Below are 71,406 nucleotides of genomic sequence, written 5' to 3'. Positions count from 1 at the left end.
TATGAAATTAAGAAAAAAAGACTGCTGGGAGTACATGGAACCAATATTATAATTTTATTTATAAATGTATGTCAGTGCTTTTTGGGCTTGACTTTTCATCTGGTAACTTTAGTTGTATATTTTTCAGGATTTTCCTGACTGGACCTATAAAGCTATAAGATAACTGTACAGTATTATTCACGGCAGTATCATATCATTAATTATCAATGTTGAATGCACACACAGTCACACATTACCCAAGCACAATGTTTTCCTCAGCTTCTAAATGAGTATTATATTAGGTACTAGCGCCATCTTGTGTTTTACAAAAGTCATACAAAGACCTCTTTCAACAACTGAAAAAAACTACAGGCCTTTTGCAGCGTTGAGATATTTTTACTAATGAGTTGTCAATTTAGACTTTGTCGCCCTCTAGCGGCTAGCAACAAAGCCATCATTGTTAAAGTGCAGTGAGTCGATCAAGAAAAGAGGGATTCAGTGAAACATATCAGAAATTTAATTGAATTATTTATAAAGGATTTTACTGGACTCTCAAAAAAAAAAAAAAAAAAAAGGCTGTCAGTAGAGGAAGGCGAAAACTGGATACTGTGGAAGTGTAAATATGGAGACAAAGTTTGGTCCACTTTTTTTTTTTTAAATCATCATCACATGTGTTGAGTCTGTCGGTAAATGGATTTGTGATCGTAAATATTGAACATATTTAACATTTACCATTGTTCGTCCTAACCATTTTTAGAGCAAGATGGGTGAAGGGAAATCATTTTTTTTTCTAATAGTGAGAGGAATTTTCCATTTTGATGTAAGCCTACACCGCATGTCCTGCAGGTGGCAGTCATGTAACACTGAGTTTTCATTTCTTTTACCGTCTCCAAATCGTCAACCTTTTCAAATTTAAAGGTCACGAGAATGCTGAGCTCCGGAATTTTAGAATATATGGCAAATATAATTCAGTCACAAATAATAACTCTTAATAATATACAATAGAAAAAAATATTTCTCACAATATTTATTAATTTACTGATTTCAAATGTTTATTTAGTCTACTAAGATTTAACATTATGCTTAAATGATAGCTGGGGCGGCATTTCAGCCTTGACTTTTTTTTAAATCCTTTGTGTAATAAAAAAAAAAAAAGGTGATCCTAAATACCAAGACAGATGTAGATGAGAACCATTAATGTATATGATGTGTGCCACTGCCGACTATTTCCACAGTCACGCATTCTGTTTTTCTTCCCCTTAGTTTTCAATTTAAAGACATCGCTTGGTCCCATGATAAGCATCTGTGTTTTGTCAGTAAACAACGTAGAGCCAATAAATTCTTTATTATCTAATCTGGCTGGTCCCAGAATCGCGACAACCACAGACCTCCATCAGCCAGGTGCCGTAAAGGTTTTCTGGACTATTCAGTAGAATTTCCTTCCTTTGATTTTTGCGACATTACGCCACATTTAATTTATACCTCACCAACTTGTTTCTTTGAAAGATTCATGCATTCAGATACAGTTACAGTTCTTTAATATTATACACCATCAAACTTCCAAGCACTTTAAATGCACATGAGAAAACAGCATTTGGCCCTTAGTAGTATTGCATCAATTAAATTCACATCATTAATCATGAGTTGCGGGATGACACAATACCTCTGATGCTATTCAGATACTTTTTGGTGACGAAAGCAAATGTACTAAATATTCCATCTGGTCACAGCGACAGAGAGGCCACATTTTTTTTCTTTGCAAGTTATCAAAATGTATGCATGTTTTCCATGTGCAATGGATGACAAATATGCATATATTTCCAAAAACTTAACAGATTGGGCCCATGTGAGGCTGACTAATGGACATAGATCACAATGATTGATAAGAGGGCTTGACGCACGATCTCTGTTACAGTTTATTGAAAAGGAATGAATAAAGGAGCAATTAAAGGAAAACGAGTCGAGTTGATTAAGTAATATGCCGCAGAACTTTGCCTTAAACGCCATAAGATGCATCAATATTTTCCGGTTCTGGAACCATACGATGCAGATGTTAATTCCCTGAGAGGGTTGCAACATCTCTCTTGGAAGTAGTGAGTGAATGAGTACATGAGGCAGAAACTTTAATAATTGATTCCCACCGGTCTATTCTTTTCAATTTATAGTATTTCTTTAGGCTGCACTGTTCCCAGTAGTGAATGTGAATTATATATATATATATATATATATATATATATATATATATATATATATATATATATATATATATAATAATATTTTTAACTAAATAATCCCCCAAAAATTCAGTGATTAATTTTGATTAATGACATTTTTCAACTACTATTTTTGTGAAGCTTGTAACTGATATTTACTTGAAAAATATCTTGGAATGAATGTAAAATCACCAAATATGAAGTTTATCTTACTTCAAGAACTGTTCTACTAGCTTTTTGGATCCTTGAATACATTTTTACCGGCATTTTTCTTGTCATTTCCCCCCCAAAAAAAAAATTTGAAAAAAAAATGTTAGCCTCCAGTACATTTAGTTCTGCCCACAAGCACCAACACTCCAACAGTGTTGGTTTGCAAGGCAAAGTGGTAACTTGAGCAGGGTGCTTTGATCTGAGATGATGTGCTAAAGACGGACAGCTAATCAGCAACAGTATTTTTGAAGTAAATAAAAAAATAGATTATAGTGAGTCAAATTGTACCGCCTTAAGGACATTCGACTTGCAAGTTTCTACTGCTTAAAATACATTAAGTTGAAAATAAAGAAAACCTGCAAGATCTGCTGGGATATTGCCCTCATGAGCCTTCAGTCCAACAAGCTTTTCCCAAACCATGAAAAGAAGTCTGCTGAGAGTCAAACTTTCTCATCATGTTTCTTTCCCACTATTCTCTGTTCACTGCAAGCTGATGTTTTACACGTGTGATTCTAACCAACAGAGCAGCTGTCGGGTCATATTACAAAATAACTATGCATGCGCTTGTCAACAAGTGCCGGGACAAGATGCCCAGTAGCTGGAAGATAGATGGAGATAATTTATAACCACAACCGCTCTTTCTGAACCGAGTCCACAAAAGCCACTTCCTCTTCCGTTCTTTATGGAGCTTGGTTGCATGGCTGGCTTCAACAAGGAGTATGGCAGTGCTCCAAATGTACTCAGGCATTGCAGACACATGGAAGGTGTATAGATGAGAGCCGTCTGCCAGGAACCGGCCATCGAGCTCCTTTTGTTGATCTACTTAATGCCAATAATGGTTGTTGAGCTCCAGAGGGAAAACAAGAAAACAACAGCTCAATCCATGAGCTGTCAGAGGAAGGGAAGTTCAGGAGGACCAGCGGCGATGTATGGCTGTTTTATTACATTCCATTCATATTCAGAAAAATGTGAAGTGGTTTGAACTGTGCGATTCAGGCCGATAAACCCCCGTGCATGGGAAATCAGCACGTGACAGGCACCAATAAACAGAAAATCAAAGTTACCCGTGATAAGGAAAATAGTGGCACAGGAGGTGACAAAACATCTGAAACCAGTCGACTAACTAATTGAAGCGATGAAATACAGCTGTGGAGGCATTGAGATGATTGGCTGGCAAATGTAGGGGCGGGGCGTGGGTGACTACTGACAGGTGAAATCGATCAGAGTGGAGGGAGTGAAGCACAAATCCGAAAGGAAAAAAAATAAATATTTGAGGTCACGGGTGAGTTAGGAAAACCGACAAACAACCGGTCACTGTCACATTCACACTTACGGTCAATTAGAGTCTTCACATACGTTCACGTGAATTTTGTTTGGGATGTAAGAGGAAATCTGAGTAGCCGTCGGCGCGAGTAAAAATGATGTCAAGAACATCATAAATCGAGGACCCCGTGGGATACGTTTAATGATCCATTTTCTTTCATTTGAGTCGCTGATAAATTGGCGCTCGTCCCAGTTTACGGGGTTCAACCTGGGTTGGTCACAAGTCAATTGTAAGATCACAATCGTTCAAACTTAGACACACGGATGGACAAATGAAAGTATTCAAGTCGTCTAAAAAGCATACGTCATCGAAAAAAACAAAAGCTCGGAGCGAAAATTTGAAATCTTCGCAGGGATCACCCGGTCGTCAATTACAAAAGATATTGCCTGACTGTGAGACAGATGTGATAACGTAATTTCCAAAATGCAGCCAAATGTTATTATACTGATTAAAAAATAAAAAGAACTTGTATTTTAATGCTCTACAATTTATTCAGGGGTTACAATTTGAATTTTCTGTTGCAATAATGTGAATGATAATACTTATTTACTTTTTATAACTGCATAGTTTCAGTAAAATCGTGCAGCCCTCGCAACTGGACCAACCAATGTATTTTGCCACTGTTTCCAATAATGAGGTAGTAAAAACTGAAAACGATCCCTGTGAGTCACAGAGACAACATTTTACAACATAACTTGACCTTCAAAAGCCATGACAAATCACCAACATGATCCAAGATAGCACACTTTTCCCTCCATTGCCCCAAAAACATTCAAGCAAAAGTCTGGAACTCATTTCTTGTCCACTTTCAGATAAGAAACTGCGTAGGTCTTTTGTGACACTCCGCAGAACGCAACGGCGAGTCACTCATACAAAGAGTCTATTCAACAAGTATGGGAGCGATATCTTTTCAACGCAGATGCCATCTTTCAAGTTGCGTACGGGACACGCGAGAGCGAGAGACGCCGCCATAATACGCTTGGAAAGTTGTAGTCTGACACTTCAGGTATGTGTGGTCAAATGAGAAGGGAATGACAAGAAGCAGCCCTTTGGACAAAACCACTAAAATTGATGTAAGATTTATTAAGGACCACTCGGGGGACCATGTCGGTTTTCAGATTAATCCCATTTACGCATGCTTCCATGCGCAGACACACACCATGTCAGCGGCGTGAGCTAAACTTGGTTGCAGTGATCACATTGACATTGACTGAACTTAACGGCCTGCATGTGCATGTATTCGAGTTGCAATGGTGATGCTGCGTGGCCAGATGGGGTGCCTCCCAAATAACCACTACAATAGCCATGGCAATGGCGTAGTATATTCAATAAATAGTATACAAAGTGGCTTATTACAAATTATATTTTATAAATTAACATTATAATTGTTCAAAGTAAATCCGGTAATGTATTGGATTTGGCAATGATTTTTTTTTTTTTCTTTTTAAGGCAAGGCAGTTTTATTTATATAGCACAACTCAATGTAACTCAATGTGCTTCACACAAGCAAAGACAACACCGACATGCATTTGCAAACAACTGTAAGCAACATTCAAAAGCAATGCAGAAAAAATAAATAAATAAATAAATAAAAAAATAAATAAATAAATTAAAAAAAAATATATATATATATATATATATATATATATAAATAATTTTTATTACTTTATTTCTATTTATTTATTTTTTTAGTATTTTATAAGGTTATTAATATATCTAAAAGAAAAAAATGTAAAAAAACTTTTAGAGCAAAGTTTTTAACCTGATTTTAAAAACATTTATACTCGTGGCTGACCATTTCTGTTGGCATCTTATTCTATTTGTGTGCAGCACTACGGCTAAATGCAGCTTCACCGCGTTTACTTTGAACTCTCAGATGACTTGAGTCTGCACACCTCAGAGCCCTACTCAGTTTATATCCAATCAGCATTTGTTGAATGTATTCAGGACCCACTTCAGTGCTTCATATTGTAACTCTCTTTTTAATAATTTTTTGTCACTGCGGGTTTTCTGCAATAATCTGTGTTATTCACAATTAATTCAATTTGCTGCACTGCGATCAAAATGCATTGGCATCTGACCTGTCAGAATAGCTTCCAAGCCTTGCTACACTGTCCAGCTGTCAGTAGCTGGTAAAAATAGAGGGTGTAAGCGAGTGAAACGACAGTCACCATACTCTCCTGTAAAGGCTGCTGTCCTGACACCCTTTCAGCAGATATGAGACGCAATTTATCCCGCGCTTTCTCCATACAGTTACAGGAGAGCTCGTGTGTGGACACAATCTCCTGACACCTCCTTGACACAAAGCCTCAAGGTGGGAGCTCTGCCATGAAAGAGCCCGAACCTCTTCCACAACTTTAGATTGATTTATCTTAAACGCCCAAGTGGGCTCAGAGTCACACCAATAGCTGGAAATGCCTCGGTTATTATTTGAAGAGCGCGGGATAGAAAAGACACCATAGATGGAGATGGAACGACGTTTATCTGAGATTTTATTTCGTAAGCTTGGCAAGTCAGAAATAATCAAATATTACTTCACCCCTCATCTCCTTGACTCTTTTTTTTTTTTTTTTACTTGCCCAAAATAAATTATAGCACGCCAATTACGCCACGAAATCACTCGTGAATTTGATTGAAAAAAGGTCTATTCTGAAAGTGAAAAGACAAAACGCAGATGTCCTTCAGCTGTCAAGCGCTTTTTACGTATTCATATTATTCAAGCCATTATCTTGATGGTTTTACACAAATTAAATATACTGTAAGTCATGCCCTCCCTTTGGACAGGTCTGAATCCACAAAAAGATAAATACTCCAAATGAATCACTCATCAAAGGCTACAGTTTCAACAGCGTGACAGTTTTCTCTGCAAATACCTCAGCTGTTATTGCATTTTCCAATCCCCAATACATTTCAACATGACAGAAATCAAATAGTCCATATGTTCCGTATCCAAGGTGGATATGAAAGTTGACTTATGATCCCAGAAGAGACTCCTGGTTAAGTGTTGGGGGGGGGGGGGGGGGGAGCTGAGTCATTACGCTCTTCAGTTGGGAATTCACCTCCTCACAGGGCACTTTAGGATTAGCACCTATCTTCCAGAGAGTGGTGTTCCGTATAATCCCCATAAATAGCCTTGACAAGCCAAGTGGGATTTAATAAGCGCAGAGAGGCCATAATGCTGGACCAATCTCATGTGTGGGGCGCTTTTCTGGCAACCACAGCTCAGCATATGAGGGTGTTTAGTGGAAAACATCTCAATCATCATACTGGGAGGGAGGAGAAAGTCAGCAGGGGTTAGGTGTAATTGTGAAAGATTGGCTTGTTTCCAATGTCCTACATGGTGACGGACAAACAATTGATGCTATAGATGATGTAAAAAAAAAAAAAAGTACTTTGCAACACACATTTGGTGTTAATTATGAGTTTGCAAAACCAGGCTGGATGCATATGTATGCTCCATTCCTCAGATGGACCGCAGAAATCCCAAAATCTGCCGTCATTGGGAAAATTTACGACAAATGTTACATGGGCAAAGAATGTGAATCTTTGGTGTTTTTATGCATTACGCAAAGCAGGATTAAAAACATGTGCCATCACATTTGGCGAACAACAAATATTTCCTGTTTTTAGTCTGTGGGAGACAAGGATTGTCACCAGTTGAAAAACAGACTCACAAAAGCAAGAAACTTGACTTGCATAAACAAAACTGAGCTAAATTGTTACCTGTAGCATGACACCTTCTGAATTTTATGTAGTTTGTTTCGATCTTTAACAAGCTTAATACCGTATAAAAAAAAGAGAACATGCAAACGCCACTTCTGGGAGGCAGATGTGCGAATCAAATTATACCATCATGCTGACAAACTGGTTCTAAAAAATCTCCCAAATTGTATCAATCTTTGAGGGCTGGTTTACTACATCAGATAAATGACATGAGCTATGCTATCGTTGAAAATGTCATAAGAATCATCATGTAGGAGAAAAAAAAGGACATTGAAGGATGCATGCCAACACATCCATTTTACATTATAAAAATCTTACGGCACACCCTTAAAAAAAGTTGTCATAAAAGAATATAAACACTAAAATAATGATGATGTCGTCTCAATTTAGTGACAAATAAGTTGGGCCTGATTCATTTTAAGTTTAAAGATTCTGCTATTGAGTGGAAGAGCATTTTAATTGGTTAGTCACATCTGACAAAAAATATATATTTATTATACAACTATGTCACTGGTGTCAAAATCAAGGCCCGGGGGCTAGGTTTGGCCCGTGACATCGTTTTATGTGGCCCGCGAAAATACATTGATTTGGGTTCACAAGTCACAACGGGCCCTCCCTACAAAATGTCTCAGCTCTTTCAACTGTTGGAATAGAAGCAACAAACAACTGCAGAAATCATCAAGTTGGTCAAACCCTTGGGTCTCAGAGGTCAAGTACCATGTGGCGGTGCTTTTGCTCCCCATTTGCGAAATTAGTTTCCATTTATTTTGACTTGGTAACAGCAGCTTCGGAGCGTGACACGTTCACAGACGCAAACCCCAACAAGCACTGAGGGCCGTGACTCGTGTGTCCTAAAGGCAAGGCAAGTGGGCCAGTCATTGATTGTGTTTAGTGGTGGTCCCCTGACCCATAAAACAAGGTGACATGATGTAAACCATTTGAACACTGCTGGCGTTATTTGATGCGACAGAATTCTGTTAAACATACACATCGTGTGGCCAAGTTTATAGCACCTGTCCACCTTCGAACTAATTTGCTGACATGAAACCGATAAGGTCAAATTAGAAGTCAAGGGGGCAAAAAATAACAACAAGACAAAAAAAAAAGACTGACATTTAAAAAGGAGTCAATTCATCAATCATGACAGAATAATGAGACGTTTACTTCTGATTACCCTGGCAGACAGTTTTTAATTTGGCTCTATTTTGCTCAGACGTAAGAAATAATTGCACGTTTCTCCGTTTTGTTTTTGCTGATATTATCATTACTTTGTGGCCAAAGAAAAACAAAAAATTGCTACACAAAAACAGTGTGCAAAATAATAATGTTACCTCGTAAAACAAATGGTCTTATGATAATACATATTAATGTTGCGCAAACAGACGATAGCAACCCTAAATGGTAAAAGCATGTAATGCCCATATCTTTTGGTAATTTTCCATCAGGACATTCCGGTGATAAAATATATAAATAAAAAAATAATAATATATATATATATATATATATATATATATATATATATATATATATATATATATATATAATGTCCTTTTCAGGCATTATAAGCAGATCACCTTTTGTCAAATTTGATTCCCCATATTGAGCAAGCATGTCATTTTATTCTTTTTTTTTTTTTTATTCATTTTCGACTACTTTAACAAGTCAAGGTTCTTAGAAATAACAAAATATACACAATGTGGCATGCGGTAAGTTATAAAAGGAGACACAACCCTACCCACAAAAGTGCACACAGTACAATATGTATAGACTGTACATGCATGACTGGATATGAAAACAAATGAAACGAGCCAAAAGCACAGATTGGTCCACCATGCATGCAAAGACGACGTGCATTTTTCATGGATTTATATATTTTCATATACAGTATGTTCATGGATTTATGGATCCATCAAGCCATCGACTCGTGAATCCATAAACTCTCAACAATTTGACGATGAATTGTAAAACTAAAATAAAACAATGGCTAAAACATCGACTATCGCACATTTTTATAAACATCCAAACATAATTATCCCCATGAGAATTTGTGGCATGTGCAGCGTATGTATTTGTTCAAAGCAGTGCATGAAATGGCTTGTTTTTATTTTTTTCTTATGCTCTGTCATGCACCAATAAGATTATGCTTATTTTTTTTTCCAATAAAATAACATACAAACGATTGCACATGTCTGTGATTTCTATGACACAGCATGCGTACTAAAAAGACTAAAGCAGTACATTATTCTTTTTGAGAACAGGTTGTAAACGATTTAGGCAGAGTTGGGCAAGTTGTTCGGTAAATGTAGCCAGCGACAATTTAACGTAGAAGCTCTTAACACTGAAGCTACCCACAAAAAGATTTGAGTAGCTAATCTAGACCCAATTGACTAACGTCACGAAACTGCATCGAAACTACTTAATTAATTTGACATTTTTTCCAACATTAAGCGAATGACGTGATGTCTATAACTGTCTTCATACCAACCAAAGTATATTTCTTATTCTGTGACGCTCAAATTGAGTGATACCGTATCGGACTTATTCATTATTTCATCTGCTACCTGACTTGACAAAGACTTTGTGAACATTCCTGAACTCCTAAACTAAGCTTGAGTCCATCAAAGGATTACCATGGTGACCAAATCAACAAACTGCTTTTTTATCTTTTTATCTATCCCTCACAATCATACTTAAAAATTAATTTCCCAGTGGTGAGTTGGCGTAAAAATGGGATGAGCAGTAGGATAAATCGGAAAACTGTCTTTCTTAAATGTTTTTAGCTTTTTAAGCATACCCCGTCTGGTTTTATCAGTGGCCCTCGGTAGAGAGAAACAAAGCTGAAACAAATCCATCAAAATCTGCAGGTCAAAGTCTGACCTACACTGTATGGTCCATGAAAATAAACATCAAGATAAATCCGTCTAGCGTAGGCTTGCTTTCCCTCGACTGAAAGAGAGCAAACAGCAGTTTTATTTTTTTTAATTTCAGCCTTTGTTTCCAATGATGGCAGATGTGGCTGATCTGGGACCACCAAATAAAGGCATCGCTATATATGACTTTGGTCACATGATTTAAGCTGGAGATTTTCCTTCAACCCACAAAACATCGGGGTCCATTGTTCACGTTCCAGTGCAATTGTTCCAAACACATGCATCACTTTGTTTGATTAGTCACAAACGAGAGCACAATTGTAAAAATGGCACCAAAACTAAAAAGCATGATTAAGGCTCCGTATCTAATGTGTTTTTGTGTCCCGCTGATCGACATTGCCGTGTGTTTATTCAGCGAGACGAGAAGCGGAACTCGCGCCAAATCCCCGACTGACCTTTCCAGCCTGAAAGTTTTGCGGCAACAACGCTCCTATTTTGTTTGTACTTGTGTTCACACACTGGAGTTTATGATTGGAAATTGCAAACAGGGCTCAAGTGACGTCTTAATGGCCAAATATGATGGTGACGATGTTGTTTTTGGGAACGGGTCCACTGTTTCAAGTACAAATAGCTCAAACTTTGACACAAAATGTGCAGCCGTACGTGATTAGCCTCTGGGAAGGTGCAGGGGTTGAACAAAGCCACAACAGATGGAGTTGTAGCGCGTAGCTAGCAACAATATACAAAGAGTCAACTTGAACTTTCAAATTCATTTTGCTGCAGTAATAAATGGGGAAGATAACTGTGAGCGGTGTGCAAACATGGGAAATGGACCCAAAACACACCAACAGGCATTCACTTTAGCATATATGCCACTTTATAAACGTACAGTTTCATATTACTACCACCTGCTTCGTCATCAGTGAGAACGGAAAACAGAACTAGAAACTTTTCCATTCACATAAGCTTAAAATTTGACTCGTGGCTGCGAGACTACCCGGCTTTTCAGTAAATATTTATTCCCCGTCAACTGTGGCATGTGTTGGGTGAAAAGGATCAAGTGCAACAGACAAAGCATGACATTGGACTTCATATATATTAAATAGGATGTAAATGAGGTCATTGTTTAAGATGAAGTTGAGCTTACTTGTTTTTATCCTGATGAACTCAGTTGGCCACTGTCGACTTTCTTGTCTTCCCAAAGTTTTTGTGGAGAAGACCTGGGAAAATTAGCGATATTCAAGTTAACATATGCAGGTAGCATGAGGATGCACCTGCCATCAGTCCTGATGACTCACAGGGTAGTTTCTGTCTTTGTTTCAAAGGCGTTTATATATATAACTACAACACATGTGAACTTGGCACAGAATTCATAGATGCTGGATGGAATCCAATGATTCAGAAGAAAGGATTAAGGATCGAGTTCTCTTTTGTTGAGAGCCATTCAGAATTAAGTTTTACAACACTGTGCTGACAACAGGGGGAATGAACAGACATCACCCCAATTTGTGTATAAATCGCAACACGTCCTAGTCCATCATCAAAGCATCAGAAGCAGTCGGGAACTTGATTAACACGTTACATGAACAGGAGTTCCTCTTGGTGCAAGCAGCTTACTTGACCGCAATGATTAAGTGCCTCTAATGCTACTGAACAAAAGACCTGAAGGTTTCACGTAAATGCTTTGGGAACAATGGCTAAATTCTAAGCACTATATTAAAGTGGAGATAGTCAACTTTTTTTCCTCTTGCTCTCTGGTCTGGCCAGAGACGTCACATGGGAAGGATTAGGGTGCAGCGGGGATTGGGCATGGCTGCTTTGACATCAGATATACACCATGCCTGTGCGGGCTCAGATTTGGGAGCACAAGGGGACTAATGAGGACTAGCAGCCATCTTGTGCTAATGGCTCTGTGTTGTCCCTCTCCTGCAGGTTTCACCATTATGACATCATTACTCTAAGAGGGACGTGTCACAACGGGTTCTTGAAGCGATCCTTCAAGTAATCTGTGGTTGCAGCAGAAATCAGATTGCTTTTATCAATGCTATCTTAATAGCAACATCAATAAATTAATTCTGATGTTCAAAGTGGGGATGTGTCGTTTTACTTTGGCAAGTCAGAGTCGCCTGTTGCTTTCAATTATGTCCGTAAGACTCACTGAGTTTCCCTTGGACGCAGTTATTGGGGGCCTGGATTTTTGAGCAGCAGCAGAGTACATCCAGCAAAGACAAGCACTCAGAGAGATATTTGCACATGCTTTGTGTCTTACACAGTCCGTGCATTCAGGGGTTTTTGTTATCTTGGTTCGTCGTCATGCATTCATTCACACCAACCCTTGGTGAGATGTTTCGTAGCCTCCCTGATATCACCGCACGCACATACTATCAAGCGCACATGCGAAGATCATGCAGATGTTTCAGATGCCAGAGTGTGCACAACTTTAATGGAGTCATTTTTATAGGAGAAAGAAAAAATAGTGGGCCACATAGTACACCCAGAGGACTCCCTCTGTGCACCAGTTCTAATACAATTGCCTGTAAGTGCAAGAGAGATTTCATTGAAATCCCAATGGACCATGATGATTGCAGATGACATTGTGATCTGTCGCGAAATCAGGCAGCAGGTGGAGGAACAGTTCGAAAGGTGGAGGCCTGCACTGGAAGGTGGAGGAATGAAGCTTAGCAGAAGCAAGACGGAATATCGGCGAGTTAATGAAAGGGCTGACATAGCGAGAGTGGAGGACTTTCAAAGCTCAACAGTCCAGAGTATAAGGAAGTGTGGTAAGAACGTGAAGAAACGGATCCAAGCAGGTTAGAATAAGTGGAGGGAAGTGTCAGGGTTATGTAATACAAGAGTCTCTATAGAATGAAGGGAAAAGTTTATAAGACTGTCCGGCCATGATATATGGATTGGAGACAATGGCTCTGAAGAAATGACAGGAAGGAGTGTTGGAGGCGGCGAAAATGTAGATAATTGTTTTCTTTAGGAGTCACCAGAATGGATAAGATTAGAAATGTGCTCATCAAAGGGACAGCTAAGGTTTGATGTTTTGGGGAAATAGTTAGAAAGAGCTGACTTAGACGGTTTGGACACATGCAGAGGGGAGACCGTGACTATTTCGTTGGAAGAGTGATGATTATGCTGCCGGGAAAGTGAGCAAGAGCAAGACCTATGAGGACGCAGATGGATGTAATGAGGGAGGACAAGATACGTACAAGAACAAATGCACTTGAAAGTACTTTTATATACCGAAGCCATTTCACACTGATGTGTTACCTCCATAAAGGTTCCTATTCTTTAAAAGGCCACCATACTAATACACAATGAATCCTCAAATCTGGTTAATTCACACTCATTAAATCAGAGCAGATAATCATACCAAAACAAACACATTTATAATTGTTTATAGTCAACACGGACCCAGAAAGGCAGCTCAGCGACATTAGCCTCCAGTCCGAGCGCTTGTAAGCCGACCCTCACAGTCTAAGCACATCCTCTGTGCTGGAGTCCCTTATTGCAAGGCACACACACACAATACACACAAACTTGTACATGCACACACTCACATTCCTCCGCAGGCTCTACAAGGGGCAGGCTCAGAGTGTGCTGGAAGCTTGGAACTGTTCTTCAGTGAGAGTATCTCTCACTCCCTGCAGTTGTTAAAGAGCGCAGAAGGGGGAAAGCAGAAAGGTGACCAGGGGAGGTCTAACCACACCATCCCAGATTACCCAGCAACTATTTTAAAAGCGAGGGAAGTTGAGTGACTGATGCACAGGTTGCTGCTGACTTTGGCTTACTTGGAAGAAGTTGTCACCCTGCATGAGATATGCAAAACTTTTCCAGCCTGCACCGAAACTTAAAGAAGGTCTATAAGAACAGGATTTCAAGGACAACGGTGGCTTTCAATGGTGGCCCACCAATGTCAAGATGGACTGCATATATTTGAGACCAGCAATGTTCCTCACAGCCACTTGATGCACATCCGAAGAAAACATCCAGCCAAAACGTCGACTAAACAAAAGAATATAAAGGACTCCCATTGCCTGCGCCGCTGATATGATGCTGTGCTACACTTTTGTGTATCACTTGCTGTCTTTAGCAGCTATTGCAGTAATTGTGAGCTGCGGAGGAGGCGAGCAGAGGAGAGGCACCGATAGTACCAGCAGCAGCAGCAGCAGCAGCAGCAGCAACAACGGAGGAAGTGGCAGCAGACGATTCCATAAGATCCAGCATGGCCAGTGCACCTACACCTTCATCCTACCTGAAGGAGGCGCAGCTGGGGAGGGTTCCTGCAGGGAGGCAAAAAGCGGAAGCCCGCAGTATAACGCCAATTCTCTCCAGAGAGACGCACCGCCACCTGATCCAGACTTTCCAAAACAGAAGATCCAGCAGCTTGAACACATTATGGAGAATTACACCCAGTGGCTACAGAAGGTGAGGAGGTGTTCAGGTTAGGGGTAAAATGTTACAGCACTGCTTGCCTTTGCCACATGTCTGCACATGGTGGACTAAAAATAGAACTGCAGTGTTGAGAAAGTTGGATCACATCTTTAACAACCCTTGATGGACTTTGAAGTGTGTTTGCTGTAGAGTGTTTGTTGAGATGTTTGTGTTCCCGTGGGTGTGTGGTCTCTGCAGAGCGTCTGTTCGTGGCTTTGCCCAATTTCATTTTTGGGTTTGTGGAATGAGGCTCTCTGTCTTACACTGAGCAGTGTTTGCTGTTTTCCTCCAGTTTTCAAGAGTGTTTGGCACTGCGAGGTCAGTTTTAGTGTGAAAAGTCAACGGGGAGGATGTATTGCACAATGATCTTAAGTATAGCAGGACAACTCCACTACTAGGGTCAGTTTAAGCAACAGCTTTGGAATAATCCTTTGGTAATTGTTGTAAAACACTGGTGCTGGTTTTGTGGAATTTTGTGGAACTATTGGATAAAGGCAATGTGCCGTGATGGTTATTTTTGCGAATCCAGATCTCAAATACACTGGCATGTTAAATATACAATGTTTCTACCACATAGCAATAAAAAAATACGAATTTGCTGATAAACAGTTTTCACTTGCCGAATATTTTTCTTGACATTTTATTCTCTTACAACCTCATTTAGGCTTCACCGTGCCAGCAACTACAACGTCAGAGGTCTTTGTTTTTGTTTTGTCAACAAGTGAATGATGAATTCAAGCCAGTTCCACCGAGTCAGCCAGAGAGCACAAGTAGTTATATGTCCGTCACCGCCTGTTCTCTAGTGGGTTGTCTCTTTAATGGCAGGAAGTAAGGGAGAGCCCCAAGAGACTTGCAGAGTCGGAGAAGACAGAGTTTGAAAATGCTTCCTTTATTTATTCAACCCAATTGAGTGAGCATAATATATATTATAGTTTTAAACGGTGTGAACTGCTTTCAAACCCGTGTTGATGAAGTCAAACGGGGCCTAGTTGAGCTGGTGCTCAGCAGTGGTGTGCTGGTTTCAGCGTTTCTGAAAATAGTTCACGCTGTGATGTATTACCCAGCGTGACTGTATTTAACTCATTTCTTTTGTATTCCAACTCAGTGACAACATCTCTCAGCAGTCGCACATAAATCTGAGAGTTGCAATGTGTATTTATTTATTTTTTTCATTTTTCCATATTAATGTGGAGAAGACGCAAACCGTTACCATCCTTACAATAAGTAAACATGGAATATTATAATATCCAAAATGGTTAGCTGCCTAAAGCTAATGGTTTGTTTTATCTTTAAAACAAAGATAGTAATGTAACATGAGGCTAATGCGTGCAGCGATAAGACCTGGTGGATTTGATAGATGACAAAAGAAGCGAGGAATTCATCAACTTCGCTCTATTTGCTAGCAACCGCAATGTTGTCGCAAAACTCTCTGAGCTACACGGCCGAGTGCCTGCTTTCCATTTTCACTCTTCACAGTAGAGGGAATAGCAATTTTTTATTGTTACCACACGAGTGTTGGTCATTGTGTGTCATAGCGGGATGTTGGTTGAATTTGTAAACTGTGAGAGGTCAGTCAAGCATCCAACAAATGTGTTTCTAGAAATACCACAATTACTCTAAGTCCAAACACAACAGATGGACAATTGTATTTTTTTTTTGCATGGTTAATAAATCATCTTGAAATTTCACATAATAATACCCATAACCCAAGCAGCACATCATAACCCGATTTAAAAAAAAAAAACAATAAACTGTTGATCAAATTTTTCACTAGTTCTCAGTTTGACACATCAGTTTCAAATCCGGTGTGTTTATTCAAACGCTGACTGTGTGTCAAGAAAGGCCAGGGGTGAAATAACACCAGCTTTATCTTTGTGTGGTGAACCCCATTATTCCAAGATAGTATAAGTGATACTGTGAAAACAGAAAGGCGGCGTTGGGCTAATGACAGATTGACTGATGAGACCTCATTAGAGGATAAATCCTCAAATGCAAAAATGGAAGCATATGAGGATGTTTGCTACCACTGCTAATACAACCGCAACTATTTAGTTTCGTATGACAATGGGCATTTATCAATTGACATTTTGGAATATATTATCAACATTCGTCCATTAAGATATTCTAAAACACTCTAAACACATTTTTTTGTACAGGTAACCAATAAGCTTGGAAAATCTAAATGTGAAGTTGTCGAATGAACGAATATCTACTAATATTATTATGACTTGCTCCAAGAGTGTCTAATAAAGGTATTTTGTTTTAAAATTCAGTTGTGCGTAGCTTTTAATTTAAATTATGTCATACAAATGAATGAGAAACAATTAGTGGAGCGCCTATTGATCCCTGCGGCTCTTGCGCAATGCAGGTCACCTGATATAAAATCCATCTACTTTGGGCCCGTTGGGACTCGTAACTATTTTTAGATTAATACTATAAAATTGAACCATGGGAATGAAATATATACATAAAAATCAAGAGGCAAGCAGCGCAGAGTAATAACATACCCAAAATTGAAAACCGTCAAAATGACTGCTCTGGTAGTCCGAGGGATATAGACATTTTCATACCCTGGTAATTATGCTCGCATTTATTTACACATAAAGACAATTTAATTATAATTTACCAACCATATACTATATTGGTTTCTCTGTAGGATTTTAGATTAACAAATCTTTGTATGGTGAATAACACGCAAGAAATGAATTTGAATGACAATGCACGCATTTTAACCAAGACATTTTGATCATTTTTTTGCAGAACCAATTCACTTCAGTTTTATTTCTGCAGCGCCAAATCCCAACACAAAATGTCTCGGGATATTTTACACATGGAGCATGTCAAAGACTACACTCCTCACTCAAGACAAATTTATTTTGGAACAAAACGTTTCAAAATGTTTAATGCTGAAAACGGTCTTCTGTTAAATGTTCAGTCTTGCCATGCGAGAATACCTCACGACGAAAACAATAATGGCTGCCCACAATATCGCTGTAGTGTCATTTCTATTCTGCAAGTGAATATGTAAAACATATAAAGCCCATTGCTGTCATCCTTAAGGAGGTTACATCAGGATGCAGTTAACATTTTTTCAACAGACAGAAGATTAAGGGCCACCTCAGTCTATCTATCTTAATCACCAGTATTTTTACTGCTCGACTTGGAGAACACTTGGACTGATGTGACTCCAACTAGTCCTGATGAAAGAGACGAACAAAGGAGACCGTTCCAGATAGTTGCCTCGCGCCAGGCTTCTCGGCTGACTGCGTGGGGTACAGGGAGAGAGAGTGACGCGGCAAACAGCTGTCGAGGACGCCTTTTGCGTTGGATCTTCCCTTCCTCAACGCAGGGGAGAGTATACGGACCCTGATAACATTCCTGACCAGTCAAAAGGTGGCGTGTGTTTGTCTAAGGATTACTTCCTCAGCCTGCCCACCAGTGTAGAATCGTAGACAAGCTTGACTCTGATCTCAGAAGGAACTGGCGGCAGGAAACAAGCAGTGTCACACTTTAAATAAGCATAATAACAACTAATAAACGGCTTGAACGCAGTTTACCCACTTCTTGGATTTTCGTTACAAATGTAATTGTCTGCCAGATAAAATTATTTGGGCTATTTTATTAGAGCTTTTTATGGACATGAAGCGGTTGTTTGTTTAAGACTGATGCTTAATCATCAAAGCACTAAAAGATCACCATGACAAAATAATGTCGCTTATTTGACTGAGTAACAAAGAAAATATTGCTTTGAGGGCCTTCAGCAACAATAAAAACAGATGTTGACTTCGCGTCTAATATTCCAACAATGACAATTTGGCAAAGGTGCTCAATTAGCAAGCCAAACTCCGGTTCAGCACTCGGGAGTGAAAGTAATAGATCTTCCGAGTCCAAAGTAGCTCAGACTAGGATTTCTTGAGAAGGACAATCTGTGCCAAGTTAAGCTGTTGCACAAAGAGAGGGGAGGGAAAGGGCAAGGGGGCAGCATCTTATCCCTGTGAAATTCCCATCATTCTGCCTCTCAACGAGCATGATGCGCTGCGTAAACAGTGATTTAAAATTTATACCGAAACATGGACGGCAGCTTGTTTGTCTTCTTTAGAAAGAACTCATACAACAAAGGGTGAATATGTTTCTTTACTTAATGCAATCAGAGGGCCACACAGTATGGCTACAGAACCAAGAAGGAACTTTTCCAGTTTCTGGACAACTTCCTCTACTGTAGTTTATTTTCAGTGAAGATGTGGGCCAAAAATAACAATTGGATTATTCCGATAGACAAGGACATTCTCAGAGGAATAAAAAGCTCTTCCTTCCTGACCCGACAAACAACTCATAGGAAGGACACCATGGAAATTACAGAAGCACGCTACACACACTGTAATAACATCTTCGCGAAAATGGGTTTTGGTTGCACTTGTTGAACATTGAGTTCATGCAATTTTATTGAAACAATTAATTGCTCAATTTGACGTGCAGTTATACGATTATGATGGTGGAAACGTGTTTTAGGATTAATTTTGTGAACTTGACAGTACTTCTAGTTATTGTGCAGTAAATCATCCGGCTGGTTGTTGGCTTCACAACACTGTTTACATTTTGCAGCTGTAAAGAACGCATGGGGTTTGCTTTCCATGCGTCCATATACAGAATCACTCCCTTGGGGGTGCCCTTTATGGGATTTATTTTGTTTTAACTACAGGGTAGTACATTCCATTAAACGCGTGCTGGATTTACATCTTTTCTCAAAACATGGCTTGGAGCTGAATACTGACAATTTGCTCTTCAATTGTTGGTTTGTATTTGCATTTACATTCGTGAATTTCAGAATTATCAGTCTGTTAAGTCAAACAGAGAATATTCTTGGCCAGGTTGCAATTCAGAAGTTTTTTCCCTCTGCATTTCCAAAAACCAATTTGAAATGGGGACTCGTCAGACCACAGTACTCTTTCCCACTTTGCGTTAGTCCATGTCGGATTAGATTAGGCACAGAGAAGCTGGAGGTGCTTCTAAATATTGTTGATGTATATTGCTTTTGCTTTGCGTAGTAGAGGTTTAACTTTTGTGGGCATCGTGATGTACAATATCAACATTCTTCATACAATGAATTGTCGACTGAAGGATTCCATTTCACCCTTGCCACTTACGTGCAGAGACTTCCCAAGATTCCCTAAATCTTTAGATGGTATCATGCATCATATCGACTATTAAATCTGTAAAATCCTTGCAACTGTACGATGACAAATATTTTTCTAAAACTGTTGGATATTTTCTCATTTGCTTTTTCGCAAAGTTCTCATTCATGCTTGTGAACAACTAAGCCTTCCTGGAGTGCGACTTTCACACCCAATCATGACACTCACCTGTTTCCAATTACAACCAGGTCACGTGTGAAATAGTCCAAACAGGTTTTTATTTTTTATCATTCCTTTACTGCACCATTCCTTCATTGCCGGGGTCTCATCTTTTTTTGAAAGTGTGACAAGGCATTAAATTCCAAATAATTACATTTCAGTTTGAACATTAAATACTTTGTTTTTGTAATTTATTCAAGCTGGATATAGTCTCTAAGTGACCATATTCTTTTTTTTTTTTATTTAAATTTGACAGATTGTCCCATTTTCTTTGGAAGTGGGGTTTGTACGCAGTTGTTGGGTCTTGGAAGAAGTGTATTCTGGGCCGAGTGTTCTTTTTTGATACTGCGCAGCATGGAAAAAGATCAACGCGGCTGTTTTCGTTTAGGGAGATATTTGATTGTGAAGAATGACTCTGGACCTTATAAATGACAAACAATCCGCCTTCCTGCAGGGAAGCATTTGTTCAACGGATTATTTTTTTAATACTATATTTTACTCTACCATTGTATTAATATATTTTGCATTCTGTTTTCTATTTATTATTTTAATTAATTTTATTTTTAGAAATGCCTGAAATGAGAACAAAAGGCTCTTTCAAAGATTAACCATAATATTATTCTGGGCATGCAAGTGGAAGTCATTTCATCCTGAGTGATAAGTTATAGTCGAGAGTTGCCAAACGCTCAAGGTTTGTGGCTCAATCTGCCACTGCTACGCCGCTGAGTGATTAGGAGCCAAATAGGAGATAACATATCTTAGATAGAGCAAAACATTGCAGTCAATCTAAGGGCACAGAAAGAGAGTAAGTAAAATGCTTTTATCAAAGCTTGCCGCAAAATCACAACTATGAACTTTTTCCATCACAGAACTTGGCTGTATTTTTCTTTTGGAATAAAAACAGAACAGATGATTGTATTACACACCAATACGAGCTGTTTGTTTATTTTATTTTATTTTCAGATTTACAGTTTGGCATTGTTATTACTTTTGGAGACTTAATGTATATTCATCAGGATGCCTCCATTATTTAAACTCAAAAACAAGGTGTCATTTTTTTTTTTTTTACTGCAAACATAGGAAAAGGTTGAGAAAATGCCTTTTATTGCCGAGTTTGTTAAGAAGCATGACTTATTAGACACCAGTGTGTTTTTCATTTACTGCTCTTGTTTATACCATTTCAACAATTACCGTAAGCACTTTCATTTGATTCCCTTGCATCTTCATTTCCAGTGAAGTTGGGAAAAAGCCTCCCCACATACCGCCTCTGAGCCTGAACCTCCCCGCAGCGTCTCTTTAACTCTCCTCGACACATGTGCTCCGAGTAGATGTCTTTGTCTGTCAACACTGGACCTCTTTCCAGGGGCTCCATAGGAGACAACCATTTTGCCTTCTTTTGGAGTTCATCTGGATGGATTAAGGGTTGTTTTTAAACAAAAGAATCACAATCAGATGGTTGAAAGAGGTGCTAAATTTTGAAAGAAAAGCTTGTGGAGTTCAAGTTGTGTAAAATTGATGGCATGACTCTCGTAAAGACACAAAGCGAGACAGAGGGAGATATGGAGTGAGTGCATGATATTGGGTAGAAGATAAACTGTCTGGCTCCCCCACAGTGTGGACTGGATGGACTTGAAATGACTAATGGGTGTCTCACTTGGTTTTGGTTGCAATCTTACTTGGGTTTCTTAAAGCAACACCGAGATAGAGTTGTTTCCTTTTTGCTCTTGGGCTCCCTCTACAACTATGAAATCGAACTAAATCCAGGGATGGCCAACTATCAATGTCAACAGAAAAGCTGTCATGGAATATATCTTGTAAAAGGTGAGCGTTACTGTTCACTAGAGCACAAAGCAAGGCTCATAAAGGCATAGAGAACCAACAGAAACTCCTGGGAGGAATTAGACCAGTGGTGTCCAAACTGCAGTCTGCGGGCCATTTGCGGCTCGCCAGCCATTTTCCAGCGGCCTGCGCTATATACTAAAAATGACATTTGTGAGGAAGTCTTTTGATATGTGTGTGTGTTGGGGGGTTTATAAAACCTTTTTTCCCCATTTTTTTTCTGTTAATATATAATCCTTTGAAAATAAATAAAACGATATTTGACATGCCCACTACTCATAAGAAATTGGTTCATATATTGTATGAGCTTTTTTTTTATCTGCAAAGATACAGAAAAAGGATTTAGGATTAAAACAATAACGCATTTTATGTTAAAAATAAACAATTTATGTTTAAAAAAAGAAGAAGAAGAAGAAGCATTAATCAATTTCGGGCTGGATGCATGGATGCTTATGCTACATTGAGAGATATTCAAATATTCTCCGGTCACTTGTTCTAACATTGCAAAAAAGAGAAAAATATTTATTAGGAGGGCGTTAGACTACGAAACTACTAAATAATGAGTACTGTAAATAAATAGTTCGTAGTACTGTAACTATTGAAAAATAGAAGCAGACTGATTATGCTTCCTATGTTAATTATCACATTATTACAATGGTCTTATTACAGTAGCCAACAGATTAAAAAGTGTTTCTCTCTCCCTGCCAGAAAGCTTAAAGGAATTTTCCTCATAAATCTGTCAGTGATCAAATGAGGTGCTCTGGTCTTGTCTTTTACACCTGCAACACAAATGGTTTCTTGATGTTTATTTAACATGACATGTCTGCAGCTCAGCCAGAAGGGAGAGCGTAATCCTTGTGTAAATTGTAGCGTGTGTGCGTGTGCGTGTGTGTGTGTGTGTGTGTGTGGATGATCCCATGTCACACTCCTGTCCATTTGAGCACATGTGGATGTGGAGGACTGTTTGACATATGTGAGTCTGTGTTTAGATGAATTAATCTTCAGCTTAAGTGATGGCCTGTTCAGCATCAAAAGGATGCTCTTCTTAGTGTTATGGCAGTAACAAACTTTAAAGAGGCTGTGACAATTTGTCAAACGTCGCCGTTTATAGCTACATGATGAAATGGAAGCGTCTTTAAGTAAGGAAGCAGTTGGAATGAGACAGAGACATGATTGAAGAGTCATAATGTGAATATAGAGTTCATGTTTAGTAAGTGTAAGATCACACGTAAGGACAGCCTGACGTTAAAAGGGAGTGATCATGACTGAAAACAAGCACAGTCAGAGAATACTGCCATTGGCGGCTAAAGACGTCAAAGATCCATTTTTTTTTTTTTACTTGGCTGTTAGTGAATGAGTTAAAAATATTGTTCACCTGCACATTCAACAAATGAATAGCCGCTATAATACATTTAATTATTGGTTTAATAACCAAGTTTTATCAAAAAAATACCTAACCACAAGAAATATTTTAAACCCCAATTTTAGATTTGAGAAGATAAACTCATGTTAATTATTTTCTACACAACATGCAGCAGAAATCTTAATTCTCGAGCCGAATTGGTTCCTTTTAATTATTTTTAACCTTTCTCTAACTTTCAGCATTGTGCTAATCATCCATAGTAGGCTCATCTAAAGAATGCTAAAAATAATAAATAAATAAGCAAAACAACTTTCTCACGCCAAACAGCTTTTACTGTCTGATTTGACATTTTTAAAACGAATTTAATTTAAAAAAAAAAATAATAATAATTTTTGATCTCCATATTAGAGTAAAACAGTTAACTACATCATACGGGATATTCAACCCAAATGACATCATTCCTAACGAATTAAAATGCCTTCTATTGCTTCCTCACACCATATTATTGCACTGCAAATTATTTAATTGCACGCCATTTGTAACTTCGGAAACACCGTGCAAAAGGACCGTCGTAAACGGAGCACCCTCTGTAGACAAAACAGACCAAGCCACCAACGTGACTGCTGACTGCATTTGCATCAATCATTAGTTGAAGGTCAGACAGCTGCAAGTGTTTCAAACCCTGAAGCTCCACAGTAACACAATAGTGGCCATGCATGAGATGCACATTATCGTTAACAGCGGCATCTATTATCCTCTTCTACTGGCATAGTTGAACCCCAGGTCACTCTAAAGCAGTTCCATGTGGCTATGTTAGTCAGGCTACTGCACCTCGGCTTCCCCTTCATCTAGTCTGTTTACTCTTGACATGCGCGTCATTTAGAAAAAAATTCTGCAATATGTGATGACACATTTTGGATCGTTTCTCATCCCCGCCATTGGTGCAATACTCATACTGCTTGGACTACAGTTCTTCCTGAAGCAAGAAATTGCTCGTGAGTAACAGTCTGGGCGTGTGATAACCTATGAGTCGGGTGAGCTCAGTAAAGCAGACATGAGATATATTACACAGAGACGCAAGGGGAGAAAGTGAGAAAACAGGCTTAAATTACAGCTCAATTTGGAGATATCTCCTTTTGTGATTGCACGCAACGGCATTGATGGGTCTATAAATCCCGGCAACCATGCGAAATAGCAATTTGGGATAGAAATTAAACACAAACCTGACAGTGTAGCAAACAGTCTCCGCTATTAAATGTCCATTAATTTTGATTTGAGACACCCGGCTTGCAACACACACACATGCACACACACTGTTGTAGCATGAAAGGAGCTAACCGCAAGATTGTACTTGTGTGGGCAAGCCGAACTACGAAATGTCCACACAAGAAAGGTGAGATGAAAGCAAGACAAGAACACGCACACACATTCGCAAAACTCTCGAACCGCGTTTCTAAGACTGTTTATCCATTTCCGGGTAGAAGAATGTTCTGCTCCGATATTAATTAAGAGTGTACATGGGAATTCTGCACGAATGCATTTGAAAATCTGAAATTGTGCGCCGATATTTGGAGATAAGCACGCCATTTGAACGAGACAGCTTTAATATGTCTGGAGGCAACTGTCATTGTCTCTACTAAATGACACAAGAAAGCAATAACCAGGCGCATTCCTGACCCAATGTGTCCCACAGGAAAGATTCCCATACGGCGTCACACATCTAAATCTTTCTTAAGCTTCCCCACTCGCTATTACCATTTCTAGATGAAGAAATTTGGTCTAAGTTTGTTGTTGTTTTGGTTTTAAATGCCTTCCCATGTCTTGGGCTCATCCGCTCCCGTATGATCATAGAAAGTATTGAGAGCTGCTCTGTAACTGGATAATATGGGAAAATATACTTGAGAGGAATATATTTCATTTTCAATGTTTATTTGAACTGATATTTATTACTGGACATATATAGAATTGAACCATTTCAACTTCAATTTTATCTAAGTTACAATAAATATGCTTAAGAGTCGGCGGACAGAAATCAATGTCAAGGCCATACTGTATATATTCATTTATAAGCCGGAAAAATATTGTACTACCTTGTAGTGAGGTATATGGTGCCCATTTCAATTAAGTGAAACCAAATATGGTAAATCACCAGAATACAGAACAGATTAACCATGTTGTGTTTCTTCAAACTGGTCAAGATGGTCACCCGAACAGAGAGTTTTGCAACTATAGGTTTATTTCTATTCGAGTTAATGCTGATACACGAACAAAGATGACAATATTGGATAGTAACAGGCCAGTGTTTGTTTTTCCGGATGCCAATTGCCCTTTCAGACTCGGAAGCGATGATAAGACCACACAGGTTGGAAGCAAGCTACCTAAAATGCCCATTTGAGGGTTTAAAACAATCAAGTTGGGGATACAAATTTAAGCACATGAAACACACAAGGGACAACTTCTCCCTTCTTAGTGTTTTATGTTGCCCCTTTTTGGCATTCTATGACAAACAAAAAAACGTGGTTGAGTCAACGACTGGCCACTGAGGCAAAGGGTCACGCAAGTCAACTGTGAGTTCAGACTAAGTTGTTACTCACCTAATCTTGACAGAGCTTAAGATGGAGAGCCTTAAAACTGGCTTTAAAAACAAACACCATGTAAGGCAGCTTCCAAAGGCATGACCATAATCTGACCATATTGGTCTAATTTGCGATGAAAGAGTGACAGACCGATCAAACCTTAGCGTTACCGTGTTTTTTGGACGATAATGCGCACTTAAAATCCTTTAATTCTCTCAAAATTCAAGATTGTATCTTATAACGAGGTGCTTATGATATATGGATATGGAATTGAAGTAAATAAAGTTGGACTAATTTGCTGTCCTGGTTTGCAACCCGCTGCACCTTATAACCTCCGTCCCTTATATGGAAATATGGAACACACACAAAAGACAAATATCAGACTTAAGTTGCAATATGAACGACGATAAAATGACATACAGCTATGGAAAAAACGAGAGACTACTGCAAAATAGACTGATTGCTCTTTGTTCGTAAACATTGGCGTAAAATTATTATTAGTTAGTTTTATGCTTTTTGTATTGCAGTATATTACAAGAAAGAAGTTGACGTGAAGTGAACATACAAGAACAAAATATTCTTCAGAACAATACCAAAGAGGAAAGGAAGTAATCAAAATTCCAGGTGATCAACCAACAAATATGCAGTCTAGTATTGGAGCATAACAAGCATTAAATTGCTAAATGGAGATTAGTTGCTAACTTGATTTGTATCATAGACCGAGAATGACGAGGATGCTATAAGCGTATCATCGGTATAACGGCAATATTGACATAATTTGAAAACAGCTTCAACAAACACTGGAAAATTGAAAGTAAGGGCGATGTGGGAGGTGGACACAAGAGTGAAGTATCCGCTTTTCATTAATCTTGTCCATGAAGTAAGGTAGGGAATTTCCAGAATCAGAAAAAAAGATGAAGCAGGAATGTCAACAAGAAAGGAATTTACTAATTGGTAGGGTCGAAGAATTTCAGCTTGCAAACCTGTAATCTTAATAGACAGAAGCAGTCGACTCAGTCAGATAAGGAGGTGAGAAGAACTACATAGTGTAGAATAGGTTTGTTGAATCTAACGGTTCAACGTACCGCATTATCCTGACTCTGGACTGAACGGTACCACTACAGAAAGGGGAACCAGATGTCCTCGTTTGTCCATGTGTGCACTTACTGGGAAGCAGACAAAGCGAATTTCCCTAATTCCGTCATGTGTTCTTTCGCTGCGGGGACCTCATGGCCCATGTCCATTTGAAAGGTTTGAAATAACGATGAGTCCTAGAAGATGGGTCACCCCATCATCATGCCAAACACATCCCTACGCAGAGATGTAACAGACCCCTTGTAAGCGAGCATTTTATCCAGTCCAGATCTACAATTTCCCAACTCTCACTACCACTGCTTGTTGTTTAGAAAAAGATCAAAATCCCCTTTTGAAAGGGCTGTTGCTCTAAAAGGCAAACGTCAGGGAAACGGTAAACATTCACAGTAATCTGTAACAATGATAGCAGGGGGAGTAGTATCTTGAGAGACGATCCTGTTCTTGGCTCTCAAGTGAAAGCAATTTAGCGGTTCTGCCGTGATAACGTACAGCAAATGTATGGGGAAGCTCACACGTCCTTTTTTTTTTGTCTGTGAAGTTCTCCTTGAAACTGTGCAACCATTACAGTACATTCAGTAACCTAAACACTTGTCCTCTTGCAATGATGGACAGCGTGTTTGCTCTTAAAAATCAGAGTGATCTGGATCTTGATATATGCTTTTATTTGACGCACACTGTTATTTATGTCATGAATAACTCAAAGCAGTCGTGTTTCTGGAGTTACCAGCCAATTGTCCCCTCGTAAAATGTCAGTAAAGAATATAGTTTATGTGGATAAAGCTGCATTGACATGGAACATTTGTACTGCTAATGCTATGGTACAGTCTGGTGTTTGGCTGTCAAGTGACATCATTAGTGAAGTCACATGTTTGAAATCCACATGTAACCTGAATGCGCATACCACATAAAGCTCAAGACCTACGGTGTAAAGGAACACTTAAGAAAATATAAGTGACTTTCGGAGTGATTTTTGGAAAAGCAAGCTCAGAATTTAGCAGTTTCTAAATACAGAGTCTTCTGTTATTGCACCTTCTGGAATGTCTCTTCTAAGTCGACTTTGTTATTGAAGCACCAAATGTATTTCTATTCTCAAGCAAGTGGTGTTTTATTTGAATTCCTCTCTTGCAACCTTCAACCACAGGAGGAAATACCGACATATGTTCGAGGTAAAGCCTTAAAGTGATTCTATGTAAGATGCAATAAAACACACGTCTGCTTTAATAGCTTGTACTTAAGGATCTTGGAAACCGCATCAAACAGTCTCTTCTAATCAATTTCACCTCATCGGAAGACTTCTCTTATGATGAGTCATCTCGGCATTCAGCCGATGTATGTTAACATTAAATGCTGCCGTCGCCACCACCACAGAATATAGGGTTGGATTGTGGTCATTTATGTGAATTGTGGCGAACCTAAAAAAAAATAAAAAAAATAAATTCAAGTGTCATGGGAACAAAAACAGCGCCAATGAGAAGATCTCCCCTATAAGGTACATGCATTTTTTTCCCTCTTTTTGACATTCATGCGGTATCAGCTGCGCTATAATTTCCCATAGTGGTCACCGGTTGTTGCCAATGACCAAAAAAAGCATGGTGCTAATAGTAGCTGAAGCAGAAAACCGGTTAAGGAGCAAGACCAACATAATCCCATTTCACGGCTTCCAATCTGGTGTATTTGGGTGACTGGGTGTGTTTGTGTAATTTTGTTTCTCCCTACAACTTTGCATTTATAACCACCACCATTACATTCAGTCCGCAGCCTGTCACATATCCTAAAAGACACATCACAACTTCTCAGGTTTCAGTCAGCCATCTGTGCTTTCACTACCTTTTCTCTCAAGGTGACTTAAATTGTCTAATGTCTCATGTGGTCCTCAAACAGATGGACAAACCTCCAGTGGAACGCTTTAGTTTTGAAAGGAGATTTAAAAACAACCGGCACCATCCATAGAGTTCAGTGGTTTTATGTTTCACAATGGACTGAAATCATTTTTTAAACAAAGTAATCCAATATGATTCACTATAATACAATGTAAATCTTACCTTACAAGAACTATAATTCCAAATTAGTTTCACTGTCTATTTTTCAGCCAAGACCACAGTAGACTGTTAGCTAATATTGGTGCAAGGTAAATAAAGTGCACAAATGTTTAACTTTTTCCATCTCTGCCAAGTGAGGATAATACGCAGACAAGTGAACACAACTGTAGAACTGCATGTTTTAGTTGGAAACAAAATCTTTTCATCCCTATTACAACAATCCATCCATCAAATCCATTTGTTTTATGGAGTAGGATATGGAACCTATCCCAGGTGATTCTATTAAAAAAAATAAAAAATAAATCTAACCTAAATCAGGATGGTTGGTGCAGTGGAAGACTGTGTATCTTCCCCATCCCCAAATTAGAGAAATAGTTATAGAGAATTAGAAAGAAGTCTGATGATGAGGGAAGAACGACTGTGCTGTATATTTTTACTCACTGTGACACCCCATTTTTTATTCTAAGTGAACTGATTAAAAATCATGATCAACAAATGTCAGAGTTTTAACAGTCAGGTATGAATATTTGAGTGAATTATTGTCAAATCCTGGAAGTACAGATATGTGATTCTTGCCTAAAAGGCAACCCGTCCTCATAGGAATTATTATTGATTTGTACTGTCACTTAGATTGGATTTTAATTCATTCTCTATCATCTTTAATCCAGATTGAGAATTACATCAAAGAGAGCCTGAAAACAGAGATGGCGCAACTGCAACACAGCGCTGTACACAACCACACAGCAGCCATGTTGGAAATGGGCACCAACCTTCTCTCTCAAACTGCAGAACAAACGCGGAAGCTGACCGATGTTGAGACACAGGTAATATTGTTCTTACATATATTCTTACATCCCGCATGGTCCAGATGATCAATTAGCCTCTAAATCTTAAAAATAAAAGAAATATGAATCTAAAAAAAAATAAATGGCTTCAGATTTGCTAAATGAGAACGCCATTTGCATTTGCGTGTGTCTGTCTATCCCAGGTTTTGAATCAAACATCGAGACTTGAGATCCAGCTGCTGGAAAATTCGCTTTCTACTAACAAATTGGAGAAGCAGTTAATGGTCCAGACCAATGAGATCAACAAACTTCATGACAAGAACAGGTAAATAACGTAAAAGTTTAAGCAAAAAAAAAAAAAAAAACGTCATGAGGAAGGTTTGAAAGTGAAATAGCTATAGTTAATATGTACATAGACACTTATATGTACTTTGATATGTACATATATATGTAAATATCTACATGTATCCATACATATACATGTACATATATACGTACATATACATATATGCGTACATGTACATGTATGCGTACATATACATACGTACAACTATATAAACACACACACATACACTTATATATAACTTCTAACGTGTTCCATGAGATTTTCTAAATGTATTCAAAACAATTTATTCCTTTTATTAAGCAGCGTTTCCCTGGTCTTTTTACCTTTTCCCGTAGCCTCTTGGAGCAGAAGATGTTAGAGATGGAGGTGAGGCACCACAAAGAATTGGAGACTCTAAAGCAGGAGAAAGGAAGTCTTCAGGTTCTTGTTGGGAGGCAGAGCGGGGTTATCAAGGAGCTCGAAGCCCAGCTGAGCCGGGCCACGGGAAACAGCACCGCCCTGCAGAGACAGCAGCAGGAGATGATGGACACCGTCCACAACCTGCTCAACCTTTGCTCCAAAGATGGAGGTAGGATAAATGGAGGCTGACACTGTCATTTTACCTGATATTACCGCAGAGAGTTTAGAATTATTGGACTAGCTATTAGTTAAGTTGATTCAGAGTATTTTGGATCCCAAGAGGATGAGGCTGCATGATTCCCAGGATCTTTGCCTTTGCTTCGCTCCATCATGAGTTTGAATTTTTTAATAGAAAGACGGCCAAGTAATACCGTGAAATGTGCTTCAGATATTCCTAGTGTCCCAATACTGTCGTCACGTTCTTCTTAAAGAAGACATAGTATGCATTTTTTTGCACTCCCAAGAGTCCTTATAAAAGGTCCCCGATAGTCATCAGTCAAATTACACAAATAATAAAGAACTGCAGTAGGATTCACGTTTGACTTTTGTTCAAATCATTTGGATCAGGGTGGTTCCTTCTTTTACAAGCGCTGATTAGGTTTTTTGTTTTCATGCCATTACAAAGTCAGATTTGATGACTTTTCAGAATCCTCTAGGGACTAATCTACAACTAATGTTATTGGAGAATTTTGGAAACTTTCAGACTTCCTCCAGAAAAGATGTTAACACATCCGCGTCAAAACTCAGTCATAAAAAAATTCTAATTTCTCGTTAAGATTCGATTGTATCATCACTTGTGGAGTCAGCCAGGCTTCCAAATTATGCTTTGTCAAAACTATTTGTACGAAAACAATTAAAAACTTACAGTTCAATTATGGGTACATTTTATACAAGAAAGCATCTACTTGAGAAGTAGCCGTTTGCAAATTCTAAAGCTGAATCAAACAGCCACAACGGTAACTAAAGTTAAACTCCGGCCAACTGGCTGTCAGCACGTGAAAGCAGCCAATCAAAATCAGTCCACTACTGAACACTCCACAATTCCAAAAAAATTGCAGAGACGCTGACATAGGCGAGCCATTGGGAATCACACTTCATTTATTTGCCAATGCATTTACTTGCACAGTACTGACATATTGAATGCATCTCGTTCAAAATTGGCCCGCACCAAACAAGTACTTTGTTTCGTAACTAAATGTAACCTCGACGAACAGTTTGACGCACCCTTCTCTCATAACAAAATTGCTCAGACTCCCTTGAATAAAATTGCTCATCTTCATGACTGATGACTCGCAATGATTGTCAACAACGATTTAAAGGCAGTAAACAGATCACGGTTTATTTCAACAGTATAAATACGGGCAAGCGTTTACATTTTCCGTGTCCCAAAAGTAGTGAGCTAATTTTAGAACAGGCCCCCACGGGTTGCTCACGTGGTCCTTGGAGGCAAACCCTGCGGACACAATCTCAGTGACCCCTGACCTGACCTAAGAGAAGGCCAATTGGTCCTCATCAGACCACACTGTGTAAAGAAAACCATTTGACCGACTAAATCTTGAATCGATCGTCGCATTGAAATAATTTATTTCTCTGGGCAGATGCTCCAGATTTTCCAATCCTCCTGAAATTATGATGACACCATTCTGTAAATCTTACCCCATTGCAGGAAACGCAGGGATAGTGCCTGTAAAAATCTGAAGCAATGAAAGCAGCAATGTGTTTCTTGTCTGAACCTGGCTGCTTCTGTTAAAGAGGCTTAGTGGCTTTTACAAAACACGGTGATCCTTGATTTGCAACAACTGGTTCTCAAGCGTTATTTAGAAAACAGCTGTGCATACTTTTTGAAAGAAATGTCAAACAGAATGCCATTTATAAAGACTAAAGTTGATTTTATTCCTCTGAGTCTGGCTCACCTGTAATAATATAAACTCACAAGTTTTCCGTTAAGCCCAACATGACCTTATTTTGATCAAATGCAGTTTATTTTTTCATCACAAACACAAAATTCTAAATGATGGATTATAAAAGAATTTATGCATCATCGTTTGAGTTGCATGTGTTTCACAAGACATTTGTAGGCTACCCGTGGTAATGCTTCGAGAAACCTACAGTGCTTCAAGAGATCTTTCGGTTGTCACATCATGAACCGATAGCTGCCGAAACACAATTAATAAATGTTGCTTGCTTTTGTAATTTTAATAGGCCATGCGATATAATATCACGGGTGGACTGACCTTCTTGTCATCCATCTGCTAAGATTTGTTTCGTAATCGTTGCCATAGTCCTTGGAGACAGTTATGGCTTTGCTTCTAAATATGCATTATCGCAATCTCTTGATGAGCTACAACACACACGCAAATTGGTTTACTGGAACTGTCAAGTTGAATGAAATTCCCTTGAATAAATATTTCATCATCCTTTCAAATCTTTAAGTATCACGTTTAGCGTCTTAACTGGACTCACTGAATGTGCAGTGTCGCTGTTGCAGTGTGGTGGGTCCTTCCCTCCTCTGTAGCGCGTTTCAGGGTTGAGGCGGGTGTGCAGGTTAGAGGTCGTCCCTCTCCTAACCCCAGCCTGAATAAGTCAAACTGTAATAGTTCCTGAGGGATGGCCTGTCTGAATGAGATGACGGGTGGGTGGATGGACCTCACTGATCATTTGACACGCTGGTCTTGTTTTGAGACTGCATTTAAAAAAAAACATGCGCTTTTACTTTTTGTTTTTGTGCAAACTGCCACAATCGTAAGAATATGTTAAAGAGGCAACTTTATTATAAATGTCTGTTTTTGAGATGAAAACAAATATATACAAGTTAAGTGGATTATGTTTGCAATCATACTTTATAAACTGTGGGCAGCGGTTTCTATTCACTGCTGCATATTGACATTAAATGACAATTTGGGGTTATTTTCCTAATAATATGCTGACTCATGTCTGCTAGTCATTTCATTTTTCACAACACTGAGCTTATTCAGACTTTTTTTCCCCTTTTCCCCAAGCAGTACATGTACAACTTTTCCATGTGTGTTTTCTAATATTGCAGTGAAAACAGATATATTTGATGTGGCTAGATGAAGCAATTTGTTGAAATTGTATTCATTACCCGAAGCTCATTAGGGTGCAATGAGCCGCAGACTGCCATTAAAAGTAATTGACCACAGCTTTGGAACACTCTTTTAAAGTTGCTGGCTGCAAAGTAAGAATTTGTTTTACAGTTTTCTGTTATCTCGTGGGATTAGTGTTATCCATCATTTTTATTGCAGATTTATTAATTCGTAAAAAAAATTATTTAAAAAAAAATTGCATTATGTGCATATACGATTTAAAATAGTATCATGGCCGTCAAAATATGCGATCAAACTTTAACAGCGGTGTGTGTATCCCTAATGGCCAAGCATAGTAAAGTATTATATATTTTTAATGTAATTTTCATAGATTTATGCCAAAACCATACTTTTATAATGATGGCCATTTAACCACATATAGTCCTTCGAGGTCAAAATTACACCAAGCTGGGTTGGAAAATGTATCGAAAAATGTTTATGCACTTTTTTGTCTTTGTCTGTACTGGGTTAAGGGTGTTATATTTGTGTTCCATGTTATTGTACCACAAATTTGCATAACTAAATCGATCGCTGTGAAAATGATTAATTATGCCTGTGAACAAAAAGCAGTTTTACAATGCAAAGATTGCTAGAGTTGGATTATGTTTATCGTAATTTTGAATATCAATAATATTGTCTTTTCCATTATTTGTGTGTGTGTGTGTGTGTCTGAGGAGGAGTTAACAGAATACCGTGAAATAGTACTGACATAATTTTGTCGTGCTGTACATCATTCAAACAAAAATGTGAAAGAACTTCATTGGCTCATGTAAGTGAATCAGGCTCAGCTGGACTTAAAGACTGATTGCAGTCACATGGGAGCAGTGATGTCTATAGCAGTCCATTTAGATCCAATTTTCACTCTGTTCAGTTCCAGGATTTGGGCTCATTTGGCACAAGCACTGATTTATGCAAACACCCAAGGCCTATTGGTCTTTTCACATGAACCCCCTGCTGAATATGAGTCCCCACTGAACCACTAAATATTTTACTGCAAACAAATATTGGGACATTAATAATATTTGGAGATCTGGGCAGCAAGCGGTATAAGGGAACCAGTCTCATAGCGGCACTTCCAGTCCCAGAGCGGTTTTCTTCCACTTTGGGAAATCTCAGTAGCTATTGTGGAATAATTGCCAACACTAATTTCAGGCCCCAAAAAAAAAAAAAAAAACCACCAACATTAACCTCCCAGGCTCCTTAAAAGTACCCCGCTGTCAGCCTGCTTGGGGTAAATTACCGCCTGACAGGGCTATCCTTTGTTGTATTAGAGTCTGGGGTGCAAGGGGCTGCAATGTCGACCTGTCACAGCAGGAGACTCTTGTCACTGACACTCAATACTTCGGCAAAATGGCCAAATACTGTAGTGGGCCCAAATAAACGACCTACTTCCAAAGGAGGGGTCCTTTGCGCGCAGGCGGATCAAAGCAAAAGCATCGGATCACTGACTCATTTCACTTTCCAATGACATCTTCTTTGACTCCTCAATATTAACAATAAAAACAATGGGGTGAAAACTGACATGAACCCATTAAGTGGGAGGAGAAAGACCCAGAAGAAAGAGGATGTTAAAAAAGAAAATCTGAAGGAATTTCCATCACTATAACAAGGCTTGGAAAGTAAATATAAACCACTTGTTATAACAGGAACTTGAAATTTATAGCTTGTAGTATTTTGTCCATAGCCTCATGCTTGGTTTCAAAATAGTGCAGCCATAATTATCTACAGATGGAAATGGATGCAGCTGGTCTGTCAAAGTTTGAAGCCCACTTGGAGAGATTGGGGAATCTGGTCGGTGAACTCCTGTTCTTCTGCTAATAAGCTAGTTGACCTCAGATTTTATCTTGAAGTTATGAGATACTCACAGCGAGACTTTGCTGTCGATCTTCTGCCTTCTGATTCTCCGATCGTGAAAACGAGAAGGATCGCAGGTAAAGGTTACTCATACGGACCAATCAAATGAAGAGAGGCGATTGGAAAAATATATGTTGAATTTAAATCATCGTCAAGCTACCATCTACAGAAAAGAATATTTTTTTATGTGGAAATATTGGCGGTGCACCAACCACATAGGTTGCTTACATACCATCTGATGTACTTTTCGTTGCAGTTCCACTGTTCTTTTCCAAATCACAATAATGCCAAAAATCACACTCGAGACAAAAGACAGTAATGGTTTATAACAAACTTTTGAAACTCTACCCTGTTTTTAAATGTTGTCTTAAATTCCGCCATGGTGGATTAACCGATGACTCTAATTTGGCGATGGGAGTAAATTTGAGCTTGTATGACTTGTTTTCCATTATGGGCTCTGCGACTACAGAATACAAACACTGCCATGAACTTGATAATTGGAAGGCGTTACAAGCAGCATAGTCAACAGCCCATAGACAACTCAATGAAGAAGAAGAGGCCCTGGTTGGGTTGCTTTTGGTTCTTTAGTTGTGAATCAGGAAACGTTCAACCAACGATGTAACTGGAACACAGAGTACTGCAGATGATTGGATCTGCTCAGGAGGACCAAGTGACCAAAAGGCCAGTGCAAAGACAAAAAAAGGCCTCTGGATCAAGAAGATAAGCTTGTAACTGAGACTTTAGTAGGTTTTAAAGACCTACACAGCAATTACTTGCAGTTCAGGGAACACAGACAACAGCTCTTATGTCAAAGGCTTTGACAATTGCTGCTAGAGAATTGACGAACTGACGCAAACTTGTTTTTGTGGCGAGCAAATTGCGCTGAGATGCAGTGTGATGAGATGCCGGTTCGAAGCAAAGCGCTGTGCCAAACTGTTGGGCAGCCTATCTTCGGGGTGGAAAAAAGTACCCGGATCAGTTTATGGAAACCTACCAAAAATATCAGATATGTTACAGGTTTGCTGGCCATGATTCGCTGTACAAAAATATTTTTCAGGCTACAGTCCGAAACATCTCCAATAATACTCACTCTAAGCTTGCAATGCACCTTTCCCAAATTTAAATCTGCAGATTCTATTTTAAGTAATGGCAGCACTGATCTTTTGTTTTTGCACCCGCAGTCCCAAAAGTCCTGGATGAAGAAAAGAAGTTCCGGGATTGTGCCGATCTTTACCAGGCTGGCTTTCATAAGAATGGCGTCTACAACATCCAGATCAACCAGCAAGAGAACAAAAGGGTAAGACGCCACAATAGGGTCTCCAAAATTCCACTGTCAAGTGAAATCATCACTCGATGCGAACACTTCCATTGTTGGTTTAAAGCAAAGCACTTGTATTCTTTGCATTGGCTCAAAATTTGTCTTTGCAAATGAACTAAAGTCACCGCGCCACCGTGGGACATCTGCCACTGATGAGTGCAAATGATGAGTCCAAGCTGTGAATACTCCTGGCAGCTTTGAAAATGCAGGAATTTTGGCGAGGGGTGAGGTGTGAAGCCAGATATGGAGTTGAACACGACGCAGGGGTTATGCGTGTGATATGTTCTTAACCTCACTGCGGCTCACCACCAACTGATTGATGAAGGCGATAATTTGATAAATGGAGAGGTTTGAAGTAGGTGTGAGTGGACTGTATCCGTCAAACTCCACGCCACTGCTGGAATGGTCTCAAAGGTGGCTAGCGGCTGTTTGTGTGTGCATGCCCGAGATGGATGTGAGACGGTCTCCTGGAAATGATCATGTCAGGGGTACTTCCTTAATTAGACTCAGACAGCGTTCATGTATGTTCAGCTGTGTGGGCTGGCCGATGTGAAAGACCTTCCCTACTGCACGCTGGTGTCTCAAACTCAAAACAATGAGCAACCCCGCAGATAGACCCACAGCTCGGCATTATCAGCTTACGCACACTGAGGTCCAAGGTTAAGGGCCACATTACACCCAGGTGTCTCCTGGTATGTGTCCATCCCAGACCTCCACTTTGATCTGGACCCTCTGATGAGGAACACCTCGAGGGAGTTGGTAAAGGATAAGGAGATGCTGATTAGTTTTGAGTGGGACGCAGATACACCAAGTTCCCAAACATGACCCGAAATAACTGACCCTTCATTGTTTCTAAATGCCGCCGAGAATCACATCAAATATTCAATTCATTACGTTCCAGTTATATAGTATTACACCTAATAAATTCCAAAAATGGCAGCCCACTGGGTGCTATCAGTGTCGCACTGTCAAAGTCGATTCTCTTTTTGATTTATAGGTCTATTGCAACATGGAAACAGCTGGCGGCGGATGGACGATCATCCAGCGCAGAGAAGACGGCAGTGTGGATTTCCAGAGAACATGGAAGGAATACAAAATGGTGAGAAAAGACAAATACCTGCATCATCCATGACTAATACACAAGAGATGATATTGGTGGTCCTTTTCCACATAAAACAAACAATGTAAAACGATGTTATAAGCACAACATCGTGAAGCAACAATACTTTAGCAATCAGGTTTTGACAAATATGAACTTTTTGGCGGTCGAACATGTTGAAAAGGGTCCGCTGATCCATTCGGAACACTTCAGCCAGATGTTATTCCTCCTCAACTTTCGCCCCTTTTTTTTCTTGTATTAGAAACATTGTCTAGGGTGTCTTAGACCCGCCAAGATGTTATCAATCCCATTCTCAAACAGGAAATTATTGTGTGTAAATATGACAACAACAGTTTTTGTCCCCCTCTGTTGCACTGTGCTTGGTGTTTTTCGGAGAGCATCATCACGGAAATATCGATGCGTACTTTACAATGGAAGGGTTAATGTTTTAAGTCGATGCTTTGGTCAAACACTGAATTGCATTTATTATTCCTGGCGGTTAAACTGGTGACTTTGCTGTATAAGTCACCACCGTATGCCCTCCAATAGTTTATTATCAGATGGACTATATGTTTATACTTTCCCCTATCTGCTTTCTGTCTCGAGTTTAATTTCCCCTACTTCTTTACTTGTCCGTCTAGAAAGGATCTCAATGGCGTTTTGAGATGGTACAAGCGAGTGCAATACCATGCTAGATCGTGTTACTCAGACTCATAAAGAAACAAAAATGAAATATTTTGTCAGATAATGCTATTAACATCTGGGGTTGAGAAAAGGTTAGAGCTCGTCACTTGAATTCTACACTTGCACAAAAGCCTTGGATTGCCATGGCAACATATTAGAGCAGAACCGACATGACTGCAAACTGACTCCTGAATTGGATGACTTTAGCGGAAGTTCTATATATTATTGCCTTAAAAAAAAGTATCATGGAAATATTTTGGGAGTAAAACCATCATGTGTAAGTCCTGAGAGACCTGACATGGAAAGCCTACAGCATTGAACAGGTGCACAATGAGTGCATTACGTTACATGAGAGGTACCATAGACCTTTGCTTGACATTCACAGGACATTGTGAAACGCAACAGCGACGCTTTATCGCGCTCTCCTTCAACAGTTTGGAGGTGACTGATGGTGTTTTATAGCGTTATTAGTTTTCACATTCTTGGTCTTCATAGGCTTGTGAATGGGTTTAACACACTCAAAGGATCTGTTATTCGTTTCAATCACGGTGCTGTGGTCAGTCGTTGTAACGTTGTTAGTTAGGCCAACCATCCACAAAAATCCACTTTGACTGAAATTTTCTCTCTAGACAGGTCTTGACACGGACTCTGGTTCCTAACAGGAGACCAAGCTGATATTCACTAAAGAGTGAAATATGTTGTATAGAAAGAAGAAGCTATAAAAAAGGGGCCCGCTCACTTGCTCTTCCACCCACTCTGCAGGACATGCCTAAGCCCCCAAGAATGCGCCATATTTACTTTCCCTCCTTCCCATTCCTCATCACCACACACGCTAAGCACAAACACAGACTTCACCTCCACCACAACCATCATCATCAACCCCACTTCCTACTGGATGACTTTTGTCAGAGCTGTAATGTCATTGCACTCCTCGCTATTAGCCTCTGCAATCCACAGCTGTCCAAAGCACTTTGCCGTCCACCAGCAGCCACTACGCATACAAAACACTTTGCATTTGTTTTGATAAAGAGCATCCCAAGCATGCAGTATAAACAGTCTTTAGGAAAAGTATTTAGGAAATATCAGTTCAACATGTGTGACTTAAGTTCAAGAAAGACCTGGAAGACACGTGTATTTATGCAAACTGAGCAGTGCCCAATTCTGACAAATGTAAGAATAAGTTCATCAGTATAGTGAGAAATAATTAGTCATAGACAATCAAGATTACCAAATATGTCTTTCCAGTAGCAACTTAAACTTTTGTCTTCTTTGATTCCAGGGATTTGGAAGCACATCTGCAGAGCACTGGTTGGGAAATGAATATGTTTACCAGATGACCAGCCAAAGGCAGTACATCCTCCGCGTTGAACTGACTGACTGGGACGGACACCAGGCCTTCTCACTCTATGATCGCTTTCAAATTGGCAGCGAGAAGCAGAATTACAGGTAATGATCACATGACCACAAAGAATATCTTGTACCTCTCCGAAATCCAACATTTGCTCCCGTAGAATTTCACAATGGAGCGCTCCACTAAGAGCCAAAATGGATGAGGCTTGTAAAAAAAATTTTAAAAAACCCTCAACATTCCTTTATCCAAACACTTCTTTGCATAACAAAAATATTTCATCACATTCAATCCCAGATTTTTGTCAGAGGAACCTGGCTATGGAAATCACACGTTTTGGATGGAAAAACAGGATTTAAAGTGCTTTAAACTGTAGATGCCTGTCTGACAACACAGGCAATCAGTTAAATAATACATTCTTAAAATGACCTGCCTGTAAACTTTGAGCGCTCAATTCCAGGATATGATTCAAACAGATACATTCTCACTTATACAGTATGCTTCCCTCCCAATGCGTTAGAAAAGTCAGGCAATTTATTTTTACTGTAGACGAAAATTATTTTGCAATCCTTAATGGCGTAATTGTTTACTCACTTAACTTTCGTACGGGCAGTGCAAGAGCAATTCCGATTAAGTACCTTAATTTAATACATCAATAAAGATTAATTGGACCTTTCCACAAGATGGTACAAAAGCCCATTTTTTTGTTCCTCTTACATCATAAGATTGTTGAACGTTTACTGATTTACTGCTAACATCTGTCGGTGAAGGGATGCTAGCAGTGGTTAGCAAGCTAGCCCCTTTGCTGCGACCGTAGAACAAATCAATTTGGTTAACCGAGTTTTGAACAAAATAATGGTGCCATAAAGTTACAGTTGGCTAAATCTATATAGCTTATTTTTCTTGCTAATGAGATATTTGCATAATGTGTTTTATAAAATTTCATTTCATGGATTCTCCTGCAAACAAGAAGCAATGATTGCGCAACGGCTCTGATTGATTTTCCACCTTCTTTCCGCTTCAAGATGAACGAACGGAAAGACGGGTTTTCAGACAGGTTACGCTTGTTACTAGTATAAATAAAGTCTTAACAGGCAGAACTCAAGTCTGACAGGTGTGTGTCTGCAGAGCACTGAGCATTGAATGGTTTATGTAATGGGTCACACTTGGGCTACCACACACACCAGTCAGTCACACGGTCCAATCTTGCAATCCTCCAATTTCAGTACCGTTTAACGTCTGTATCAGATCCAAAAGTAAATACCTCGAAATGTTGATCCTTTGTATTTATATTTTAAAAACCAAAATGTTTTTCCTCGGAAAATATCGAGGTTTGCCCCATTGCAGTATTCTCTGAACACCCTCAAATTGTTGCTTTGTTCTCCGCTTATATTATAGATGGAAAGAAAATGAGACATGAAACACAGAAAGATGGAAATACTTAAATTGACAGATGAAGTGGAGCGATCGTAAAAACTTAAAAACCTTATAGGGACAGGAACATTTTCCAATCAGTTCGATTGTGTTGATCCTGTTATGCAATCCTTGGGAGAGGTCTTTTTGAATATAAATTCGAGCCAACAAAAATGGATCACTATGTTGTCTGTGTAAATGTCCTTTGACAGACATGTTAGATGGTGTGGGGCTATGGGGGGGGCAGAATGTTTCTGTTTATTCTTACGGGGGTTAGTGATAACAGACGGCTTCTCCAACATGAAAAATTGCTACAAAAAGGCAAACGTTCCAAGAAATCCCTGGCCTCAACGTACATTTCTGACAACTTCACTTCTCAAGTTTTCACGGTAATTCTGGTTCTGACAGACAACAATTCCCTTTTGTTGTGAAAATTGGAATGAGATTCTGAAACATATAAAGACTTTAACCTCAACGCTTTCTTATTTCTGGTGTGGGGATGTTTGCCTTGTTGCCATAGTTAATCTGGAGAAATGTAGTGTGAGGACAGCGGTTCACCTTGCATGGCCTCGGTCTTTGGGGTTCACTCTCGGGGACACGAAAAAACAAACAAACAAAAGATTAAGGAATATTAATCCGATATTTTAAAGAACACAACGAGGACCTTGCTGAAACGACATCATATCTTAAGCATAACGTACTTTCTTTAGAGAAACCAAATATGAGATTCCTGTAAATCAGCTTTGCTTGGGTTTGTATCCACTCCATCTGAGGAAAGCAAATCAATGACTAGTTCCACCTTCTTGGGCTGTAGCCTCATAGTTTGGAGTCTGGTTGACGTGATCATTTCTATAAATATGTTTGTTCCTAAGAAAAACTTTTTGTAGGACATTTGCTCATTGCTTTTCTAAAACATTGGCCAACAGAAACCAGAAGGTGCTGCCACATTATGCGATCTGGGACCTCTGCGTGTTTAAATGTCATAACTCACTATCGTGCTTATTGCTATTGATTGAAGGGGAAAGTAGTGAGTAATCCAATCTGCTTTTTATTGAGTTAGGGAAGATTATTTTTGGTCCTGTTCAGGTACGAGCAGCTACGCTGCGTCAACAAGAGTCAGATGATTGATACCGATTGATAAGATCCGTGTGAGGTACTGACAAATGCAGTCAGAGACACACAGCAAAGAGAAATATGAACAGTCCAACAATAACCAAGCAAACTCAAGACAACATTCTTGGTATTAACTTGCCAATAAAAGGCAGTGTTCTCGCTACACATTATCTTCCTAGCTTTTTTCCCCACTTTTTCAGCAGCCCAAATTCAAATGATCAGCTCATCAGCATGTTCCGCGAGGGCCTGATTACAATCCCGATCATTTGAATCAGGTGTGTTGCAGGAGGAAACCCCTAAAACAGGGGTCCTCAATCCTGTTCCTCGAGGGCCAGTGTCCTGCCTGTTTCCATTTTACCCTGGAGCAACAAACATGGTTCAAATGATTAGGTATTCAGCAAGGTCTGCAGAAGCTAGATAACGACCCTGATCCTTTGAATCAGATACAGCGGGGAGAGAGGAAACAGGCAGGACACGGGCCCTCGAGGAACAGGATTGAAGACCCTTGCTCTAAAACATGTCATTTTTTTATTTTTACTAATCTATCATGGCACACTTGACTATTCCATCCATTATCTATCAGGGGTGCTGGAGCCTATCCCGGTTATCTACAGGCAGTAGGCGGGGTACACCCTGAACTGGTAGCCAGACAATTGCAGGCGCACACGTAGACAAACAACCATCCGAGCTCACAATCATACCTAGGGGCAATTTAGAGTGTCCAGTCAACCTGCTATGCATGTTTTTGGAATGTGGGAGGAAACCCACGCAGGCCAGGGGAGATCATGCAAACTCCACAAATGAAGGCCGGAGCCGGAATCGAACCCACAACCTCTGCACTGTGAGGCCATCGTGCTAACCAGTCGGCCACCGTGCCACCCACTTGGCTATTATCCCTCCGAAATATGGAAAGAAAAGTAATTTATAAAAAGTGTTTCATTTGAAAGCTGTGAGAAAAAAATTATGGGTTTAACACTCAAAGATTTATTGCACCGTAGTTTGTGTTTCAAGTAAGTTTCATATGAACTTTGTGCAGGGTAGTGCTTGGACTCGTCTTCCTAAGGTTGCTGTATGACAGCAATAACCTCTGTTCATAATAACGGACCACATGTTCATAGATCGGGGGCCCCATGTCAATCCAATCCTGCTCTGGTGTAATCCAACACGTTTCTCCTGTGTGTTTGGAGAAACAACTCCAAGACCTGCTTGAGACCTACAGTACATCTCTACATTGAATTTGCATTTCGATGAGGAAAACCTCAATGAGGTTTGAACGATATTTACGAACGTTAAAGAAAATTGGTACGCATGAGTTTGTTTTGTTCTTCTTCTGATTACGGTTTTATAACGCAGCACGATGCCAATCACTGTGACCTAGTTTCACTTGGAAATGGTGTCAGACAAACAATTTGCAGACATCTGATGCCTCCACTGACCATGTTACAGTTATTTTCTTTTGTTGACTGGGGTGTATAAAACCGATTGGACTTAATCTCCCCTTAAAAGTACTTTGTTGACACTTGGTAAACACGTATATAGATTACATCCAAACTTCTTCAAAGGCATTTTGGATGATTTACGAAGACATGGCAAGAATGAACAAAATAATTGAGCCGGGGTGTGGACTAAATCAATCTGTCTCCATCTTGATGCAGTTCCAAACAAACAATTGCTGTGGTTTGATGGTTGTGAAACAGCAATCTGACGGATCAAACTTGCTTTTGTAGTACAGAAGGTACTTTTACGCCCGTCACCCTCGCCGTGGCTAACTTAACTTCAATACATTGATTTCTACGCGAAGTTTCATTTTCTGTCTACAGCCAAAATTACAGTGTGTGTGCAAAAACACACATATACATCTGTATAAGTCCGTACGACGGGTACGCAACTCACTGGAAATACACAAGCAGAGGTAAACAATCTTAGCTCAGAGCTCTGTGGGAGGGAGGAGGAAACCGAACTTGAATATAATTGTTGATGGTGGAGAGTAACAAGCGGAAATGACGTCTATTTGTGTCCACGTCACCGGTATGTTGCCGCTTAAATCAGGTTATTCAAAAGTGGGAGTAACTGTCCACTCACGCACCTGGAAACAGGTTATTGATTTTGATCTTAACCCGAAAAGTAAACGTAGTCTATGTTGTTCCCGTCTCCTATTGTGTTCCTTATCTTTATCGTCATGAAGTCACTTTATGACTTGGCCCATTTTGAGGTGGGTCTACTTCCAAATTGGGGGTAGAACAGACCCTGGCAGGAAGCACAGCAGATAGCAAATGTCTGTTCACTTCGTAGTTGTTGGTCTGGTGTGTATGCCGGACACCCAGTAAACACAGACGCATAGTATTTAAAGCTTCCTGTCAAAGTGTCATTCTGAAAATCCTTCTTGATGATGAGCCTCTGCAATTCGTTACTGCAGTAGAGATCACACCGGCTTTGTGAAATGGAGAGTCAAGAGTTAAAAGTGTAAGTCTGGTCTTTATCAGAGTAGTAGCAGACCTTATCCTTGACACAACATGTTTAGTTACTTGGAATTAGGCCTTGCTGGCAATTCTACTCATAAGCGAGTTGGTATGTTGTCAAATAGAACATCATTTTGAAGACATCTCCTGCCTGTTTGACTGAATTATTGGGGAGCTTCCTTAGTATTTGCATACTATTTTCTGGAATGCTGCCCAGCAATGCAGCATGGTTCACTTGATAATTATTTCGGGAGCACTAAACGACTATCAGTAAACAACTTTGAACATAAAGTTGTTTATATTACATCCTGATCCTTGCATTGGATCACAATATAAATTGTTTCAATCCTCATTTTTTCCCCTAATGTTTTTACTCCTCCTCCTACAGATCAATCTTTTACACAGCTGTATAAATAAAGGAGTCTTTTTAAGGTAAATGACTTCTTCTTCGCTAAAGGGAGTTTACCAGTCTCGCTGTGGTATTCAAACTACTGCAAATTACTCTTACTTGCTCCTAAGTCATCAACTGTCATAGGTTAAATTTAACAGCAAAACACATTTTTAATCAAGGCTAAGTGATATATCCGTAAGCAACCAGTGCCGTGAATTTCCGCACTTGACAGGTCAGTTTGGAGAATGTGAATGCTTTGATCCAAACTCTGGTTTGATTGACCTTTTGTCTGCCACGCTTGGAAGAGTTGGGGCAGATCTTGGCCCAATTGGTCGTGCAAATTCACATCGTGGTATTTTCTTTAGTTTGGTCGTCATGCCTTCTGACTTTCATTGGATTTGCAGACAAGGCTATTTTTTTCCTTGTTGAATGAATCACACATAATACAACCAGCCAGTCACATTCCAGTTGCAAAAATGAGGTAAGATCTGATCTAAACACAATAAAATGGCAGTCTCCTCTTAAATTTAACATCTGCTTCTATTGCCCTTTAGTTGTCATTTTATATCCAGTCAGTCTTTCTAATGTTGTTACAGGTGTTCTATTAAGCTCATTCACAACAAAAATAAATATCTCTCAGGAGACATCTCCGGCAGCATGTTGTGTCTTTATTGCCTTCCGTCACTCACACTCCTCTTCCCTCGCCCTCACCCTGATGTGTTTTCATGTCCGACCTCCCTCCTTCTGATGTCTCTCAGGCTATTCCTGAAAAGTCACAGTGGGACGGCAGGCAGGCAGAGCAGCCTGGTGATCCACGGAGCAGACTTCAGCACCAAGGACATGGACAATGACAACTGCATGTGCAAGTGCGCCCTCATGTTCACTGGTGGTGAGTGCCGTTCCAATAGTTTCACTTTATGCAAGACTGTAAACACCTTACTTTAATTTGATTCATTTAAATAATTTATGGGGTCCTTCACGTGGTTCAGAAATTTCGGAGAGGAATAAAAACAGTTCAACGGCGCAAAGAGACAAGCAACGAAAAGAACTACAATGGAATTGCTAAAGTCTCAACTTTCTTAACATCATACATGTCCTAAATAAATTCTACAACTGTTAGTAAGAAAATGCAAAGTTTTATTAGGAAGTAAATCTAAAGGCATTTTAGCTAATTAATAGCATTTGAAGAAAAGGAGAATAATAGATGACGGATGGAATTATGAAATTACTCCCGATATCACAAATAAATAATTGAGGAAGAAAAAAAAATTAATTGATCACGAAATAATTTTGGGGGGTATTTTGTAAATTCCAATGTTTTATTCAGTGACGAAAAATTATGTTTGCATATGGCACCATAACTAAGCAAAAAAAAAACAAATAGGCATTAATAATGCACTCATGACACATACATCCTAGAAATCTAAAACTTTACGCCTTAAATTACTGGCAGCCTAGGAAACAATTTTGTGTTTCTTTTTATTTATTCATTTTTTCCAACGGAAATCAATGCCGTTACACATGCGCTACCACAAGTCCATGTTTGGCTTCACAGGCCAGCTACAACATCCATACCTTATTAGTTCATGTCTGACTGAACTGACCCTCCTGTAAAACCTAAAATTGGCTAATGTTGCAGAATATATTGTAATATCTATCCACACCTATTAAGCCACATCCCTCCCTCGCTGCACTGTGGTTGGAAAACGAGCACAATAAAAAAAAAATAATGCGCAGGCACCGCACCAAACATCGACATGATTTAAAATGACACGGCTTCTCCTGCCTTGAAAGTGGAACCTAGTGACCCTCGCTGCTCTTGTGCTGCTTTCTGACAGCTAATCAAGTGTTTCGAAAAGCTCTCCCATCGGAATTGCTGCATGTCAATGGGAATACAATAGAATAAAAAGACCTGTCATCGAGTGACTGGACAACACCCTAACACTGAGTGACTCATTGCTTATTGCCACGCTTCAAGGTTACCTGAATCAGGACTGGTCCAAATCCAGCAGTGCACTCGCTACTTAATTTAAGTTCTGCTAGTATAATTTTATTACATATTAGATGATGTAAGTGAGAAAAAAAATGACAGTAAAATACCATAGTGGTACATAAATGAGGGAATACTGGATATTCTGTAAGCAAAAATGACTAGACTATTTTCTGATTTTGTTAAAACGCGGCAATGTCTCAGTGAGGAAAGCAGCATAAATCCGAGATCACCTATTGCCGGGTTAATCTTTGCTGTCCGATTTAAATTGAACAAATTTGCAGGCAGATGATATACCTGCATCACTGCACGACGGATTCTGAAGGCCTTGGACAGATAACATTGAACTGTAGACACATATTCTAAAAACCGGATTAAAAATAATTTGCGTGTAATATTAGTTTCGACTTTAGTCATACGAATGATGTGACTCATTCATGACTTGGAAAATATAATTTCAGTCACAAGTGAATCTTTTGTCTTACTCAGCAATAACTACCAAATCAGCAGAACCACAAACTTATTAAAAACGTCCTTGAAGTAATGTTTTAGCTTGAACACATTGTTTCGCCACAAACTCCTTTGAGAAATGAGCTCATCATCCCATATAAAATTTTACTGACTCTTGTTTCCGGCCATTTTCATTAATTTCTCACGAAACACGAGATGGATATTGGGAAGCAGATCAAATGATTCTCCTTCTAAAGCCAGCACTATGAAATTACAGTTTTGTCAGCTCGTTATCCCACACTTTTAACGCTGGTTTGCACGTGTGTGTGCACATTACTCACGACGAAGCAGTGAACTTGGCATCACTGCGATGAGCACTAGCAACAAGGGCACAGCGCATTCCCGGTGATGGCTGACAAGCCTTGTGAAATGTCACAGGCCGAAGTGGCGTTCAGGTCTGACACAGAAGGGAGTGTGTGACACATGCCATGCCTTGCATATGTTCTATATCTGACTGTATCAGCAAGAGAGAGTTCACAAGCCCCAGATAGAAGATGTGAACGTTAAAATACAGATTCATTCTGACAATCTCATTCTCTTAATAGCAAAAAGGTACTAGGAATTGTCTCACCTTGAGAGTGGAATAAAATCTCCCCATGACGTCATTATGCATGCAGCGATCCCCTGTGTAGCTGTTGTACAAATACTTGTGCTTTAAATAGAGTGAGGTACCAAACGAGTTCAGCAACAGGTACTGGCCTGATAATGACCCGGGTGGCAGTAAAACATTGAACAGATAGAATAGAGGTTGACGAGAGTCACATGCAACATCATGGGGAGAACCAGGGTCTTTATATATCAGAATTAAAAAAAAGAATTCTGTCAATTGTCTTGGAGCCTAGATATATCAATTATTTTTTAGGATTGATTTGAACTATTCCAGATGTGTGCCTTGCTCAGGGCAGGACTGGCCATCTGGCATAGCGGGCATGTGCTCGCTGGGCTGGCATCATCAGGCAATTAATTAATATTTTTTAATTCATACATTTTTAAAGAATTATTTTCCCCCATTTTTTTTCTCCAAGAGCCTGGTGATCTGGCAGCACATTAAGCCATTTACAAACTATCACTATCATTGGCAGAGGTACACGGTAGGCAGGAGTGACAATGTCCATTTATATACACATTCTTGTTCAACACATTCATAATGCAGGCAGGAACAAAGCTGAAATAAATAGCATTTTTTTAGAATTGAAAAGAATTCATATATTATTCTGTTATTGTGGGTTTTTTTCAATGTGATTTGAAAGAATGAGCCACCAATTGCTAGCTGACGGTGGTTATAGTTGTTCGTCGAATAGTTCAGTCCAGCCCTGGCCTTGCTCAAGGGCACTTCAACATTTGCCATGAACTACACGAGCATCCCCTTCGACACCTTGTTGCAATTCAGGAGGGATTTGAACCATGACCCTCAGGCTCCAAAGCCCAAGTCCTTACGGGTGAGATGTGAAACGGGATTTACTGTTTCGTCGCCTTGCCAAAAATAATACACATCTGGATCATTACCCTCTGGATAATGACATCACTGATTCTTGTCCAGTATACACAAAAGCAAATTTGGATCAGCTTGTTTGTGATTCTTTTCCTTGCTATCACAGCTGATCAATTTTGTACAGAACACCGCCCCAGTTTTACAACAACGGACAAAATTATTTTATTTAATAAAACTATGACATACAAATGCATTCATGTCGCTAATTTTGCTCTCATCTATTAATATATTGAACTGCATGACAAAATCCAGAAGATGTCAATTCTTATTTAGAAATGCATTATGAGCATTCTTGGAAGCATATCAACTTATCCAGATTCGTATTTATATAACAAAAACTATTAAAAAAAATTCATGTCTATGTTCTCTTTTTAGGTTGGTGGTTTGATGCTTGTGGCCCATCCAACCTTAACGGCATGTACTTTGTGCAAGGACAGCACGTGGGGAAGGTAAACGGTATCAAGTGGCACTACTTTAAGGGCCCCAGCTACTCACTACGAGCCACGGCCATGATGATCCGCCCGCTGGAATTCTCCTAGCCGTAAAACCTCCAAATGGCTATTTAGCACATTAGTGGGACGCTTCCAGTTTTGTCCTCATCTCATTTCACCTGCCATGCTTCATAACCTTTTCCTCCACAATGAACCCAGAAGCAGCCGTGGGGAAGAAAACAGAGGGAGGCATGATTTATGTTCCTGACCAGATTAACACGCTTGTAATTATTTAAGAACACAATAAGTCAAGTGTGTTTATCCCCGAACTGGGACTATGTGCATGTTTTCAAAACACGGATCAAGAAAATGAGGATTTTTCTTGCGATTTGTACGAATGAGGACGTTCTGAAATGGACGGAGCGATTGATGGCAGAGCAGCGAGGACTCACAAACTGCAGGACAGAACTGATCTTTTATGCTCTGGTGACACAACTCACATATTTGATTTTTTTTTTTGTATTAAACTGTTGCTCACAGAAAAAAAAGTTGAAATTGTTATAATGTTGTTTTTAAGTATTCATCTCGTACGACAACTGTATACAAGTATCCACCATCACATGAATGTCTATTACAGTGTTATAAATCCATATTTTCATTATGAACGAGCTATATTTTACTAATGATAATATTCAATGGCAAAGTCTTGTGGACGTGGAGCAATGAATATTTAGTCCCATCCAAACTGAAAATAAACCAAAATGGCGATTCGACAAGAAGCTATAACCATCCTCTGAGCGATAATACCCAACAGACTGGGACATTGAGAATGTCATTCACCATTAAAACAACGATAAGGGCTTATATTAAGCTAGTTGCGAATCATAATGTCAATTAACTGAGAAAAAGCAAGTGTTTTTATTTGGAAACGTCAGCATGACACGTTTCCCATTAATGCCGCTGGGGTTGCGTATGAGGGATGTAAAGTCATTGTTCAAATTCTTCATATGAACGAACATTTCAAAACGTTTACCTTACGACAACAGAATGTGTCAGGATTCATCGAAGGAGCATGGAGGAAGATCTGGAACTTGTAAAGCTACCACTGACTTGTTCGCATAACGTTTGGATCATTGAATGTGTTTGTATATATAAAATCAGCTTTCCAGAGGAAAGATGATTTTTTTTTTTTCCCTGTCGGCTTAACAAAATGAAGATAACACATGAGAAGTGTCTCACTGACAACTCTGCTTTTACCTCATTAAACTGTAGATTTGCTGATTTATTTAAACATCTTTTTGTAACATGTGGTCAGTGTTGTGTTGCTACCAAATAAAATGTGATGCACCAAGATTTCAACCCTGGACTGGGCTTTTTATACCACATCAGTTGTGATAATATGTTTCTGCTTACATGTTTTTTTCTGATTGCTCGAGCATATTTTTTTACAATTTTTTTTTTTTTTGCAAAACTCTTCACACAAGAAAACCTTTCAACCAAATCGGTTAGTAGTCATAATTCCGTAAACTCAATTTTTTTAATTTACTGTGAACAACAACACAAACACAAAACTGCGTTTTTTCCACATTTTGTTCCTTTGATGTCAGTAATTTTATTTCCTACTCTCCTTCCTTCACCTTCTTGTCTTCTCTCTCTTGCTTCGTCACCTTTGCATCTGCTTCCGTCTCATCCTCTTAATTCTCACCCTTCCTGCTCCATTGTACTCCCTGTGGTTTATTTATAGCGCTCAGGCTGATTGCAAAGTCGACTAATTATTTAAAGCAGTTCTCTCCTGTGACACTGTGGCCAGACAGTTTGCAGAATAGTGTAAAAAAAATAGCCAGAAATGTGGCAGAATATTTTTGCAACGTTTGCAAGGCGTTTACAGTTCCACAAACTCATCCCTCAGTGCCATTACGCCAATGAAGGACATTCACCTAAATCGATAAAGAAAAATTTTTTGTTCCAGTCAAACCAGGTGGCACAAAGCTAGCTTCCTCGTCGCACATATAATAGAGTTTCAAGTACATAATGGTGCCAATGACGGCTTGCCAAAGTGCCCCAAAAAAAAAATGCTGTCAGGACTTGTAGTGCCTCTTCATTGCTGAGATTCCAGGGCCTAATCAGAGGTGAAACAAATTACAGCAGCCTGCGAAGCACAATGTGCCCGTCAGCACCTGGACTGACCCAACACCCTCGCTGGAATGTGTTCAATAGTGGCGTGTGAAGAGCCGCCATACAAGTTGGCAAACAAGCATTTGGCCTTTCTTGGTGTCAGGAGATGATGCTGTGTTTAAACATTCCCCTCCATATGTCCTTTTACAGCCTCATATGCGGAAATTGATTATTTCTTCTCAGATTAAGAAAATCTGAGGCAAGGCCTGTGTAGGAGGAAATTTCAGCCTTTTTCTGAATGCATAAAGCGTAACTCTGATTCTGATAGCACAATTATTAAAACAATAAATATCTACCACAGGCACACTCCTTCGGAAAAATATTCTCATTTCTGGATAATATTTACACTATCGTGCCAACTGTTTGGTCACACTTTCACAATGGAAATCATCTTGAGCGCGATAAATAAAGAAGTGAGCCAAATTAGAGATATCCTTACATTTTGGTTCAGGTTAGTTCCGCTACTTTGAAAATATTAGCCCCATAATTACAAAGACTTTGACTGGACAAATTGTGATCATGTGACTCCCGCCAAGACATGGAGGGAAGAGAGGGGCCAAATTCCTCATTTCTTGTGGCCGGTTTTAAAACCTAAGGTCACGCATCGTGACAGGTGATTTTTGTAACAAATTTTGGGGCAGCTTAGCCGATGAAACTTTTAACTTTGCGGACAGATACCGATGTGGCTCAGTGGGTTGCACGCGTGTTTTTGGACGCATGAGTGTTGGGATCAATTCATGTGCTGGGACAATCTCAGGAATGGAGTTTTTGGCTAAACTTTATAGCCACCGTGGGAAAAAAGGCACACTGCGTGGAAGCTAAATTTACCTTTAAAACCGCACTGATTGTTTTAAAAGCTGCCGTCACACATTCTTACATTTGACTTTTTACTCAATTTTATAACCATTAAAAATTAGGATCCTCTGTCGCTTGTGGTGTAGTGGTACACTTGCCTGATTGATGTCTGCGCAGTCACGGTGTGTTACGGTTGTTCGTTTGTCATGTGACCGGCTGGCGACCAGTTCATGATGTAGTCCGCCTTTCGCCTCAAATCAACTGGGATAGTCTCAAGCACATCGCCATGTTCCTGTACAGCAGGTGTTGAAAATAAAAATGGTCATACATCCTGACAGCTGCATTATTCAACTGAAATTTAGGACAGCTGTCATAAAAATGAACTGCTTGGCTATTCCTTTGAATCTTTAAGTGCTCCTTTGAAAGCCTGAATGATTAAGAACAGCAGCTATCTACGTGGCTCATTGGGTTGCGCTGCAGATTTTGGATGAAGGGGTTTGGGGATTGATTCCTCTGCTGGCACAATCGCATGAATGGAGTCTTTGACTTGATTTTATAGCCATTGTTAAAAATGGGCACACTGCTTGGAAACTAAACTCACCCACTTTGAAACTCCGTTTTATTACCCGAGGTCCCACATTCTTACGTTGGATTTGATTTTGACTCAATTTTATAACCGCTATTAAAATCAGGACACTGCATGGGAAGCAAAACCCTCCTTTGAATTCCTGACTGCTTTAAAAGCCATTGTCACACATCCTATGTCGCTGGTGGTGTATGCGGTACACTTGCCTGATCGATTTACGCTCAATGGCGGTGTCTGCGGTAATTCGTCGCTGTGTTTGTCCCGCGACTGGCTGGCGACCAGTTCAGGGTGTAATCTGCTTTACACCTGAAGTCAGCTGGGATAGGCTCCAACAACGTCCCTGTACAGGATAAGCAGTGTTGAAAATGCAAATGGTCACACATCTTGACAGCTGAAATTTTCAACAGAATCTTGGGATAGCCATCAAAAATCTTGACCGCTTGGAGATTCATCACTTTCGAAACTTTAAACACACCTGTGAAAGCCTGATTGATAAGGAACTCCAGCTGTCTATGTGGCACAGTGGCTCGCACCCTTGACTTTGGAGTAAGTCACATATGTGCAAGTCACAAGTTGGAACTGTCAAGTCCCTATTCACTGTGGAAAAAATATCAACCATCAAATTTCTAGCAAGTCAATTCATTACTTGGTTCAAGGAAGTCGCAAGTCAAGTCATAAAATCTTGCACAGTCACAACATGGATTGACAGTAAAATATTTTTCACAGATCATATTATAAAAGTACATTATCTCTAAAACATTTACATCTCTAAAAATTTAATGAAAAAACAATCAACTCCAAAAATGAATGTTTACAATGAAATTGTTTAGTAGATGTCATCTGCACGTTTCAAACATTGCATGTTGCATGTCTTTTTCCTAGTTTCATCAAAACCATTATCCTTGAATGCAAAGACGTCTCCACATCTTGTGGTGTTTATATTTTGCAGAATAGAAGCTACTTTTGAAGTGCACGTCATTTCACGTCGTTATTAGAATGCAGGGGGGGGGGTGTTGCATAACTATGTGAACGGAAACTCCACCGTCAAAACAAACGTTTCGGACAGTTATCACACTCCTTGTTACGTTAATTAGCGAAACTTAAATGTTCACAATTACATATGTTTTAGTGGTGCCACACCAGTGTTCGTATTGTTAGCTAAACCGCAACGATAGCTCACCTGTTCGTGTGTTTAATAATGACGACGAAGTTGGACGTTGTCGTTGTTGTGTTTTGATTCCGAGAGGGGAAAACCCTGAATTTTGCCATCCTATTTATTTATTTATTTTTGTCAACGTCTTGGACAAAATAATACATTAATTGATTCTCGTAGTTGCTCCGACGCTGTTGGCGTTTGGCCAGGTTGGCGTGAATGAACAAACCACGCCCCTTTTTTTATTCCTCTTTCTCGTCATATTAAAGTCCAAGTCGATTTAAATCAGCTTTTTTTTTTTAAAATAAATTATTTTCATATTTTTGGCAAGCAATTGACGAATCCTAAAATTAGCAACACTTAATCGAGTCAAATCTTATGACTCGAGTCCCCATCTGTGCTGAGACAATGTCAGAAATATTATTTCCCCCCCCCTCAATTTTATTGCCATTGTTAAAAACAGGCACACTGCTTGGAATCCAAACTCGCCTTTCAAACCATACTTTGAAGCTCTGCCTGTTTTAAAACATTTATTTGAAATGTTATTAACATTTCTGCTCTTCCCTTATGAATATTCATTTTTTATTATTTTTAAACAAAACAAACTTCTTTGGATATTTGAATATCAATCGACATTAAATGTTGAACCCACTGCCAATAAATATAGCATCCTCTCCGGGGAAAGAAGTTGACTTGGGCCATAGTCAGCAGTTTAAATGTTGGATATAATTGGAACAATTATAATGAGTCACCCAAGCAACTGCGCCAACATCTGGTGAATACTTTGGTATATGACGTAATGTTAATGCATTTTAATATTGAATCTCATTTCCCATTGGTCATTAATGATCATTAGTGAACGTGACCTCTCAAAACAAATTTTATTCTAAAGCTAAAACAGCTGAAGAGACTCTCTTTGTCGTTCATTTCCTGACATTAACGTGAGTCCATCAGTGCTGATCTCTTTCAGCACATCAACTAAAGCTGCGCCCCCTCAGTCGTGCTCGAAACCATTAAGCAGTTATCAGTGACACGGGGAAAGATGTCTAACATTAAACAGCACTATTCATAGCTTCAACAACCGTAAACACTTGCCACTCTAAAATGCTTTTGTTTTATCATATTCCTTCCTCTTCAGCTTCCACCCTCTTCATAGTGTAAAACACCGTCATGGAAGCTGTCCTATAAATCTAAACCAGGAACTTTTAACTTTCCCTCCATGTCTAATGAGTCCATCTGGTTTCAGTAATGCTCTCTGTCCTCTTGTTGGACTCTTAACTGGTGACCATGACCCGCCCAGCCTCTTGGTTGGTCCTTTCTGATCCACACTTTGGATTTGATTTAATTTTGTCCGACAAACTAATCTTTCTTTTTTGAGGGCCAAACACTAACACATCACTTCTTCATAAGTGGATAATACAGAGGTTTACATTTGCTCGCTGAGGTCAAAAAGTACAAGACAACACGAGGCCACACTGTTTTGACTAAGAACCTTATTTTACTGTAAATCATTTGTGCATTTATTCTTATGAAACGTCAGCAACTTTCTATACATGCATTAGTTTTCCATATCACTTATTCTCATTGGTTGTGGGTGAGTAGGTACAACCTGGCTTGGTTAAAAGCAATCACAGACAAACTTTCATTAAAAAAAAAAAAATTATTAATTATATTAATACAATTATATTTTGATGCTGGTTGAGTTGGAAATAGTTTCTAAAAAGATTATGGTTATGAACCTGAATACACACAAATTCCCCAAATGAAATAGTGCTCTGTATTAAATATAAAATGTTTTGAAAATGACCTATATTTCATTCATCGAGTGACTCACCGTCATTCTTGCATCTAAAACAGAATAGCTGCATAAAATCCATTTGTTCATTGAATAGAAGAAGAATGACTTTTGTCCTCTCATATACAATTCTTCCTTCGACAAAATGAGAGTAATTATGATTAACAAGGTGTCAGAGGTGTGCACACAAGGGATGCACACAGATTCATACCAGGACAATTAATACTGTACATGCTGCAGGAACAGAGCTCGCCAAACCAAACAATCTGGAAACAAGCAGCGCAAACTAAACAAAGCATCGGCGACACTACAGATGTGAAGTGAAGTGAATTGTGTCAAATTTGGAACAAAGACCACCCAGAACAATTTGACCGAAATAACTCTAAATAGCATACAGTATATGCACGCGTGTACACTCTGCGTACAGAAATAAAATAATATTTTTCCTGTTTTTATTTATTTATTTATGTCTTTATTGGGATGAACTACAATTAATAACAAACAACAAATGTCGTTGTCATCGCATGTGCACAAAGTACAGAGCAACAAAAATGTACTTGCTGTTCTCCAGCAAGGAAGTGACACACTTCACAACAGGTGTTTGATCTTTGAATGGACCAACAGATTTCCATGAATGTCCATCTCAATGCATTTCTGTGATTTTTATTTTGTCCCTCTGTATCTGACACTACTATCCGCTGGTTATCACTGTTAACCTTTGACCTCCCCTCCTAAAAGGGATACTGAGCTCATAACGGCACTACAGTGACCTCTGCTGGTGACACGTTATCCTCACAATGCTCAGACTGCAAATTTCTTTTCATTTCAACGGTTTTAATAAATGGAGATTTATGTTTCCTTCTGAGTACAATCCATTATGGCTATATAAATAATTAAAAAAATGTTCATGACACTTTCTGTTGGCATAGTGATACTAAAAGTGATATTTTGACATCATTATTTCTAATCCAAACAACGCTTTTATCAGCATTCAAGATTATAGCTCTGTTATTAATATAGTCCGGTTTTTTGTTATCATACCAAAATGTTTGTGGGAAATACTAAAGAGAAATATTTTGTCAAAGAATGACGCTGTCATCACTCCATTCGTTCAAATACATTCCAATGCATACTAACTTTTTTTTTTTTATCATTGTTTATTTTGCAAAGAAAATATGTCTGCATGTGCAAACCACGGACAATTAGTGACACAGAACAATGGAAAAATACCGTAAAATACAATGCAACTTCCTGTACGTATTTCACAACAGCTGGAGCTTTAACGGAGTACTTTACGTACAGTATAATTATTTAATAATTAAGTAAATTAAAACACAAATGAATCATATACAGTAGACACCAGACTCAAGTTGGGTCGGAAGACAAAGATTAAAAATGCATTTTAGAACTATTTTAAAGTGAACAGACACATTTGCCTAAAATTTAATGGAAGGTCATTCTAGAAGGAAGGACCAACAACAGAACAGGCGAAGGAGAAAGCCATTTTTTTGCTCTGACTGTCATCCGCATACCAGTGGAAAGAAATTCCATATTTTTGCAGGATGGTACCTCGGGGTGAGCAAATACAATGAAAACAGCGAGGGCCTCAAAACAGAACCCTGTGGAACACCATAACACAGACTGCCAGAGTGGGGCAACCTAGGCTAACACTAAAAGTCCTGCCAGTCAAATAGGATTGAAATAATTCTTGAGCACTACCACGAATGCCCACCGGGTGCTGTAAACGAGCCAGAAAACTACTGTGGTCCACAGTATTGAACGTTGCATTTAGCGGCAACTAAATAAGACGCACATAGACTCCAGTGTCATTTGCCAAAGCATATCATTAAAAGCTGGTAGCAGGGTTGACTCTGTGCAATTGATCATCTTAATACTCGACTGGAAGACATGCTTAATGATGTGGATCATGTTCATCCAAAAATGATTTCAACTGCGTGTGAACCACTTTTTTCCCCAGAATTTTAGAAATAAAAGGCAGCTTGGAAATGGGCCTAAAATTTGACAAACCACATCCTCCAAAAATGTCACCGCCTCAAAGGAACGTGGTCAGAGGAGTCTAATGTGGCCTTTGACTCGAGAGCTCTTTCTGTACCAACCTTGTTAGTGAAAAACTGCAAAAATTGATTGCACATTTCAGGGGAGGAATGTATGCAAATCAGCTGCCGGGGCTTAAGTGCAGGATCGATAGTTTTAAATAGAGTACGTGGATTATATTGATTTGCCAGAGAAAAACTTGACAAGCGTTGTCTCTTTCACTTTGCAGCAGTCTTTCAGGTTTTGGTGAGAGAACTGCCGCGTGTCTTTTTTTCCTTTTTTTTAAATAGAAAGTTTTGATAGACGCCTCCTCCTACTTGATGTCGTCAGTTTCGTCAGCAAGAATAAGGAAGTTAAGAACTTGCCGGGATACAAAATCATGACGAAACAAATACAAGCATATCTCAGGTGGGCGTGATGGAATGTGAAACATCAACCGGCACTTTTGGAAAGTACCATCAAGACCATTTGATACAATTCTGCTGAAAACTTTGTCATAAGCACCCGGCATCAGACAAATTATTAGCTCACAAATTTTGCTCGCTTAATGCCAGATGAGTCACTCTCATCCTCCATGACAGACTGCCAACAGCTGCAACTGCCCATTCGCCTGCGCCAGCTTCTATTTTTAAGATCCAGTCTCCTGGACGAAAAAGAATTAGAAATCCACCTGCAGTGGAGTCTCATGAAAATCAACACACAGACTAAAAATATTTCCAAGACTATTTTCTTAGAACGCACGGAGTGTTTGAATCTGTTTCTTGTGCATCGGTTCGTGTTCCTTCCCAGCTCTCTTGAGTAAACCGTGATCCAAGCTGCATTGCAAGATGAAACCGTTTCATGCATCAGCTGGGGGTCCTCGTCTGCTCCGCATACCATTTTCATTTTCTGGGCAAGAGTTGCCTCATGGTTCTGTGTCTCTCAACTTGACCGATGGGGTCCCTATGTGATCTAAAAGTCCTACATCTTGTCTTTTTGAATGTCATGATCAAATAGATATGCAAATTACTTCCGTTCCCCCGTGTTATAATATTCCAAGTACAAAATCGACGGTCAACATATTTGCAAAATGAATGAGGTGCGTTATTCAATTAAAAGGTTGGTAGATGGTTCATAGCCTCAATACTGGTCTGCTTCTAGTGGCCACTTTGAATGTTGACGTCGGGTAAGCGGCACGGCAATCTGCGATGAAACATGACTCTGTGTCGGGGTGAGCGGCGTCGGGCAAAGGTGCCTGGAACGGAACCGTTGGATAGCTTGAGTGCTTTCAGAGCAGGGAGCTGCAAGTAGAAGCGTAGGCAGCAGCGTTGTTAGCGGGAATTTCTATGCCTTCAATTTGCGTAAGGATGGCGAACCAGAAAACGGGTCAAGCCACTCTATGGAAGGCGTCCGCAAACAAGAACATGAAGAAACTTCGGGCCATCAGGACGGTGTGTGGCCTGGCAAAAAGCTGGCAGCAGTGGATATCAGAGAATGAGAAGAAGCAGGCGGCAGAGCCTTCTGGATGGTCTCCATGTCAGGGAGACTCATCAGAGGAACCCAGAAAGACTTGGATACCGAAGAAATCCGTTCCCAGCCAGAAGTCAGACGATTCTGTGGTTGCTTCGAAAGTCATATCCGACCCTCAAGATTTGCCTCAAGATAGAACCAAGATTGAAGATGCAAACAACTCAGAGGTACCAATGATTTCATCCTCAATCAAGATGAAGCCGCTCCTGAAAACTGTTACAAGTGGGCGGTACGACAGAAGAGCAGGAGTTAAGTTACTGACAAAGGATATTGAGAAAGGCGGATCGGGTGAGGATGCAGACAGGTTGCTAGAAACAAAAGACTCTCCTACTCACCGCAGAAAGTGTTCCAGTGTTGTCTTATCACAAAAGCAAACTGGGATACAAGTGGAAAACGAGGACGGGCCTGGAAAGGAAAATGGCCCAAAGGACGAACAGATTCTTGGATCTGATGCGAAAGACGATAGAGGACCTTCTCGATTAGAAATGGAAACACTAAACATAGACAATGAAGCACCCATAAGTAGCTCAACGAAAGTCTGCGATGGAGAGGAATCAGTGAAACTCAAAAGGCCGCAAATCCTAACGTGAGTAAAACATATCGGCAGACCTCGTCTGGTCTACCATTGGATTATTTGATACTCCCGACGAGCCCTGAACCGCAAATGTTGTTTCCTTACATCTTGAAAAATCTGGCCTGTTTTAACATTTAACCCAACGTATAAAAACAAGAAATCTGGTCGAAATAAGAAGAGTCTGATTTAGTGGTGTAGTTTCGCTTCCTGCGGTATTACAAAAAGCATGTAATCCTATAATCATCCATCTTTTTTTCAGATCCGGAAAGGAAGCTGCGGATGCCAATCGGATCAATGCTCTCTCCAAGAAATACAGCTCTGTTGGGAATCTCAAGAGCCGCTGGCAAAACTGGGCCTCGGAACACACTGATAACCAGAAACTAAACCCCTTCAGTGAATACTTTGACTACGAATACTCCACGTCGCTCCGCCTCCAGAAAGGTCAAGATGGATACGGACGTCCCAAGGAGGGCACGAAAACTGCAGAAAGAGCAAAACGAGCTGAGAAACACATCCACGGAGAGATCTCCGATATGTGTTATGTGATCAGAACTATGGCGTATCCGGATCAAGACGGAAAGACACGAGTGACATTTGGGGAGCTGTTTGATAGATATGTCCGGATCTCTGATAAGGTGGTGGGGATTCTTTTGAGAGCCCGGAAACATGGCAAAGTCCACTTTGAGGGGGAAATGCTGTGGCAAGGACAGGATGATGGCGTGATCATCACTCTGCTGGTGTGATAACATTTTGAGCTTGTAATGTATAAAAAAAAAAAAAAAAAATTCAATGTCTCTTTCTCACACTTTAGTCAACAAAAATATTTGCAATAAAATGTTATAAGTGCCTTTACTAGTCTAAACATGGCATTCTGATTGCGTTTGTGGAATAGAAGCAGCAAAATCCATCCGTTTTATTTATTTTTTTAGTCATCTCAGGGGGCGGCCATTTTGTCACTTTCTGTTGACTGAAAATTACATCACAGTTGCTCAGAGCTTAGCGAACGACCAATCATGGCTCATCTGTTTTCTGAAGCTGAGCCATGATTGATTGTTAGCTGAGGTCTGAGCAACTATGATGTCATTTTCAGTCGACAGAAAATGACAAAATGGCCGCCCCAGAAATGACGAAAAACAAGTGGATTTTACGTTTTATATTCCACAAACGCAATATTACGTGTTACGACTAGCGGGTCTGCATATAACACTTTCTTGATAAGAATTCTTTGGGGTTAACTTCCCCTTTAATTTTAAACAAATTTAAAATATAAATTGACATTTTTGACAATGTAAGCAAGTTGTTTGCCCCAAAACATTTTACTGAGTTGTCTTACTTTTTGTGATTTTCTTTTTTAAAATTTGGGGGCAAAACAACGGACAATTTCAATAGGTTTGTAAACTCAAAGCCAATTTTCACAATAGCAAAACTTTTACAAAAAAATAAATTGAAGAATGATTCATACATACATTTGTTGTAATCAGGATTGATGGGGCAAGAATAATGCAATAAATCAAAATAAAAAAGCAAAATGTTGTGCAAAGGGACGCCAGCATTGTACATTCTGAACTGCATTTGAATTTTTCTGCTTACAGATAAAAATCCTTTTAATCATCTGCTTTTGTCCAAAATAAAATTTCTCTTGTCATGTATTTATGAATCATTCTTAATGGTAAATGTTGTTCACAAAATGTAAGAAATTTTCAAAATGTTTTAAAGTTAAATATCACCAGAGTGACGCACGTGTATTCAGTGGGTATTTTCTCTTATGTTTCTTTTTTTTTTTTTTTATCTTTATAGCTACACATGTACCCAGATCAATCCAGACAAATTTTATTTTTTTTTAAAATTTTTTATAAATGATCTTTTTAACACACAGCATAACAGTGACGATTATTGATTATTGATGACAAAATGAGGCTGACACCTCAGGTTCCTGTTATTTGCTTTAAACACATGTCACTTATTATAGCAACTAATATTAAAATTTGTCAAAATATCATCATAACATATATATATATATATATATATATATATATATATTTACATGAACTACAATTTTTTAATTTTATTTAAAAAAAATTATTATTATGCCTTTATTTTTATTTATTCAGGCCCCTTTAAACATTTTACTGCAATGGAAAAAATGGCACCCACTTCACACGTGGTCTTTGTCAAAGTCACACAAAAAATGCAGGCAGGGCAGGTTCAACACGTATAACAGATCTGCAGATAAGGACTAAAAGCATACCTGAAGCATGTTTTTTCAAGGTGTTAGTTCCTCCTCCATCCATTTGTATCTCCACATCAATTTGAAGGAAGTGCCAGAGCAAAGGTATATCGCTATAAATTGACGCCAAAATAAGCTGGTTTTTACAGTTTAGCCTGACAGACTAATGCTGGAACTTCCGTACGAAGAATACAGACTTGAGCTAAAAGGATTAATGAAAAACTTTTTTCCTGCATTCACACCTTGTAAAACTTTATTGTCAAACATAGAAGGTAAGAAAAGCTGGCTTTTGTTGATCAGATGGTCATAATAATTGAAGTTTTTTTTCCCCCGTCTTCTCTGTTTTCACAGAATGATTTTGACCGTCTTTATTTCACTTCTTGCAATAACTGCGTTGGCTGAAGGTAAATATAAATTATATTTTTTTCGGCTTCATGAGATTGTATATCTACCTAATATTCTTAGATGAAGAGTTTTTATGTGTATTTTTAATTTTGCAGAACTGCCTGACAGCCCAAACTACTCCTACTCCCCTCATGTTGGCTCAGGACAAGGCACGTCATATTCCGTCACTGGCAGTGGGCGAATTACAGGCGTCCGAGTGTGGGAGGCATACAACAACTACATCTATGGGTGAAGAAGTAATTCATATGCAACAACTTAAAACCCAAAGCGTTGTGACAATTTTTTAGTCACAATTTACGACTGGCCTTAAGAATTATTTTTCTTCGTCCTTTCCGTCATGGTTGCCCCAAAAACTACACAGAAAGGCTTCAATATTATTATATTAAATTCATTTAATGTATATATTCCTACATTTCAACAAATTTATTTCTATTATCTTCAGCTTCCAATTTCGCTACGGCTACTCATGGACCGAAGTGACGGGCCGCGAGGTGGGCGAACCGCAGGAGATCCTGCTCTTTGACAACGAGGCCGTTGTGCAGATCTCTGGAACACACGCGCACTACATTCAGTCTATAGTGTTCACGACCAACCGGGGTCGTTCCCTCTACGGGGGTCAGCCTCGGGGACACTCATTCAACATGTACCCCGACAACGAGAAAGCTGAGTTGCGCTTCATCAGCGGCCGCTACCAAGGCGCCATCACCGCCATTGGGGCGCACTGGGGTGTTGTTTCGGAACCATATGGAGTACCACGCATTTACTGAAATCATCTTTTACACAAGGAAACATTTATACATTCCATTAATAAACGATTGGCTGCTCACCTGATGCTCAAGTATTTCGAATGAATTAATGAACCCATCAAAAATGCCATGTTGGATTTTCTCTATTTTATTTTGTCAAGCGCAAGAATTGGATCAAGTTCATTTTATAAACAGATGATTAATGTACTTAAAAATGTATCTGACTGCAGATGATTTTATTTCATGCAACCACTTGACAAAATTCTATTGAGTAAATTCAACAAAAAAAAAAATGTCAGTGTATTATAACTGCAATATTAATAACATTTACTCTTCTTGCCTAATGCTTAACCATTTTGCTCCTTAATTAAATTTTGTGAACTTGTGCAGTAGTTATCACGTGATTAACCACCAATTTGTGAACTTAACTTTGCTTTCTCATCTTATTTTTACCATGATTGTGTTGTTTTGTATGTTGCTTTCAAGGCCAGTCTTTTGCCATTAAACATTTATCAATCAAAGACTGAAAATTTAATACAGCGTATTGGGAGTGAGGCTTTTTAATTATAAATAGAATTTATTTTTTAAAAAACATTAATGCCGAATAAAATACAATGATCTCATTTTGACTGTTAAGAGCATGCAGTTAATTAAAGATAAAAAATAAATCGGGCCCAAAATGTGTTGACGTGCGTCACACGGAAAGTGCAGGCAGGGCAAGGCAACAGCTGACAAAGAGTTAAAACACACCTGCCACATTTTTTTTTTTTGGGAGCCATAAGTACCTCCCCCACCCATTATTGTCTTCGCATCAACTTAAAGGAAGTGCCAGAAGAAAATATTTCTCGTATAAATAAACAGCCAAAATGAATTGGTATTCATTTTAACCCGATGGACTAATGCTGGGACTTCTTAACCGGGAATACACGTCTAATCTGTAAGATTGATCAATTGTGTACTACATTCCTGTAAAGACAATAACAAAATATTTTGAATGTAGCTCCATTGTTGAACCTCCAATTACAGAGAAAATCACCAAACAAGCAACAGGTACGGCTGATGTCTGTTTATTCGCTATCAAGAACGATTTATTCATTATTTCCCTTTTGTTTCTTTTTTTTTTATTATTTTATTTCACAGAATGATATTACTAATCTTGATTGCACTTCTACCAATAACTGCTTTGGCTGACGGTAAATCTGCTTTATTTTACATTACCGTAACTAAAATGGTTGCATATCTCCCTCATATACATCTTTTTTTTTTTTTTTTTGCAGACCATGGTGACAAAGGCGACTACTCCTTCTCTCCTCATGTGGGCTCAGGACGGGGCCGCTCATACGCTATCAAAGGCAAAGGGGCGATAACAGGCGTCCGAGTATGGGAAGCCAACAACAACTTCATCTATGGGTGAATAACTAATTCATAGAGCGCTTCATAATTTTAAAAATCATTAGACTACAGTAAAAAAATAAAACTAAATTTAGTCTGCTTTCTTGTTGCCTGAAAAAAAGTATAGTTTTTACAGTATAAATGCAATGAAGGGGCGTGCATTAAATATTGAAATTTATTTTGACGGTACATTGCAAAATTATTTAAATTATTCTTACTTGGTGCAAACTGCTACATAAAAAGAATTTACAACCATTTAAGGTGTTACATGACTATGTCATATTTCGATGTGATTTGTCTGTTTTAAGATTTTTTTTTCATTTATCCTTATCATGTAAATGATTGAATAGGCCCAAAAAATAAAATAAAAATAAACAACACATATAGGCATCATATTATGACCATATTTGATATTTTCATTCATTTCCTCAATTTATTCTTACTCCACAAATTTGCTAATTTTATCATCCCCAGAATCCAACTTCGCTTTGACTACTCATGGACCGATGTAGCCGGGCGGGAGTTGGGCAAAATGCAGGAGATACTTTTGTTCCGCGACGAGTCCATCGTGCAGATCTCTGGAACACATGCGCACAATATTCAGTCGCTGGTGTTCAAGACCAACCTGGGCCGTTCGCTCTACGCGGGCCAGCCGATGGGCCACTCATTCAACATGTACCCCAGCAAGGAGAAGGCGGAACTGCACCTCCTCAGCGGCCGCTTCCACGGTGCCATCACCTCCATCGGGGCGCACTGGGGCGTTTTGTCTGATCCTTATGAAACACAGTACAAATACTACTAATGCGCATCATGTGCGCTGGAAATATTTATACTTAATAAAATATTTACCATCCCTGCTGATGCTTCACCATTTAACCCCTTAATAAAATTTCTGTCCAAAGTGAACATGCGATAACGACCCAACTTTGTCATATCCTGGCTCCGATTGTGTTTTCTGAAATGATTTTATTGTTTTGAATGCAGCCATGTAGGCCAATAAATTGTCATTTCATAATGAGTAAACAAAGTCAGAAATCTTCATGTGTTGTGTGAGAGCCTTTTTAAATGAATAAACGATATGTGCTGTTATTTATCTTTCAAAATATATGAATGCCTGAAAAAATACAGTGAGCTCAGTTTCACTGTTAAACTCCTTTAGAACCATTGACGGCTAAAGACGTCAAAGATTCATTCTTTCTTACTCGGCTGCGAGTGAATGAGTTATTAAATATGCCCAGTTAAAAATCAGTATAGTTGACTCAGGCTTTGTGTTCCGTGCACAAATAATTAATGCTACCCACAAAAAGCACTAAAACTATTACATTAGTATCTCGATAGTGAGGCAGTGCTTCGCACAAATTATTGAGGATCGTTTCCAAGACAGAATCCGAAAATGAGTGAATTTGCGAACAGGAGTCCACTTTATATGCCTTTCTGTGACTCTTCCAGTCTTGCTATATCTCCGTCGCAACCTGCTCATGACAGCCTGTGACACACCTGTTGTGAGTTTTACTGTTTGGCTACTTGCTAATGAACCGTTGTGCAAGAACATGACCGAAATATTGAATAGTTGAACCTTCATTCAAAAATTGTGAGGAGGTCACATATTGTTAATCTGTGAGGTATTTTCGGTTCATCCTGAAAGTGAACAAACATCTCTCATTTTTTGTGAGTATATTTTTAGAGTGAAACGTGCACTCACCTTTTTGTGTTTGACATAAGTCTTGTTAATTTCAGTCGACGGGTCGTTTGTAATATTTATCTTTTATGCCGTTGTGGCATTGCCAACCAAAACAGATTGTTTTCGTGTTGGTGCAGAGTTGCAACTTTCAATCGTCGACAAAGTAATCTTCTCTGTCTCATTCGTCTAATAATAAACCCACAAGATAGCAAAACGAGCAACGAAGCCCGCTCTGCGCACTGTATTGCTTGCATATTTAAAGTATTAAGTCGATGAATTAAATGGAATTGTTAAAAACTTGTTTCGGGCTTCTGCAAAGGAAACAATGATAATGAGTCATCCATCCACACCCACAATTATCATAGTTGGAGCTATTGTCAACCAACGACGGTGGCGGACCAGGAAAGCGGCCACCTTGCGCATATTAATTGATTTCCCCGTACTGTTTCAACCAGGATATAGTTTTTGTTGCTCATCAGCATTGTGGCACACTCGAGTCTTGTTTATAAAGCTGTTCTCATAGTCCGAACGAAAGAGTTGGAGGTGCACACGCAGATTGTTCAGCTCTTGCTTGGAAAATCTGTGAGTAGAATTTTTTTTTTTCCTGACAGGTTATTAGAATTAAACAATTTATTGTTTATTTATAACTTTATAGCATACACGTAGGTTACAATATATTGCGATTTCTGCCTAGGTAGATGCTGTTGCATTTGCAGCGTGATCTGACAACTTCAACAGGTAACATACGAGGCTGCTTAAATACCTCACAATACAGATTTGACTAAAACCAAGAAATGAATTAAAAGTGTCAATATTTTTATTTTTTTTTACAGAATGGACAAAATTGTAATCGCCACTGCGCTCTTTCTATGTGTGTTTCACAATGGTGAGTTATTAAATTCAGATTTATGTACACAAATTAATATTTGTCTGTTTGACATATTGGTAGATTGATTTTTATTAATATAATAAAATAAAATAAAATAAAATAAAATAAAAAACTATTTGACCAGCAGGAATACTTTGTGTTTAAGTAAGAATATAATTCCATTTTTTTTTGTTCTTTTTGGAGGAAGTACCTGATCATTATTGTTTGCCCCATATATATATATAGATAGATAGATAGATAGATAAAACTGATTCTGTTTCTTGTTACAGATGAATAATTAATAATTAATTAATAACAATATTCAAATTCCCAAACAACTGCTTATGATATAAAAATACTTCGCTTGAGTCACCAAAAAATACATCAACTTATATTGTGATTATGTACTTTTAGGCACTTACATCTTTATCGTATCACTAATTTAATTGGCTAAAAGTATTGAAATAGGGTGGAGATATCATCCTTGTCAGCTGTGCTCATCAAAGTCCCAGATGAGAGAAAGTTTAACACTTAACAAAAGCGAATGACTGTCACTTTTGACGTCTTTTTTTTTTTTTTTTTCATTCCAGCCCAGGCCGAGAAGTACGCCTTCTCCAAACCAGTCGGCCCCGGGGGAGGAGATCCATTCACCCTCGGTGGCGAGGGGTCCATCACTGCAATCCGGGTATGGGAGCAATACAACAACGCCATCACTGGGTAAATACACGACAAATGTGATCCGATTGAACAATTTGGTTGTTATTGTAACAAGTCTGAACTCATATTTGTTTCGTTATCAGGATTCAATTCCGCTACGGTGGCACATGGTCAGATATAGTTGGCAGAGAAACCGGAGATGCCAAGGAGATGGAGTTGTTCCAGGGTGAATCCATCAATCAGATTTCTGGAAAATTCAACAACGTCATTCAGTCGATCGTGTTCGTCACCACGAAGGGCCGAACACTGCACGCAGGGCGGATCACCGGCCATTCGTTCAACATGTACGCCCCCAACAAGGACGCTGAGTTGGTCCTCATCAGCGGCCAAGTCAGGGGTTCCAATCGGTTCACGTTCTTTGGGGCACATTGGGGCACACCGCAGTTTTACGTATAATTTGAATGGAACCTTTCCTCAACTTTGCTCTTTAAAATTAAAATCAAGAAGTTTAGAGCGATTATGGGCATTTAAAAAAAAAAAAAAAAAGATGGGTTCTGAAAGTAAAAAAGTTTGTTTCTTGTCCCTGTAAGAATTTTGAAAGAAATGCATTTGCTTTATTATTTTGCAATTTTCCCATGTCAGAATTATAAAACATAAATTTTGCCTATTTATATTCATGTTTCCTAATTATTTATGAAAACATGAACACAATCAATGTCTTCTCATAAAATGAGGATAATTAATTATGAAAAATAAAAGACAATAATATTATTGAAGGTCATTTGCGCAAATTTGTTACATTAGAACTGTTGATCAAACTTCTAGCCGATCGCATTAATCGGTACCAATGAAGTAGCTCCCACTTTCACAAACCTTGGTGATAATAGAATTCTCTAAAGCATTGTCTCACATTTCCGTTTTTTTTCTTAAAATTAAAAAAATATATAAAATACAGTGTTATGTCATTATGACATAAAATAGATTGGTCCAAGAAAGAAATATTATTTGGGTGTATTCACCAACAACAAGATGAGTGCAATTTTTCCACACATTTTAATAAAGCCAAATTTTTAGGCATAACATCATTTCCCAATTTTACTCGTTATCATTGATTCTCTGCAAAGTTGTGAAATTAATGGAATTTTCATTTTACGACAATAAAAATGTCTTGGCATATTTTGCTGTCATTGGACTTGGCACCATTCGGTTTCCATGTACTTTTGAATCCTGACTCCGGTCGAGCCAGTTCAGTTCAGGCCACTTTTAGACAGCCATTCACACGGACACACTCAGATCACTCCAATGACAGCATAAAAGATATTTCTCGAAACAGTGACCATGCAAAACTGGAAAACCTGTGATGAGGTTTAAATCTAGAGTGGCTTGGTTAGAAACATTGGTCGGGTTTGTCCTAAAATGGTTCAGATCCTGCTTGGAGGAAAGAGGATACTTTGTGACCAGTGTAAGTTTGGAATCTGATCGAATGGCCACGACGTGTGGGATCCTTCAAGGGTCAATCCTTGAACCCCTTTAATTCAGCATTTAGCTGTCGTGCTGCACACAAACTGAATAAGCTGCCAACAGAAGTGAATTTACGGCCAAGTTTTAATGCTTTTAAATCCAAGTTTCCCCATACCTATAATTAAGGTCTTCGTTTAAAGCATTTCTATAACAGATTGTTCCAATATCTTATTCTTGGCTTCTTGTGCTGTTGATGTTCTTTTAGAAATTTTAGTAAACTTTTTTTATTTCTTTACTTTGCTTTTAAATGTCTTAGAATCTTCTGTTCGCATAGACTTTTTTTGCTTCACTTTTAGAAACCTTGTGAAAACAAGAGTGCTCTATAAATAAAACTGCCTTGCCCTTGTTTAATATGGAAGAAGGAATGCCATCAGTTTTGTTAGTTTTTTGTTCATGAGATTATTCCTGACACTTTTACAATAACAAACTACATCATAAAATCCTAAAATATTGTTTGTTGACATAATGCATGAACCATGCAACACAAAGCAGCAGAATAGTCCTGCCGGGCCAGAGCCAGGCCCTCAATATAAATTAATGCAATTTAAGATAAACTGCTGTCCTTTGCTGTTAATTTTCAAATAAATTATTTTAGATTAAGTCATAATATTCCTTTGGTTATCATATAGCTAACGTGAAGGTCATGCTAACGTCTGCTAGCTGACCTTGGTCATTAACACAAAAGTTATAGTATATTTACTAAGTAAACTAATTAAATAAGAATAAAATTAAAATAATAAAAAAAATATCAAAGACTTTATTTTACATCTAATATGCAAGTATATTTAATATCAGAAATTTCATTTTGTTATTGATGTGAAACAGGAACTGTCATACGTCAAATACTTTTGATCAAGTTATACTCGACAAGATGACCTTAACTACTATACATACTTATTTTATTTTAATATTCGCCTGAACAGTGGCCTATATACTCGATACAAATCCCAATTTATGGAATAAGTGACTGCTGCGCTAGTCTGAAACGCTCAGACTACATTTCCCGTGATGCTTTGAGGCGCGGCAGCAGCTGTGCACTCCGTCTTGCCCGCAGCAATGAAATGATAACACGGTAGAACAAGGTAGAATGAGAAAGCGTTGACTTTCACATTTCTCTCCAGCTGTTTTGCGAGTGATGCCCTCAACTGCGGAGTGACGTCATGGCCGTCGAAGGTAAGGACAACATGTCCAGTTGTTTTCGGTCTTTGTGTAAGGAAATAAACGAATAAGAGGAAATAGTTAAAAGTCAGTCGATGACAAAGCTTAGCTGCGTGCCCTGACTGAGATTGTGAAAGCTCGTGATTGGGTGAATGCTTTGCAAGCCTTTTTTTTTCTCCTCTTCCCGCATCACTGTGCCGGTAATCTTCAACGCACATCACTTGCAGGGAGCATTGTTCGCGTGCACGCGCGCTCTCTATTGTTGCAGATTGTGCGCGTGATCGTTTTGCTGAGTGACACGACACAGCCCCATTGACAGATCTGCAGCCTAGCAGAGTGAGGTTTGTTTTT

General features: G+C 39.0%; 6 protein-coding genes across 12 annotated transcripts in view; all 6 read left to right on the top strand.

The window, feature by feature from the left end:
• The first annotated feature begins 13,909 nt into the window (after positions 1-13,909).
• angpt1 (angiopoietin 1) lies at positions 13,910-51,111 on the top strand. The gene is made up of 9 exons (XM_088318902.1): positions 13,910-14,753; positions 29,691-29,846; positions 30,011-30,132; positions 30,489-30,721; positions 36,692-36,807; positions 37,826-37,927; positions 39,891-40,057; positions 46,094-46,224; positions 49,703-51,111. Exons 1-9 carry the CDS (start codon positions 14,376-14,378, stop codon positions 49,864-49,866), a joined length of 1,569 nt encoding a protein of 522 aa, XP_088175028.1. The 5' UTR covers positions 13,910-14,375; the 3' UTR covers positions 49,867-51,111.
• Positions 51,112-59,663: 8,552 nt separating this feature from the next.
• abrab (actin binding Rho activating protein b) lies at positions 59,664-61,143 on the top strand. The gene is made up of 2 exons (XM_088278680.1): positions 59,664-60,412; positions 60,660-61,143. Exons 1-2 carry the CDS (start codon positions 59,664-59,666, stop codon positions 61,141-61,143), a joined length of 1,233 nt encoding a protein of 410 aa, XP_088134806.1.
• Positions 61,144-62,626: 1,483 nt separating this feature from the next.
• On the top strand, positions 62,627-64,299 carry LOC148321291 (zymogen granule membrane protein 16-like). Of its 2 annotated transcripts, none has more exons than XM_088319215.1 (4): positions 62,627-62,732; positions 62,979-63,031; positions 63,128-63,260; positions 63,475-64,299. In XM_088319215.1, the coding sequence occupies exons 1-4, from the start codon at positions 62,656-62,658 to the stop codon at positions 63,797-63,799; spliced, it is 588 nt and encodes a 195-aa protein (XP_088175341.1). In that variant the 5' UTR covers positions 62,627-62,655; the 3' UTR covers positions 63,800-64,299. The 2 variants fall into 2 exon arrangements, with proteins under 2 accessions (XP_088175341.1, XP_088175342.1); XM_088319216.1 differs by lacking the exon at positions 62,627-62,732 and adding an exon at positions 62,739-62,899.
• A 165-nt stretch (positions 64,300-64,464) lies between these two features.
• LOC148321290 (zymogen granule membrane protein 16-like) lies at positions 64,465-66,211 on the top strand. The gene is made up of 3 exons (XM_088319218.1): positions 64,465-64,971; positions 65,056-65,188; positions 65,645-66,211. Exons 1-3 carry the CDS (start codon positions 64,920-64,922, stop codon positions 65,970-65,972), a joined length of 513 nt encoding a protein of 170 aa, XP_088175344.1. The 5' UTR covers positions 64,465-64,919; the 3' UTR covers positions 65,973-66,211.
• Positions 66,212-67,223: 1,012 nt separating this feature from the next.
• LOC148321289 (zymogen granule membrane protein 16-like) lies at positions 67,224-69,552 on the top strand. 2 transcript variants are annotated; one of them, XM_088278655.1, is made up of 5 exons: positions 67,224-67,433; positions 67,550-67,589; positions 67,685-67,737; positions 68,310-68,436; positions 68,520-69,552. In XM_088278655.1, the coding sequence occupies exons 3-5, from the start codon at positions 67,686-67,688 to the stop codon at positions 68,830-68,832; spliced, it is 492 nt and encodes a 163-aa protein (XP_088134781.1). In that variant the 5' UTR covers positions 67,224-67,433; positions 67,550-67,589; position 67,685; the 3' UTR covers positions 68,833-69,552. The 2 variants fall into 2 exon arrangements, with proteins under 2 accessions (XP_088134781.1, XP_088134780.1); XM_088278654.1 differs by having other exon boundaries at positions 67,225-67,433; positions 67,546-67,589.
• Positions 69,553-70,910: 1,358 nt separating this feature from the next.
• samd12 (sterile alpha motif domain containing 12) overlaps positions 70,911-71,406 on the top strand; it is a 56,781-nt gene continuing 56,285 nt past the window's right edge. For 2 of the 5 annotated variants that reach the window (XM_088278494.1, XM_088278493.1), the window contains exon 1: positions 71,191-71,406. This exon is cut by the window's right edge and continues 320 nt beyond it. Coding sequence is in view for 1 of the 5 variants with exons in the window: in XM_088278495.1 (XP_088134621.1) it covers positions 71,058-71,070 (13 nt within the window). In the remaining 4 variants the exon portion in view is untranslated. Of the gene's footprint in view, positions 71,071-71,190 lie in introns of those variants that run through there. The other 3 variants (XM_088278495.1, XM_088278492.1, XM_088278496.1) reach the window with 3 other exon arrangements.

Source organism: Idiotropiscis lumnitzeri, chromosome 16, assembly GCF_059441095.1.
Source record: "Idiotropiscis lumnitzeri isolate Australia: NSW breed Sydney's pygmy pipehorse chromosome 16, RoL_Ilum_1.0, whole genome shotgun sequence".
Taxonomy (NCBI): domain Eukaryota; kingdom Metazoa; phylum Chordata; class Actinopteri; order Syngnathiformes; family Syngnathidae; genus Idiotropiscis; species Idiotropiscis lumnitzeri.
This window is presented reverse-complemented; position numbering and strand designations above follow the sequence as displayed.

What these genes read in the sequence shown, in the direction of transcription:
- abrab (XM_088278680.1), top strand. Translation starts at nt 59,664, where the DNA reads ATGGCGAACCAGAAAACGGGTCAAGCCACTCTATGGAAGGCGTCCGCA. An exon ending in AAAAGGCCGCAAATCCTAAC is followed by an intron (nt 60,413 to 60,659) that starts GTGAGTAAAACA and finishes TCTTTTTTTCAG; the next exon opens with ATCCGGAAAGGAAGCTGCGG.
- LOC148321289 (XM_088278655.1), top strand. Translation starts at nt 67,686, where the DNA reads ATGGACAAAATTGTAATCGCCACTGCGCTCTTTCTATGTGTGTTTCAC. An exon ending in TCTATGTGTGTTTCACAATG is followed by an intron (nt 67,738 to 68,309) that starts GTGAGTTATTAA and finishes TTTTCATTCCAG; the next exon opens with CCCAGGCCGAGAAGTACGCC. An exon ending in TACAACAACGCCATCACTGG is followed by an intron (nt 68,437 to 68,519) that starts GTAAATACACGA and finishes TTTCGTTATCAG; the next exon opens with GATTCAATTCCGCTACGGTG.
- LOC148321291 (XM_088319215.1), top strand. Translation starts at nt 62,656, where the DNA reads ATGTTTTTTCAAGGTGTTAGTTCCTCCTCCATCCATTTGTATCTCCAC. An exon ending in AAGGAAGTGCCAGAGCAAAG is followed by an intron (nt 62,733 to 62,978) that starts GTATATCGCTAT and finishes CTGTTTTCACAG; the next exon opens with AATGATTTTGACCGTCTTTA. An exon ending in AATAACTGCGTTGGCTGAAG is followed by an intron (nt 63,032 to 63,127) that starts GTAAATATAAAT and finishes TTAATTTTGCAG; the next exon opens with AACTGCCTGACAGCCCAAAC.
- angpt1 (XM_088318902.1), top strand. Translation starts at nt 14,376, where the DNA reads ATGATGCTGTGCTACACTTTTGTGTATCACTTGCTGTCTTTAGCAGCT. An exon ending in ACACCCAGTGGCTACAGAAG is followed by an intron (nt 14,754 to 29,690) that starts GTGAGGAGGTGT and finishes TCTTTAATCCAG; the next exon opens with ATTGAGAATTACATCAAAGA. An exon ending in CGCCCTCATGTTCACTGGTG is followed by an intron (nt 46,225 to 49,702) that starts GTGAGTGCCGTT and finishes TTCTCTTTTTAG; the next exon opens with GTTGGTGGTTTGATGCTTGT.
- LOC148321290 (XM_088319218.1), top strand. Translation starts at nt 64,920, where the DNA reads ATGATATTACTAATCTTGATTGCACTTCTACCAATAACTGCTTTGGCT. An exon ending in AATAACTGCTTTGGCTGACG is followed by an intron (nt 64,972 to 65,055) that starts GTAAATCTGCTT and finishes TTTTTTTTGCAG; the next exon opens with ACCATGGTGACAAAGGCGAC. An exon ending in AACAACAACTTCATCTATGG is followed by an intron (nt 65,189 to 65,644) that starts GTGAATAACTAA and finishes TATCATCCCCAG; the next exon opens with AATCCAACTTCGCTTTGACT.